The sequence below is a fragment of the Apium graveolens genome, chromosome 7 (assembly GCF_009905375.1).
Source record: "Apium graveolens cultivar Ventura chromosome 7, ASM990537v1, whole genome shotgun sequence".
Lineage (NCBI taxonomy): Eukaryota > Viridiplantae > Streptophyta > Magnoliopsida > Apiales > Apiaceae > Apium > Apium graveolens.
Genome location: NC_133653.1, coordinates 181,235,211 through 181,307,299, shown reverse-complemented (window position 1 = coordinate 181,307,299; position 72,089 = coordinate 181,235,211). Strand labels below are relative to the sequence as shown.

Genomic DNA, 72,089 nt, shown 5'->3' with positions numbered 1-72,089 from the left:
ACATTTTCTAAATATACTCGGGACTGATTTACTTCATTAAATCAGTTTTACTCCAAACACTCTTTAAAGTGTTTTCGAGTCTTCAAAATGATTTTTAAAAGTTAGAGCGGATCCCAAAACTCATTTTTATATTTAAGATCTTCCTTTTTAAGGGGATTTAAATACTCGCTCAAAACCTGGGGAATCCGGCTCTGTGGTGTATTTTATATTCGCAACAAGGTTGCTGTCTTGGTAAAAGAGTTTTTGATTACTTACCCAATATTCGGGAAGTAAAATTCTTGGAACAAGTTAATCCATTAACAGGCATCGCCTGGGAAATATCGGTGAGTTTTCCTTTCCAACTAGATACGACTTCTTGGTAAAGCCGTATCAACAAGTTTCTACTTGGGGAAAGGGGGAACGAGCTTTACGTTTCAGAGTCATGGATTTCATCTGAACTAGGAGTGGCGTAAGTGGTCGAGTAGCGCCGGCCCAGCCTTATCATATTGGCCCAAATGGCCTGGAAGTTCCGCTAAGGCGGTCCATTCCTTAGGAGTTCAGTGTTCGGTTGACAAGTAAATCCGACAGGTTCTCCTCTACATGTAGAAAATGGTGGGGTTGTACTACTACGACTGATCATCGTAAGTGGTCTTCCTGGCGCGGTAAACTCCCGTAATGAGTTCATCATCCATTTGGATAATTCTGCAACACTACCCGTAGCATTTCGATTGAAAGGCTACTAATGGGTGGTTGCCGAAGCATTGACAGGGTCAAACATTTTTACTGGTGTATCCATTGAATGAAGTATCTCGTAACTTCATCTCTTTTCAAAATATTTCAAAGATCAAATATTTTCAAGTTTTATTTGTGGTCTCATCTATGGGATGACCTCGTGAATCTTATTATACTTCGAACAGTAGTAGTTCAAGTAGATTTAAAAAAAAATGGTATAAGTATAGTGAAGTAATTGGTAACTTCATCTTCTTTTAAAACTTATATCCAGTAAGTAATTACCTTACTTACGATAAAGATTCTAGTAAGTATCCATTTAGATACTTATATTATTGTTATCACTATGTATTATCTTGCGAGCTGTAAGGCTCACTCTTACTTTATTTCTTCATCACACAACAACAGTTAGGAGAGATGGCCAGACTCCAGCAGACCCAGCGCAAGCGCGTGGGAAGCGTCCCGCGTCTTCCCGATGATGTTGTAGCTGCTATAGCTGCCGAGGTAGATCCATTGTAGTTCAGACCATCTACTTTTGAGAATCAAATTATGTATAATTATAACTTGTGGCAGATAATGGCAATTAACTGTAAATTTATCAAGTAATCATTTTGGGTTGTAATAACTTTTAAATGCTGGATTCAAAGACTTGTACTTATTTCAATTTCATCTCTGAGACTATAACGAGTTGTGGTGTATGTTAGTGTGGGGTCACAGCATGAGGTTATTTATTATTAATTAAGTGAAGTGATATTGTGGAAAGAAAGACCGTGACATCCCGGATCCCCGACCCCGGATCTGGGGGTGTTACAGAAATGGTATCAGAGCTAAGCGTTATAAACCTCAGAGATGATGGGACGTTAAGATAATAAGTTCACTAAGATAATAAGAACTCTTTCCAAGTTCATAGTCGGACTACCTAACGTAGTACTGACAGTTAAAACCCTTATGGGAACCCTTATAAATATCATGATAGAAGCGTAGTTCGTTATCGTATATGGTAGCGGGACTCCGAACCCTGAGGATGAGGAGCAACAGCGTGATGATGTTTTATTACTAATTGGAGATCGGATTGTGGATCCGATAGAGCGTCCTAACGCAGGACCAGATGATGTTCATATTGAGGATGTAGCGGTTGAGGATATTGTCCTAGAAGGGATTGTTGTTGGGGAGGATCCCGTGGAGGATCCTGACAAGAATGAATAAAGGACCACTGAGGAATTGATGACCATGGTTAGGGCAACTACCAGAGGTAGGATTGGCCGGTCACTACCGGAGGTTCGTTCAAGTTGTAAAGATAGTAGCCCCTTTAACGCGGCTTACTCGTAAGACTGAGAAGTTCGAATGGACAGAGAAATGCGAGAACAGCTTTCAAGAACTGAAGCAGAGGTTGGTGATGACCCCTATGCTGGTGTTGCCGGATGGAAAAAGGAGATTTTGTGATTTGTAAGTGACGCTTCGCATAAGGAATTAGGGTGCTTCTTAGCACAGCAAGATAATCGCGTCTGCGTCAAGACAATTAAGGTAATATGAAATTCGATATCCCCGCCCATGAGCTTAGGCTCGTGGCAATAGTTTTACCCTAAAGATTGGAGGCACTACTTGTATGGAGAGAAGTGCGAGAATTACCTAAGCCATAAGTGCTCTAGTACATTCTTACATAGAAAGAGCTCAACATACGCCAGAGGAGGCGGTTAGAGCTAATCAAGAATTATGATTGGGAGATTCTTTATCATTCGGGGAAAGCCAATATGGTGGCTGATGCCCTTAGTAAAAAGGAGAGACTCAAGATGATAATGTCTTTTGGAGAGTTTATAAGAGATTTTGAGAAAATGGAAATAGTAGTGAAGGTAACCGGAGCCGGTACCGAAAAGCTGTTTGAGATAGCAATACAGCCCGAATTATTGGAAAAGATCATATTGTGCCAGAAAAAGTTATGAATGAAGGCAGAGAGCCAACAAATAGATAAGAGGTTAATACCGAGAAAGATGAGAAGGGAATAATGAGGTATTCCTACAGAATTTGGGTTCCAAATGTTCAAGAGCTTAAAGATGAGATCTTAGATGAAAGCTAGTTTGAGGAATAAGATTTAGAGCAAACCCTGAACGTGATAGTCAGGGAGGTCGTCATCAAGATAGAAGGAACCCATGACATAATGGAGTGGAAAATGAGGATTTTAAATTAAAAGATGACCCCAATTATGGGGAGTAGGATGAAACATTTCATACTAAGGAAACAGAAAGACGAGTAAGGAAAGGAGACCCGAGACGGTACTCTTATACGGAAATTCATGGACCTGTCTAAAAAGAACTTAGACTACTATCCCCAACCACCACAATGAGGAAACAATGCGGTGAGAAATTCTTTCAGGGCCTTTAAGTAGCTAAGCCCTTAGAGTTCCAAGGAACAAGCTGAACCAGCCGAGGCAAGAGCCTGGCTAAAGGAAATATAGGAATCATTTGAGATTCTAAATGATTGACGAATCTCAAAAGGACTGTTTTGTCACTTACCCTCCTAAGAGAGAGACCACCCGCTGGTGAAAGACCAAGAAAGGCACGGAGCCAGAGGTTATAATAAACTGATTAAAGTTCAGCCAATTGTTTTCGGGAAAGTAATTCCCAAGGTTATGGAATAGTGTAAAAGCTTTAGAGCTAGAAAAAGGCAGACGAGTATGATAAATTATGAATCTAAGTTGTAAAAGTTGTCAAGATTCGTTCTGAGGACACGAACCCAGAATGACGGGATGTTTGAAATCAATGTTTATGTTGTGTTGGTCCATGAAATAACGATAAGAGAAAGGAAAATAAAAAGAAACTGAAGTGGAAAGGAATATAAAGGCAATAGAGTTTAAGGAATGATAAGGGAGTTGGGTATGAGGAAACCCTAAAGACTCATAGCAATAGAAATAGAAAAGTATATAATCGTCAGGATGATGATGATCCACCATGAGTTAAAATTGATGGTTGAAGGCATAAGAGATACATATATTGTACCCCCTTTAAGTTGGGAGGATTCGAGGAAACCTTGAGATAGTTCGAAGGATAAATATTGAGACACGGATAGACTGAGGAGACAAGAAAGTAAGAAATCAGGAAAAATTGGATGAAGGAAGCGACCTTCAATAATGTGAAATGTAAGACTGGTGGCTTGATACCCAGAAAGGGAGACGCCAGGTATGAAAGATATCCCAACATTGAGGTGACTGTTGAGATAAACAACGAAAGTAAATAAGGAATTATTAAGAAGAAGTTCACGTTGAACACGACCAATATCTTCCAGAACATCCTTGTTATCATTACCAAATTAGGCAAGATAAGCGGATAACCGTTGTTATCTTTTGGAGGCCATATGGATTGACCTCAATTTGAATAAGGATGCTATTATGAAGTTAGGTATAGACTATCGAGGTGGGAATGATGAATATGATAATCTATCAAGGATATATGACTTGATTTATTCATGGAAGGATGCAGGTACCTTTTAAAGGTGGAATTAAGGATAGAACATTGGTAACTTAAAATGAATCCTAGGGGACTGCATAAAGGTTGGCATGTCACCCTTAATAGGGACAGTATGAGTTTTGACAGTATGATTGGGAAAGGGTTAAGGTAACAACAACCTTTAAGAATCAGTGGAGAAATTTTTCAGAAGTATATAGACAATGGTTCTAGTATTAGTAAATGGTATTTTGATATGCCCTGTATATAGGGAATACAGGAGGAACGATTGAAGGATAACCTTAGAGGTTTTACAAGGAGAAAGGAAATATTCGAAATTCTCAAGAATAAAAATGTTGATAAAGGAAATATGACATAATTATAATGATGCCAAGTGGGGCACGTGTTAAACCACGAGAAGGTATGGATCGAACCAGTAATGGTCGAAGTTGTTCAGGGCAATTAGGACTTAAGATAAAAAGATGTTCTAATTATGATTGAGAGTCAGTCGTGACAGTGATTAACCTCTAAAGACTGAGGCAATAACTTATGGAAAAATGGTGATTTTTTTTTACTCATCAGATTTTAAGGAATACATCTTCACAAAAGCATTGATTGAAATAAGGTAGAAAATTTATTTGGAGGTGGTTAAAATGACATTGACTATAAGGAAATTTTAATATCAGGAAAGGCCAAAGAGGTGGCCGACACTTTAAAGGTAAAAGGATAATTATAGGCGCTTGTGCCAGAGGAATACAGTGATGATGGTTAAAACTGTGAAGGTTGTATTATGGTTTGGAAGATTGACATTCCTTCTGATGACTGTGCAATACCCAACCGTAATAGTAGTTAGTAAAGGTTTAATTCGTGTAATCGCCATGAGCGGGCTATCTATCTCAGAAGATACTATCTTGAGATAAGCCAGGACCATAGTTCAAAAAGGACTAAACAAATCTTTGAGTTAAGTCTTCTATTGAAGGCATATGATTAAGAATGGTATTAACCTGCTATCGTTGCTTTGAGCGAAACTCTTCTGCAAATTTTATCTGCTTCATGTCATGTATGTATGTCAGGATCAGGAGTGTTCTTCATGAATCAGGAATGGTGATTATGTTACCTCCTTAGAAAGATTTGATACGAGATGTATGGACTCCGTATGGTTAGCTATTAAGACTTCATGGAAAATGAATGACTACAGTAGGTCAGTGGTGGACCATAGTAAGGCAGCAATGATTCTGCGAGTAATGAGCTGATTACAACCGTGAGAGTTGTATTGGAATGGGTGTTGAGATTGAGTACCACTAATCGGGTCGTGGTAGTGTATAAGTTATCATTGATAGACTAATTAAGTAGAGTATCTACCTAGTGAATTATTATTCTTTCTTATCAATAGAGAGTCGTATTATTATACGAGGAAGGTTGCGGTGCAAGCATAGAATTCAAGTAACGATGATGTCTAGAATGAGATCCCAGATTCGATTTTCGATGTCGAGGGAGTTTCAAAGGTAATTGTGTATAAGCTCGAGGAAGAGCATGGGTCCATAGAATGATGGACGGGATAGCGAAAATATTTAGGCATGGGAAATACGAGGCTATAATGCTTGATGCTGATATAAATACGTATATGTTTTGTTCTCCTATGACAAACCTCTATAGTTCAGAGGTAGGTTCCAAGCCAGATATTTTGTGGCAGTATATTTTTTTTCATATATACAATTCTCTTCAGTTCGTTCTTTTCTCTTCTTTTCATTTCATGTAAGCTGAGAAGAACAACCCTTCCAAAAGGGGAGGTATTGCCAAATGACTATCTATCTGTGTGATAGAAGCCTAGTAGGATACCAGCTATTGTTTAATTGCTTGTCAAGTACTAAAGGCTGGCCACCTTATGTACTAACTAAGCGATATAACAAGTGTTCATGATCATAGTGATCTCTCAACAAATTCCTTTACTTCTATTTGATTGATCAAATTTTGGAAAATAGAAACAACTGAAAAAGGAGTAATAAAGTGGTGGTAGTATGCGGAATGGGAACACATTCGTGATACTAAGGTTGACGTGGTTATTAAAAGGTTATAGAACGCTAACGAGCAAAAGTATAACCAGTATAATATTAGGAACGGAAGGTAGTAGCAATTACGAACTGGAAAAGAATGGGTATTGAGAAGCAGAAGCTCTAATGCTAAAAGCAATGATGAGAGTCTGTGTAATAGACTTGAAAGAATTTGGAATGATCACTTAATTCAGATTGAGTTATCTTACGACAATAGATCATATGTCTTTATCGAGATGTCGCCTTATGAGATCCTTGAGGGAAGACAATGTCGATCTCCCTTATGTTAGGATGAAGTTGTAAAGCGCATGATGCTCGGACCCGCAGTAGTCCAAAGGACCAAGGATATGATAGATCTAATCAGAGGATGGCTGATAGTAGCCCAAGATGGACATGATAAGTATGTTGATTTGACACGAAAGGATAAAGAGTATGAAATAGGGGACCTAGTAATGATATAGGTATCCCTTGGAAAGGATTGATGAGGTTCGGAAAGAAAGGAAAGCTAAGTCTACAATTTGTTGGACCCTTGGATATATTAAGACGTTTGGGAAGTTAGCATATGAGCTAGCCCTAACCCCGAACATGTAGCAGGTCGTAACGTGTTTCACGTATCAATGTTAAGGAAGTGTAATTCAGATGCCAGATAAATAGAGGCATATGAGCGCATAGATATGCAACCCGACGTAACCTATATGGAGCAACCAGGAAGGGTTATAGAGTGAAAAGGAACAAGTGCTTAGGAGAAGGATTATCAAACTAGGCAGAGTTTGGTGGTAGAACCACAATGTGGGAAAATTGACTCGAGAGTTAGAAAGTGTAATGCTAAGCAAGTATCCCCATTTGTTTTCTATCTGATTCCGGGACGGAATCCTTTTAAGGAGGGGAGACTGTAATAACCCCAATTTTGGAGAAATTTTGAAACCCTTATGAATAGTGTTTTTGCTGAACGAGAAAACTTTTCATGCCACGCTATGTAGGGGTTCTGTTATTGATCTTATGGGATATTATTAGTACTCTATGTGGTATATAAGTGTATGTAAAGATCGTCAGAATCCAATTCCGAGCACTTTGATTTTTCCCGGAAATTCACAAGATACGGAGAGAATTGAGTATAAGGTAACAGGATAAAAAGGATTTAAATTAAAGGATTATAGGAGAGGATCATAAAAGGAATATAATATATTGAGAAAGGTTAAGGGAACCTAAGTAATAAGATCCCGGGTATGATCCCTCAAACGATAAACGAGAACGAAAGATAAGCGAACCGTAAAACAAATAACTGACCAAGAGACAAGCTTGTACAAGAAGCCAGGGATTGTGACATCATCAAACCACAAGGTATGGACAAGTGGGAGCATTATGACATGTGCAAGGTGACACAAGCATGACATGGGAAGGAAGGAGGTATGGTGGCTTTTTAACCATACAAATTCAAGGGCAACAAGGTAATTAACTAAATCAAACACAAAAACAAGCCAACCAAGCCAAGCAAAATCATTTTTCATCAAAATCAAAAAGCAACCAAGGCATGGTTCATCTTTGCTCTCGGCTTTTTACTATTCAAAAGAGCAAGAAATTCAAAATCAAAGATCCAAGCTTCCTAAATTGGTAAGATAATTCCCTAACCATCTTCATGCTTAGTTAGGGCTATATCATGAGTTTAAGCCATTAATTCCTTCTCAATCTTCTTCATTTAATCAAAGAAGAAGACTATGAATAGTGTTTTCAAGTTTTTTAACTTGAAGTTTTCTTGTTTTTCTTGAAGATCCAAGCTTTCCTAAGACTTCTCAAAGCTTCTTAAGGCTTCCTAGCTCCTCCCACCACTTCAAGGAAGGTATACCATCTCCAAACCCTAGATCCCTATGTATTATAAGATGATTTTAATTAGTAGGATGATATTGTAGCTTGTTGTGGTGATTTAGAGTTTGGGATTTGGAATGGTAGTGAAATGGAATGGTAAATGTTGTGGTTTTGATTAAAAGAACTTAAGTATGATTAAAGTTAAGTTTAGGCATAAGTATGATTGATTAAATTGAATTGGTTGGGGTTGTTATGATGTGATAAGGATGGATGTTGGTTGTATGTTGTATTTGAGGTTGATTTGGGATGGTTTTGAATGGTTTAAAATATTGGAAATCGCGTAAACATAGCTGTCGTAACGTCCGATTTTCTTTGGACTGTTTTTGTGCATAGCATTAGGACCCGAGAACCCCCTGCTAGATTATGACCACTGCCATGATTAGATAGCTCATGTTACGAGCTTCGTTTTGATATGTAGTTCGTTCGATTCCGATGCACGGTTTAGGAGAAACGACCGTTTCAAGTAACGGCGTTTCGCGAACGAAACTTTTTCCCTCGCCTTACTTTGAAACATAGGTTAAAGACCAAAAAGGGTTAATTAATGTATGAAACATTTATGGTAAGTGTGTTAGGCAGTTGGTAAGACACCCGCGAAGGAATCGCCTTAAAACTCGTAAAGGTTAAATTATTAAAAATGGTGGAGCCAAGGGTACCCGAGTGACTTAAGCGAGTCAGTGAGCGCAAAACAAGCGTTAGAGTCTAAGTTAGTTAAAGTATAGATTTACAAGTGATTTTGGTTTAATTCCAACTTACTTGTTGTTTATAGGTTACCAGACTCGTCCCGAGCCTTTTATCACCCCAAGTCGCTCAGGCAAGTTTTCTACCCGTTATAACTGTTGTTGTGATGAATATATGTATTTGCATTATCTTGTGATAGATGCATGTTGGTTAATTAGCAAATGATGCAATATATTGAAGCATGCTGCTATGGTATATATATATATGCATGCCTGTTTCGCATTTTTTCCATATATATATCTGTTGGTTCAGTTGATAATACCTATGCTAGAGGATAGCGGTAACTTGCATATACCCTTAGTATAGGGACCCAAAAGGTGGAAATATTTTCTAAACCGGGAGTCGAGGATCCCGAGTAGATTTTGTATATATGTATATATATACATATATATTTATATAAATATATGGTTATAGTTTTCAAAACTATTAATCGAATAAGGTTTATTCGATAACTTTATTTTATTTAATGAATATTATTATGAATATTCATCTGAGGACTTATGACTCCTTTATTTTATTATTGAATATTATTTGAATATTCATTTGAGGATGTATGACTCCTTTATTTTATTTAATGAATATTATTTATAATATTCATTCGAGGTATTATGACTCCGCTTATTACTGAAATATATTCCTTATTTTATTAAAGAATAAGGTGTAAATAATCAAACTTATTTTCGATTATTCAAATAAAGATAATACTTTCATATAAGTATATCTTTGATTATTTAATACTCGTTTCAAGTATAAGTTTTAATACTTCTACTTCAATTATTTTTATAAAGATAATTCTTTGTGGGAATATTATTTAAATAATAATATTCAGACATTTTCTAAATATACTCGGGACTGATTTACTTCATTAAATCAGTTTTACTCCAAACACTCTTTAACGTGTTTTCGAGTCTTCAAAATGATTTTTAAAAGTTAGAGCGGATCCCAAAACTCATTTTTATATTTAAGATCTTCCTTTTTAAGGGGATTTAAATACTCGCTCAAAACCTGGGGAATCCGGCTCTGTGGTGTATTTTATATTCGCAACAAGGTTGTTGTCTTGGTAAAAGAGTTTTTGATTACTTACCCAATATTCGGGAAGTAAAATTCTTGGAAAAAGTTAATCCATTAACAGGCATCGCCTGGGAAATATCGGTGAGTTTTCCTTTCCAACTAGATACGACTTCTTGGTGAAGCCGTATCAACAAGTTTCTACTTGGGGAAAGGGGGAACGAGCTTTACGTTTCAGAGTCATGGATTTCATCTGAACTAGGAGTGGCGTAAGTGGTCGAGTAGCGCCGGCCCAGCCTTATCATATTGGCCCAAATGGCCTGGAAGTTCCGCTAAGGCGGTCCATTCCTTAGGAGTTCAGTGTTCGGTTGACAAGTAAATCCGACAGGTTCTCCTCTACATGTAGAAAATGGTGGGGTTGTACTACTACGACTGATCATCGTAAGTGGTCTTCCTGGCGCGGTAAACTCCCGTAATGAGTTCATCATCCATTTGGATAATTCTGCAACACTACCCGTAGCATTTCGATTGAAAGGCTACTAATGGGTGGTTGTCGAAGCATTGACAGGGTCAAACATTTTTACTGGTGTATCCATTGAATGAAGTATCTCGTAACTTCATCTCTTTTCAAAATATTTCAAAGATCAAATATTTTCAAGTTTTATTTGTGGTCTCATCTATGGGATGACCTCGTGAATCTTATTATACTTCGAACAGTAGTAGTTCAAGTAGATTTAAAAAAAAATGGTATAAGTATAGTGAAGTAATTGGTAACTTCATCTTCTTTTAAAACTTATATCCAGTAAGTAATTACCTTACTTACGATAAAGATTCTAGTAAGTATCCATTTAGATACTTATATTATTGTTATCACTATGTATTATCTTGCGAGCTGTAAGGCTCACTCTTGCTTTATTTCTTCATCACACAACAACAGTTAGGAGAGATGGCCAGACTCCAGCAGACCCAGCGCAAGCGCGTGGGAAGCGTCCCGCGTCTTCCCGATGATGTTGTAGCTGCTATAGCTGCCGAGGTAGATCCATTGTAGTTCAGACCATCTACTTTTGAGAATCAAATTATGTATAATTATAACTTGTGGCAGATAATGGCAATTAACTGTAAATTTATCAAGTAATCATTTTGGGTTGTAATAACTTTTAAATGCTGGATTCAAAGACTTGTACTTATTTCAATTTCATCTCTGAGACTATAACGAGTTGTGCTGTGTGTTAGTGTGGGGTCACAGCATGAGGTTATTTATTATTAATTAAGTGAAGTGATATTGTGGAAAGAAAGACCGTGACATCCCGGATCCCCGACCCCGGATCTGGGGGTGTTACAATACTTGAATGGAGAGTTTCTAGATTATCTCAAAGAAAATGGTATAGTCTCCCAGTGGACTCCTCCATGTACTCCACAGTTGAATGGGGTATCTGAAAGGAGAAATCGAACTTTGTTAGACATGGTTCGGTCCATGATGAGCTATGTGAATCTTCCAGTATTCCTATGGGGTTATGCATTAGAAACCTCAGCATATTTACTGAATAAGGTGCCTTCCAAATCTGTTCCTCAAACACCATATGAGATATGGAAAGAAAGGAAACCGAGTCTTAAACACGTTAAGATTTGGGGATGTCCAGCTTATGTCAAGAAAGTTGACCCAAATAAGCTGGAATCTCGATCCGTAAAATATAATTTTGTAGGATATCCTAAAGAGACTTTGGGGTATTACCTTTACACCGATCATCGGGTGTTTGTCTCTAGACATGCTACCTTCTTGGAAAAGGAGTTTATCCTTGAAGGAAATAGTGGGAGCAAAATTGAACTTGATGAAGTTCAAGAAGCACAAACTATTACGGATCAAGTGGAAACACCTGTTCAGACTGAACAACCTTCTGTGGAACAGCCCATTCGTAGGACAGGGAGAGTGTCTCGCCAACCTGAGAGGTATTATGGCCTTGTCATTGAGAATGGCAATGAGTTGTCAATCATTGATGATGACGACCATGTGACCTATAATAAGGCTATGAGTAGTGTTGACTCAGAGAAATGGCATAGTGCCATGAAATCCGAAATGGAATCTATGTATACCAACCAAGTATGGACTCTGGTTGAGGCGCCTGAAGGTGTTAAGCCTATTGGGTGCAAGTGGGTATACAAGAGAAAGATTGGAGCAGATGGCCAGGTGGAGACCTATAAGGCCAGGCTCGTGGCAAAAGGATTCAAACAAAGGCAAGGGATTGATTTTGATGAAACTTTTTCTCCTGTAGCCCTGTTAAAATCAATTCGGATTTTGCTTGCGATTGCTGCTTACTACGACTATGAGATCTGGCAAATGGACGTGAAAACGGCCTTCCTCAATGGGGAACTTGAGGAGGAAGTGTATATAACACAGCCAGAGGGTTTTCTTTCCAAGGGAAATGAACACCTAGTGTGTAAGTTGCTGCGAACCATATATGGTTTAAGGCAAGCTTCTCGTAGATAGAACATCCGTTTTGATGAGACAATCAAAGAGTTTGGTTTTATCAAAAACATAGATGAACTATGTGTCTACAAGAAGGTTAGTGGGAGCGCGGTAACATTTCTTGTATTGTATGTGGATGACATACTTCTTATAGGAAATGATATACCGATGCTACAATCAGTCAAAGTATGGCTATCAAAGAACTTCACCATGAAGGACTTGGGAGAAGCATCCTACATTCTCGGTATGAAGATCTATGGAGATAGATCTAGAAGAATGATAGGTCTTATCCAGGGTACATACATCCAGAAAGTGCTTAAAAGGTTTAGCATGGAAAACTCCAAAAGAGGTCTCATACCGATGAGCCATGGAGTGTCCCTTTCCAAAAAAATGTCTCCTAAGACACCTGAGGAAAGAGAGCGTATGAGTAAGATTCCTTATGCTTCAACAATAGGATCTATCATGTACGCGATGTTGTGTACAAGGCCTGATGTTGCTTATTCAATTAGTGTGACGAGCAGATATCAGTCCAATCCAGGTGAAGACCACTGGAAAGCAGTGAAAAACATCCTTAAGTACTTGCGAAGGACTCAGGACATTTTTATTATTTTTGGTGGTGAATCTGAGTTGAAATAGAGGGTTATACTAACTCTAGTTTTCAATCAGAAAGTGATAGCAAATCCACGTCAGGGTATGTGTTTACTCTGAATGGTTGTGCGATTAGTTGGAAGAGTTCCAAACAGTCTACAACGGCTGACTCCACAGCGGAAGCAGAATATATAGCTGCAAGTGAGGCTATAAAAGAAGCCGTTTGGATGAGGAAATTTGTTTCTGAGTTGGGAGTTGTTCCTAGCGTTGAAGAGCCTATTGTGTTGTATTATGATAACAACGCAGGAATAGCACAAGCCAAGGAACCTAGGTCTCATAAAAATTCCAAACATGTCCTGCGGCGCTTTCATCTAATTAGGGAGATTGTTGAAAGAGGAGATGTCAACGTCGAGAGAGTTGACACACATAACAACGTAGCAGACCCACTCACAAAGCCACTTTCTCAAAGTCACTTTGATCATCATAAAGACAAGATGGGTATTAGATACCAGAGTGATTGGCTTTAGTACAAGTGGGAGATTGAAAGATATATTTCCTAAGTCCAATCATGTATGAGGATTTAGGAATAACTTTTATGTAATCTATTTTGATTTCATTGATATTAATAAAAGACTTGTTTTGTTTTTTATTGCGGGCTCTATTTATTTAAATGTTTAAATAAGATATACCACAGTTTAGAGTAAAGCTTTTAATGGATTGTGATGAGATCATAATAATTAGACCTAAAAGATGATAACTCTAAACTTAAATAGTTCCTGGTCGTAGGATTACTAACTGGTAATTAATAATCCACAAAGATCGGTACATACTATGCTTGCTTCATTATAAAGGATGTCTGTTCTCATAGACATTTGTGTGGTGACACTATAGCTAGTATGTAGGTGCTTATTATAGAATAAGTTCACTGAACATGACTCACACAGCTGAACAACTGATGGAGTTCACTCACGTGTCAGCAGTTGTTCACATAGTGATAGTTGTACAAGTATCCTTAGACTTGAGGTCATCATAGTCATCTTATGTACACTGAACTATGCTTTAGTTTAGTTCTTAGTCTCAAGGGACAATTATAAGGGCTCTACTGGGTATAGGAATTTGTACACGAAGATAGTGTATGATCAATAAAGGATCTACCCCTTCCAGTATAGGAAGAGAATGTTCAATGTTGATCCACTTATGTTAGTTCAGGAATCTCTGGCCAGAGTGAATGAAATTAGAAAGGAGTTTCTAATTTACATTAAATAGAACTAAGCATAGTGAATGGGAAAGCAAGTGATTAAATAAGATAGGCTTGACACAAGTTCCATGCCTTGTATTTAATCATGACATTGCAGGGTAGAATGAATTAATTATACGGTAACTACTCACTGAATAGGTTCTTGGTATTCTAAGCAGTGAATTCGTATTATCCGGATAGTCGCGATATGCTGAGAAGTATCCCTCACGATGTAGAATAAATATGATTAATTAATTAATCATATTTAATGAATTAGAGAATTTATATAAATAATGATAAAATAGTTTTATTATTATTTATTTCTACTATCGGCTTAATATTGAACCTACAGGGTCACACCATAAAAGAGAATGATTTAATGGTGGAGGAATTAATTAATAATTGCTGATAATTATTTATTTATGAAATAAATAATTAATTAGAAAATTTAATAATTGATTAAATGAGATTTAATTGATTATAAATTAATTAAGAAAAGGTTCTTAATATTATTAATTAAGAATTTAATTTTTGGAAATTAAATCAAGAGAGAGAATTATTTCTCTCTCCATTAAAGATCTCCGTTCATCATTTTTGGATCGCCATTAAAGACCTCCATCTTTCCATTAACGTAAAGCTTCTTAAGGTAAACATACTGAACTACGAATTAAATATTATTTTTCGCATGGATCCTGCGGAGGGTTTCAGTTTTTTTTAAGATTTAAATTTACGTTTTCATTGCGTTTATGTGCTAAAAACCCTTCAAACAAGACTAAGGGGGTATAGAAGCTAGGATTCAACAGTCCAAGGAAGCTGGTAAATCTACATAATCTAAAGAGCTTGGAAAATTGATAACTCACTCTGGTCAAATCTCTTCACAGATATAAATCTCTCATAGTGTTGGAAAAGACAGACTACAAAAAGCTGCAAAAGGACCCTGTAAAGACAAGGAGTTCAATGAGCTATTAACAGCCCTAATGATGTCTATTCATAACAACCACATAACTTACAAAAGATCCTTGGCCAACAACATCAACTTCCTAAGAGTGGTAATTGCCAAAGTTGGAGACTTCCTGGAGAAAAGGATAGTTGCAAATATCAATGACTGTGGCTTGGACAAATGTCTACAGGTGTCTCTCTCAAATATTTAAATCATGAGAGCATCTGAGCAGGAGTTAATTATTGATAGAGTTAATCCATTAATTCCAGAGGACACCCAACTGCTAAATAAACTCAAGAAAGCTCATATAGCTACTTTTCCTGAAGCCTATCTTTATCCAAGCAAGGGGTGGCCTACATCTGTTCACAGACCAAAAAGAATAAGAAAGTTGAAGATGAGGAGATGATCAGAATATTGGGGAGATACTTACAAAATGCTGATACCATGTTGCCAACTACACAGTTCAACACAAAAGATGACAAGGATGATGATGAGCAGAAGAATGATGAGCAAAAACCTTCTGGCTCAAATCCAAGTCAATCTACCTAGGAAACTGGCAGCAAAGTAGAAGAGAAGAAAAGGGATGATAAGAAGAGAGGAGATAAAATGAGAAGAAAGGGAGGGAAGATGGTGAAGGTACCAAGAAAAATGTCCAACCAATTCAAATCTCACAAACTCAAACCTCTAGGCCTGCAAGCTCAAACACTCAACCACCTTTAACCTAAACTTTTGTACAAACAAATTGCAAACACCTTACTCAAAGTACCAATCACTTCTAGCCAAACCTCCTTGAAGAAAATCTCAAACATACCCTCATTTAAGGCAACCATCAAGACTCATTACAAGACTGTTGGGAGAAAACTAAAGAAGCTGCAAGTTGGTGAGGGGATTATCTGGAATTGCTTTAACCGGACTGATTTTCTACCTTTAAATTGGTGTATCACAGATGATGACTAATTTCAATAATTAGCTGAAGAAGTAGTCAAAGTTTGGGTTGCATCATTGAGAGAAGTCAAAATTTATTATCAGGATGGTTCCTTCACTCTACTTATCAGCGAATTAATGGATACACTTTCAACCACAGAATTTAAGAGAGTGATTATTTTATTGAAGGACAAGGACACAAGTGCAAGGACATGGAAGGATGTGATGTGATGTGTGTATGACTGGGAGTAAGAGATGAAAGAAAAGGAAAAGAAAGGGCTGAAAAGGAAGAAAGGGATAGGAAGTACGCAGAAAAAATTGATATGTTTGAACAAAGATCAAATGAGCTCAAGGCAAAGGAGATGAGTATAATTTCTAAGGATGGACAATTTATAAACATACAAGCTTGCAAGTTCTCAAGATTCAGAGTTGGTTACTTGAACGGTTATTCATTGGATGATTGGCTCAAGCTTCTGGAAGCTCTAAGAGGGATTGAAATCATAGAGGAACTTCAAGTACTTGTAAATATAAAGGACCTCGTTAGAAAAGAATCAGGCTATGAGAATTTCATGTGATGAATGTACTTATTGAACTCATGTAATCACTCAGTGTATAAAAGCTGTATTTGTTATTCTATCAATTTTATGTAATCGTTTTATTTTTTTCTTCTAACTTGGGGTTAGTTTTGTTATCAGGCATGAATTTATGATAAGCAATCTTCTCACAAATTGGGGGAGATTGTTGTGCAAGACATGCCCATACAATAACAAGACTAAGTCAAATTGACAACCCTAAGATTTAGTTGTTTAATAATAATCTTTGTATTTTGTATTATATTACTTGAGTCTGTAAAAATGATTAGAAGATTAGACTGGAGTATTTTTCTGTAAACAGTTCAAACATAAGGAATAAACTCTGGAAGAAGATCAAGTTAGATCATGCATTAGAGAAATGATACAGAAGTTTGGAGTTGAATAAATCTGTTTTATGAAAAATATTATAAGTCAAGATATTGACAAGTCACAAATCAAGAAATATAGAGAATTCATTAGAGAATTCCAGAATAACTTATCGAGAAGTCAAAAATGGCTTATAGAGAAGTTTCATAGATATCGACAAGTCAAATTAAGATTGGAGATATCGACAAGTCATTTCCTTATGTAGAGAACTCAGAGATATCGAAAAGTCAAAATGAAGATGTGAAGATTGGAGATATCGATAAGTCAAATTATCATTAGAGATCTCAGAGATATTGACAAGTCAAAATGTATATAGAGATCTCTGAGATATCGACAAGTCAATTCTACATGTAGAGATCTCAGACATATCGACAAGTCAGTTAGCATGCATACATCAAGAGATCTCGATAAGTCAAATACACCTATAGAGAACTCAGATATCTCGATAAGTCATTATATTTATCGAGATGTCACTTTTGTATAGAACAAACTGGAGATCTCGACATGCCTCTCAAGTACAGAATGCAAACAAATGAAGATTCAAGATTATCAGTCAACAAACGATTTATCAACTAGATTGAAAAGTCTACAAAGTAGCTGGAGAGAATACGATATCAAGGGCCAAGATTAACTAGACAAAGGATGGTCACAGACCTGCAAGATTTTGCACAGATTTGCTAAGCTAAAAATGGAAATAGAAAAAGGTTGCTTTAGAAAAGAGTTTAGTACATTTTAGTGCAAGTTTTGTAAACCCGTGCTGCTAGTGTATAAATCATGCACCGGTCCTTAGTTTAGAAGTAACAAACAGATTTAACAATCTTGTATCTCTCTCAAGAAAGAAGTTGAGTTCTTTACTTACAAAGAACCCAGGATTTGTAGCAAGACCTAACTTAATTTTAATACAAAATTAAGTGAGTTTTGAAATATTGTGTTTGCTACTTTATTTCTGCTAACATAATATAACTGCATTTCTTATCTGCTTTGTTCACACAACCAAACAAACTCATAAAGGCTTAAAAATATCCAAAACACATCCCCCCTTGTGTTGTATTCAATATCCAACAAACATGCATAATTTACAGAACTTGCACTAAAATAGACTATCACTATTTCTAAAGTCCTTTTGTCTATATCAATTTTGAGTGCAGCAAATCTGCATATGATATTCTAGGTCTGTGACCCTCCTTTGTCCATTTCATCTTAGCCCTTGATCTTGCACTCCTTAAACTGCATTTGTAGACTTTTTATTCTGATGATAGAACGTTTTATTGACAGATAATATTGAATTTGCAGGGTTGATGCTTTCTGTAATTCTTGAAGCTATTATCGAGATCTTCATATTGTATAGAGATGTCTCTATAGAGATGTAGACTGACTTGTCGATATCTCTACTACTCTACAGGTGTAAATGACTTGTCGATATCTCTATTTCATTACATGTAGTTTGACTTATCGATATCTCCACTTCTCTGCATGTAGTTTAACTTATCGATATCTCCACTTCTCTACATGCAGTTTTGACTTATCGATATCCCCACTTCTCATGCAGTTTTGACTTATCGATATCTCCATTTCTCTACTTGTAGTTTTGACTTATCGATATATCCACTTCTCTACATGCCAAATTGACTTCTCTACAGGTAAAGTGACTTCTCTACAAGTGAGATGACTTCTCTACTAGTGAGATGACTTCTCTACAGGTGAGGTGACTTCTTTACAAGTGAGATGACTTCTCTACAGGACAAATTTGACTTCTCGATATAACTTGATATGTGACTTCTTGACACTTGAATTAGAACATTTTTCAATCCACGGTATTATTCTTCACCAAGCAGTTTATCTTCATTCCGAGGCATGATCAGGCTTAATCTTCTCCCATAGATTTATTTCTAGATTTTTGGTTGTTTATTGAAAAATACTTCACTCTAGTCTATATATATATTTTTACGGACTCAAGAAACATCATTATAGATTATATAAGATTACAAGTCAACTATATCTCAAGATTATCAATGTAAATTAGTCTTCTTATGTAAATATATGTCTTGCACAAGACTAATGATATAAGAGCAGGTCCATGAGTGTCTTAATAGTTGTCTTACAAATATTAAAAAATATAGTGTCCCATTAGTTTAGAACATAATTTGTGTACATGAACTCCAATAATTTGCCTTATAAATGTGTCTTATTATTATAATAAAAATATATTTGAATAACAATTGGAGGGAACAAAAAAATGAGGGGAGAGAGATGTGTAAAAATGAGGGAAATCAAATTTTTATTGATAAAAGTGAAATAAGGCATGCATAATGGTTCCCTAAAATAGGGCTTGAAGAGTTTGTCCTAAGGATATAATGTTAGATATATTTGTGATGTCATGTCTAATCTGATTTGTTTAGTTTCAGAACTTACTATCAGAACTTAACTGGAAATCAGAACTTACTGAAGAAAGGAAGTTATCAGAACTTAAGCCATCAGGACTTACATCAGAACTTAAGTGCGGATACACTTCAGGGATGAAAAGCGGCTGATTTACAGGAGAGGATCTGGATTAAACAAAAGAAGATATGCTTGGAGAGTTGTACAGCTAAAGGACTACAGTAGATAATCTCTGATTGATGTATTTTAGGAAACAGAACATATCATATCAGTTAGGAAATATCTTGTAACTGTGTAGTATATAAACACATAAAAGGGTTTACACTATATGTGTTATCATTCATGAGAATATTATTCATTGTAACCCTAGCAGCTCTTAGTGATATCATACATCACTGAGAGAGTAGATTAAACCTACTGTAACAGAGATTGATATATTGAATAAACTTGTTTTCTGTAACATACTTGTGTTTATAATCGAATTGATTGTAGATACTATATTCAACCCCCTTCTATAGTATTATTGAGGCCTAACAAGTGGTATTAGAGCCAATCTATTAAGTTTACAAACAGTTAAGATCCAAACAAACAATCAATCATGTCTGATCAATCAAAAACACGACCCTCAAGAACCTGCAAAGGTTCAACCCATTCAAAACACCCGTAGATATAAAACCATCAGGGTTCCTATGCTCAGGGTGTCTGAGTACCCTGTATGGAGTGTGAAGATGGCCATGTTTCTGGAAGCTACAGATCCAGAATATTTAGACAGAATTTATGATGGTCCACACAAGCCCACAAAGCTTTCTGTTGTAGTTGGGAATGAGCCACAGAAGATGATTCCCAAAGAAAAGAGAGAACTCACAACTGAAGACATCTCTTCACTAGGAAAGGATGCAAAAGTAAGACACTTGCTTCATAATGCACTTGACAATGTCATGTCAAACAGGGTGATTGGATGCAAGACTGCAAAAGAAATCTGGGATGCATTGGAAGTGAGATGTCAAGGAACCAATGCCATCAAAAAGAACAGGAAGACAATACTCACACAGGAGTATGAGCACTTTGACTCAAAATCTGATGAGTCACTAACTGATATATATGACAGATTCACAAAGCTGTTGAATGATCTATCACTAGTGGATAAGGAATATGATCCAGAAGATTTAAATATGAAATTCCTACTAGCTCTTCCTGAAAAGTGGGATTTGAAAGCTACTACAATAAGAGACAACTATGAACTTGCTGATATGTCTCTTGATGAAATCTATGGGATGCTCAAGACTCATGAACTTGTGTTAGTCCCTTAACAATGTAACAAGAATTACAGAAGGGGGGTTGAATGGAATTCTTGAAACTTTTTCTTGAATAAAAATGTTCTAACTCAGATATATATATAAGTGTGAATTGATTAGCAGAGTGCGGAATAATTACTTGAAATGAATCAAAACACAAGTAATTAAAAAAAGAGTCTTTAAAAACTTTCTGGTGGATTTGAATGATTCCACCAGAGATATATAATATATATCGAGAGAACTCTGTGTGCAAAAGGCTCACAACTGCTTACAAAATAATAACAACTAAGAATGAGAGAAATGCTAAGAATGTAGCCTACAAATGTTTCTCTCTTGGTTGCTTAGTTCCTTAGTTACTATTCTATTTGTTGCTTCTTGGTTTATATATCACCAAGATTACAAAGTAATAAGACAGGATAATAAAATAAAAACTATCAAGTCTAATACAATGCTACTTCATTACTCTATTCCAGCATCTTTGAATATCTTCATAATAGCATGGAAATGGCAATGCTTCTTTGTTCTCGAAAACTCAGTTGAATAGGCTACCACATTCCATTTGTATACACTCGACGCATGTGACCGTGTTGTCACTGTCAACAGATATTTGAATTCTTTATCCGTCGGGTTCATGATCATCCATCGAGTTATTGATCATCCGGCGGGTTGTTGATCATCCGTCGAATTCATTGTTGTTTATCCGTCGGGTAGCAATCAGGCACTTGACTTTATTTCATTTATGCAGAATTACAAGACATCATCTATGTACAATTAATCAACTGATTCTGCATATCTAGTTAAAGTCAGCATGACTTAGGTACTACTACAGATTCTAAACAATGTGTATGCAGAAATGTGCTACAGACTTATTGTTACATAAGCTACTCACTCGATGGATAATAAGTCATCATCCGTCGGGACTAAAATGAGTTATCCGTCGGGACTATAATCCTTATCCGTCGAGAGCTACATTTTCACTAAGTAAAATCTACCAAGGTGTTTTGTTCATGAAATCATCAAGTACATAACATATACACAACAATCTCCCCCAATTTATGTCTACTGAAATTGTAGCCATAAATTAAGAGATACTTGATGATAACAAAACACCCTAAAAATATAACTTTGAAAGTAGATAGATAAAACTATAAAGTGCTTCAATTAACAAAATGTACAAAGTTTTGCTCACAGTCATTTTCAAGATGCTCCTCTAGCCTGAGCAGATTTATCTAGTTCCTTGAAGGTCTGGATCTCTTTCCAAGCTTCCTGTTGTTTTCTTCAATCTGATTTTGGAGCTATCTGTGTAATTCCAATTCATCAGATTTTGAGAGATTTAGATTTTCTTGCATTTCCAAGAGAGTCTCATTGCTAGAGATGCTTAATTGGTATTCTAATCTGAAAAATCTTATCACTCCTTTGTCATCCATAAACTCCATCAGCCAGTAGGGCCTTAAATGCACTCTTCTCCCTGTGTAAGGGATAATTAGAGTCTTTGGGAGTGCATCTTTAGCTCTAACACTCATTAGTTCTTCAATCTTCTTTAGAACCAATCTTCTTGCAGTAATATTGAACCCAAAGTTCTTCTTGAAAGATGAATAAACCTTAATCAGTACAGCTTGGCTTTCTTGAAGGATCCTGTGAAGTGGCCACTGAATCTCCTTTCCTCCCTTGTACTTGAACACTAACCTTTCAGGTAGGTTTCTGTATGCATCAATTCCTCTTACTTCATCTAGTTCATCTAGATAGAGGTTTAGATCAGAAAACTTCTTGATGTCACACAAGTACATATAATCTCCTTTGTTGACTTTAGATTGAGCTTTGACTAGAGATTTAGATTTGAGAGGTGACAACTTCACTTTCTTGACTGCTCTTGACTTTGTTCTCTTTGGCTTGTTAAGGATTGGCAGATTGAAGTCGGGAATTGGTATGTTCTCCCATTCTATTGGTTCATCCTTAGGCACAATAGGTTCACCCTGAATGTTCCTGTAAGGATCCACCACCTTGATATCTTCAAATACCACAGAGGGTTTTGATGCTTGAGTTGTAGTTGGAGGGGATTCCTTGGGAAACTGATTCTCCAATTCCTTATCAACAATGTCCAGTTTCCTTTTGGTTCTTTTAGCCAATTCCTTGATTCTTGGAGATTTCTTCTGTTGTTCAACTTGCTTCTTTGGATCTTGAGATTCAATGATTTCAGATGGCTGAGCAGGAATTTGTTGTGATGAATTTACAGCATGTAGCTTGGCCAAGATAGCAATTTGCTCTTTCTTTTATTTAGCCTTTTTAGCATCTAGAGCAGCTTGCTTCTTTTCCTTCTTCAATCTAGCCTTTTCTTCTCTCTTTGCTTCAGCAAATTGAGGGTGTCCAGCCACCACACAAATTTCTTTCCCATTCCTAAAAACTTTAGCAATTCTCTTTTTCAAAGCTGAATCAGCTGGATCTTTGTAAAAAGCAATTGACCTTGACAGAAGCTTCTTTTCATCAGGCTTAGGTGTCTCATACACAGTATCCAAAGGGTTCTTCAATGATGATTTTGGATAGTTCACCCTTGATTTCAGAATTAATTTAGCCTTTGGATATTTGATGCAGGATGACTGTCCCCTTTCCAGATAGTTCATGTTCATCTCATTCACAGAAATCTGCTTGATTTGGGAGTGATGGATGGCTGACTTTTCTGGCTCCTTTACTAGTCCAAATTTCCTTTGTATATCATCATCAATCTTCTCCCAGCTGCTCTAATGTTGTTGCTGCTACATTTATCAGATCTATACTATTTGTAACTGGTGGCTTTGAGATAGTAATTGAAGGCACAATTACTTTACTGATTTGAATTTGAAGCCTCTCCCCCTCACTTGGTCCTTTCTCCCCCTTTTTGTTATCATCAAGTTGAGTAGAGGAGGAGGTTTGAGCAACCACCAGTTTTTGAAGTAAATCTGTCAGTTGGGCTTGATGAAGATGAATGGCTGTTAAAGATGCTTTCATGGTTGACATTCTTGTATCCAAGGCATCTATCTTGGTTGCAAGATCAGAATTTTTTTCTTAATTACCTCTTGATGTCAAGCATTGTAGCTTCTGGAAGCTTAGAGTCCATCTTGTCTGAAATGGCCTTCTTCATCTCCTCAATATCACCCTTGATGGTGTTTACATCCCTAGCATATTGGAAGCCTTGAATTTGTTGAAGTTGCAGAGAGGCTAGATGTGCCTGAAGGAGCTTCTTGGTGCTGGCATTTGTAGTGGTTTGAAGAGCAGTATATGTCTGATTGATTAGTTGGATCAAGGTTATCTTGAAGTAGTGCTCATCACAATGCTTTGAAAATTCCCATGATGGTATACCTGATCTTGAACTGGAACCTACTTATCCCCCTATGTCCATTGCTTCATCTTCACTATCCCCACTTTCATCACCAAAGAAATCAGCTGAGCCACCAGTCTCATAATCCACATCACCAGCTGTAGAGGGCAAAGCTGTGATGGCATCCTTAGCTCTCAGCATAGACTGTATGGTATGCACCAGATTGAGCATCCTTTATGCATTATCATTGCCCTGTTCAGCTAGAAGTTGATAAGCTGGAACAGGATGAAAAATGCCTCAGCATCAAGGGAGGTGGAATCTATAACAGCTTTAGGTTGCTGAGATAGTCCCTCCCTTTCTGCATCCTGGACATTCATTGACTCACTAGCAATGACATCCATCCTTATAGCTCCAGTACCTGCATTTCTCTCGTTTTCTCTCTTTTGTTGCATCAGGGTCTCACCCTGGCTCCCCACCCTCACACCTCACCTTCACCATCTAAGGTGGGACTCCTCTCACTCTCTTTTTCCAATCCTGAAGAAATGGATTGCATAATTTCACTCATTTCCTCTCCTTTTTCCTGGAAGCAACCCAGACTCTCACTTGAAACACTCTTCTCTCTCAATCCTAATAGTGATTGTACAACCACTAATTATTCTGTACTTGAAATAAATGAAGTTTGAAGTGGTGCAGAGACACTCGACGGATGAGTAATATCCATAGTGAGTGGTTTTGCTATCCGACGGATAACTGTTGTTAAGCTTATCCGTCGGGATACAATAGACGGATGGACAATATCCATCGAGAGAGTAGAAATGAATGAACTAGGAATGGAAACTATTATGGACTCTGTGCTGATTGAAGATATTTTGGGCACAGATGATTCAACAGTTCCTGAAAGAATTGGCAAGTGAGCCAACAAATCATCTAAAAGATGATGCTCACTTGCACTAGATTTTGGCTTCCCCAACAAAGTTAAAGAAAGGGAATCAGGAATTGATGTGTTTATCATATCCACATCCAGTGAGTTTGTGGGTGAGTTTGGTGTTTGAGGTGCTTCTATTACTAGATATTTTGGCTGTGACTCCACATTTGTTGGAGTCACATCAAACTGAATTTGTGAAGGTGCAGTGACTGTGTCTTTAGCACCAGTTTGCACAGTGTGTGTACCCTGTGCATCCCCAAGGGTTTTAGATTTCTTCTTTCTGGCATAAGTTTGGGGTGAGCTTGTGTCCCTAACCCTCTTGGCCTGTGCTCTTGGTTGAGAGCTTTGTTCAATAGCTACATCTTTTTGGGAGGATGCAGCTAGAAATGAGCTTTTATCCTTTTTAAGCATTCCAGTTTGTTGGGAAACTACAGTGTGGCTAGGCTGGGAACCACTCAACTCTCCATCCTTATCCTTAGGGTTTCTTTTATGTTCATCCCTTCCCTCACCTGTCTTACCCACCTGCACACTCCCCTCTTTGGTTTTGGTGGATTTTGCAACTGGCATCTTTTGAGAGATACCAGAGGGGGCTTTCTTTGAATTGGGTTTTGAAATTTTTGCAGGTTTGGTGGCTTGGGTAAGCAACTGTTGGGTCATTGACACAGTTTCCATAGCCACACTAGAAGTCCAAGAAATTAGTGATTTTGGAATAGTAGTAGGGATAGATGAACTTACCTCACTTTCATGAGGTGCTTCCATTACAGGGAAATAGAACAGTGGCACCTCCTTGTGATGATTGGCCCTGTTCAAATATGCAATGAGCCTTCTCTCTTGAACCCAACAATCTAATTTGTTGTTAGGGTTCTCAAGAACAATTTCCTCAGAGAGATGGTTAGCTAACATCATAAAGAATCTAGCATAATATACATTCTTACCTCTCTTATTTAGCTCTCCTAGTTTGAAACCCAACTCAAATAAAACAAGGTCACTGAAATTATAAAACTTATCTGTAATAAGCATGTAGAGCATGTTAAGCATGGAGATATTGACTGAATCAAAATTACTGACTTTACCTGAAAAGACCTTTGTCACTACATCACACATAAAACTCCATTCTTTCCTAAGGCCCAGTCTCCTAATGTCACTTAACTTAGAAGTAGAAAGAGCATAGTTCATGGAATTAAGCATATTGATTATATCAGTGTTAGTGTGTGGTGAGGTCACAGTATTATCAGGATTCTTGAAACATGCTTTTATAACATCACTATTGATACAGAATTCTTTACCATTAATGGTTAGAGTGATGGTCTTATATGTTGAGTTATATGTAGCAGTGGTTCACATCTCTTCAACAACTTCACAAAAGATTGTGGGAGATTCCAGCATAGCATGGCTAAGCTTGTAATTCTTCACAAAGTCCATCATCTTGTGATAGTCACCAGATTGCCGAATACCCTTGTTTACTAGTGCAGTAAAATTGTTCTTCTCATAAATAAACCCAGTTTGAGACATAATCTTGATAATGGGCGCCATTGTTAGAGAATAAGAGCTTGAAGAGAGAAAGAGAGAGTAAGTGCTTTGAAAGAGAAAGAAATTGGAGCAGTTGATTTGAGAATGATAAAAGAAAAGCAATTGAAATGAAATAAGCTTTTATACTATCTCTAAAATAACTGCTAAAAATAATAAGGTAAAATAAAGTAACCAATGAAAATTGCCTAAAATAGCCGTTGAAAAATAAACTGTAAAAATTCCACCCATTATCCGTCGTGTCATGCTTACAAACTGTAAGTATACTCGATGGATAATGTTCAGGGAATTAACGGCTAAGATTAAGACAATTCGACGGATGAGGATAGACTGTTATCCGTTGAGTCATAAAATATTCCAGAAATATAATTGATTTTTATTAGCAAATGGTATACCGACGGATGATCAAACTCAATAGATAAAGATCATCCGTCGAGATGTAAATTTTGACTTAGCCAAAATTTCATCCAAGACTGAAAAATTAATTAAATTTCTGGCTCTATTTCAACTTGCAAATTATCTCATATAAATTTAAGAATAATTAAGCATACCTAACTCACTTACCAACCTTGAAAAGGTGGATTCATCTAGTGGCTTGGTAAAGATATCTGCAAGCTGCTTCTCACTTGGAACAAAATGTAGTTCCACAGTACCATTCATTACATGTTCCCTTATGAAGTGGTACTTGATATCTATATGCTTTGTCCTTGAATGTTGTACTGGATTTTCAGTGATGGCAATTGCACTTGTGTTATCACAGAAAATAGGAATCCTTTCAACTTGCAAACCATAGTCTAGCAATTGATTTTTCATCCATAAAATATATGCACAGCAACTGCAAGCAGCAATATATTCAGCTTCAGCTGTAGAAGTAGAAACTGAATTTTGCTTTTTACTGAACCAGGACACAAGCTTGTTTCCTAGAAATTGACAGGTTCCTGTTGTACTTTTTCTATCAATTCTACAACCTGCATAATCTGCATCTGAATAACCAGTTAGATCAAAACCAGAATCTCTAGGGTACCAAATGCCAAGTTTTGGTATTCCCTTGAGATATCTGAAAATTCTCTTAATAGCTACTAAGTGAGATTCTCTAGGATCAGCCTAAAATCTAGCACATAAACATGTAGAAAACATTATATCTGGCCTACTAGCTGTTAAGTACAGAAGTGAGCCAACCATGCCCCTATAACTTGAAATATCCACAGACTTTTCAGTAATGTTTAATTCAAGCTTAGTTGCAGTGGCCATGGGAGTTTTTGCAGATGTGCAATCCATTAGATCAAACTTCTTTAAGAGATCAAAAATATATTTAGTTTGACTAATGAATATTCCATCACTAACTTGCTTAACTTGCAAACCAAGATAGTAAGTTAGTTCTCCCATCATACTCATTTCATACTTACTTTGCATCAATTTGGCAAACTTTTTGCAAAGTTTCTCATCTGTAGAGCCAAAAATAATATCATCTACATAAATTTGAACAAGTATACTAGAGCCATTAACATTTCTAAAGAATAAAGTTTTATCTACAGTACCTCTTGTGAAATGATTTTCCAAAAGGAACTTTGATAAAGTGTCATACCAGGCTCTAGGTGCTTGCTTCATTCCATAAAGTGCTTTCAAAAGATAATAGACATGTTCTAGAAAATTTGGATCTTCAAAACCAGGAGGTTGACTGACATAGACTTCCTCCTCTAAATCTTCATTCAGAAAGGCACTTTTGACATTCATTTGATAGACCTTGAAATTGGCATGGGCTGCATAGGCTAAGAAGATTCTGATGGCTTCAAGTCTTGCAACAGGAGCAAATGTTTCATCAAAATCTATTCCTTCTTGTTGACAATAGCCCTTAGCAACCAATCTGGCTTTGTTCCTGACTACTATGCCATTCTCATCCATCTTTTTTCTGAATACTCATTTGGTGTCTATTGGAATCTTTCCTTTAGGCTTGGGCACCAGCTTCCATACATTATTCCTTTCAAATTGGTTTAGTTTCTCCTGCATAGCCAAAATCCAATCAGGATCCAACAAAGTTCCTTCTACCTTCTTTGGTTTTTCCTTAGAGAGGAAGCTGTTGTATAGACATTCTTCTTGAGTTGCTCTCCTGGTTTGAACTCTAGAAGAAAGATCACCAATTATGAGCTCAAATGGGTGATCTTTTGTCCATTTCCTTTGTTGAGGTAGATTAGATCTAGATGAAGAGGCCTCATTGTTGTCTTGATGTGTGATTCAGTTTTGATTGTTAGAAACTCCCCCTGAATTTATGGATCATTGATTTGAGAAAGGGGAACTTTCTATAGGTGATCTATCTTGACTTCCTGCTCCTTTTGATAACCCGACGGATGGTGAATTTTGAGTATCGACGGATGAAGCTGGTTGTCTCCCGACGGATAACACAGATTGCCTCCGGACGGATGAAGCATTATGCAACTCGACAGATGTTGAGTTTTGTGCGTCATTGGTAGTAGATTTTTCTGCATTATCCTTTGATACTGTTTTTTGATCATTTTCATCATCACTGTCATCACTAACCATCTCCACATTGTCGAATTTGAGGCTCTCATGGTAATCTCAATCTTGCAGTCCTTCAATCTTTTTATCATCAAACACAACATGTATTGATTCCACAACAATGTTGGTTCTTAGATTGTAGACTCTATATGCTTTACCAACAGCATATCCAACAAAAATTCCTTCATCTGCTTTAGCATCAAACTTCCCATTTTGATCAGTTTGATTTCTCAGAATATAGCATTTGCAGCCAAAGACATGAAGAAAATTTAGAGTTGGCTTCTTGTTTTTGAACAATTGATAGGGAGTCATGCATCTTGCTTGATTAACCAGGGAAATATTCTGAGTGTACCATGCAGTATTTACAGCTTCAACCCAGAAATATGTTGGCAGTTTAGATTTTTGCTGCTGAAAACTCATGCAAAATCCCATTTTCCTCACAAAATCCTCTCATGACAGAATTCTTGAACTCAGTTCCATTATCACTCTTGATTCTTCTAACCTTGAAATCAGGATGATTATTGACTTGCCTTATGTGATTGATGATGATTTCACTAGCCTCGTCTTTAGACTTTAGGAAATATGTCCAAGAGAACTTTGAGAAATCATCTACAATTACTAGGCAAAATCTTTTCCTTGAGATGGACAACATTGACTGGTCCAAACAAATCCATGTGTAGCAGTTGCAAAGGTTCTTCAATTGTTGAATCAAGTTTTTCCTGAATGATGCTTTAATCTGCTTCCCTTTTTGGCAGGCATCACACAATCTATCCTTAAAAAACTCCACTAGAGGAATGCCTCTAACCAATTCTTTCTTTACTAGCTCATTCATGGTCTTGAAGTTTAAATGGGATAGTTTCTTGTGCCATGGCCAACTTTCATCCTGACTTGCTTTACTGAGAAGAAAAGTAACAGATTCTGCACTAGATGAGTTGAAATCAGCTAGGTACACATTTCCTTTTCTCACACCAGTGAGAACCACTTTGTTGCTTCTTTTGTTAGTCACAACACAGGCTTTTGAGTTGAAAGTTACTGAGTTGCCTTTATCACAAAGCTGGCCGATACTCAACAAATTGTGTTTGAGACCATCCACTAAGGCAACCTCCTCAATGATGACATTGTCCTTTGAAATCAAGCCATATCCCACAGTATAACCCTTGTTGTCATCTCCAAAAGTAATACTTGGGCCAGCTCTCTCCTTAAACTCTGTGAGCAGGGTAGAATCACCAGTCATGTGTCTTGAACAACCACTATCCAAGTACCAAAGATTCTTTCTGTTTTCCTGCACACATCAAAATCAAATCAAGTTGATTTTGGTACCCAAGTTTCCTTGGGTCCCGCCTTGTTAGCTTTCTTTTTCTGTTTCTTAGGCTTTATCTCATTTGACTTGGGGATATCAGATTCATCCTTAGTCATTTGAGTTGGGCATTTGAAACCATTCATTACAACAGAATTATCATGCATATATAATCAACAGGGAATGACATGTTATATTCGCTATAGAGATCAGACTTTAGAGAATGAAAGATTAAAATTTGAAAATCTAAAGTACAAAAATAGAAATAGCTATCTTGAAGAAGAGTTAGTCAAGATGAACACTATTCAGACAAAGAGAGATAATGTTGTGTATGTTAAGAATGAATTGCTTAAACAGAATTATTATCCAAAAACTGAATTAGAAAAAGAAAGAGAAATCATCAGGACTTGGACTAACTCAGGCAGAACAACTCAGAATATTCTAAGTAGTGGAAACTGTACGAGAGGACCGGGAAGGACGCACATTTTATAAAAATGGTAAAAGTGAGAAAGGGACTTTGCCAATTAAGCCAATTGCTATCAAACAGACTGAAAAGCCAAAGGTAAATCCTGTTAAATTTGTTGCAAAAACTGTTATGTCTGATTCTGAAGAGATGAGAGACTCTAAAATAGAAGTCAAAGAAAAGTCAACTTCTGACAAATTAAAACAGGATAAACCAGCTTTGGTAAACATTGGCTTAATGACAAAGAAGCAGCTTAAGTATAAGCAGAAAGAGATTAAAAATGTGAACAAGGTAAAGGAAGCTAGGAAAAATAGGAATGGAAAGGAAGGTGTGAATAAAAGTAATAATTATATGTCTCTTCCTAATGCTCCTAGAAAGAAATGCTATAATTGTGGAAACTCTAACCATCTTGCTTCTTTTTGCAGGAAAAATAAAAATATAAACTCTTTACCTCCTACATCAGGAGTTAAGAGTCAGTCTGTTAGGTTTAAACCACAAAATCCTTATTTTCATTTTGGTAGTTTATGGCATTATATTCATACTTGTAAGGAATATCATAGTTTATAGTATGATTATTATGAAATAAAACCTTCTTTAAAGAAAATTAGTGTAATTCCTTCTAGTGTAAATTCTGATGCAAAGTCTGATAAAAAACATGTTAGCATAAACTCTGAAACTAAATCCGCTGCAAATGCTAACAAAATTCACAAGGCCAAAGGATCCAAGAAAGTATGGGTCCTTAAAACTAATCAATAGTGGTCTTTGTGATTGCAGGGCAACAGGAAAAATATCCTGGTTCTAGACAGTAGATGTTCAGGACATATGACTGGAAAGAAAGCCCTGCTATCAGACTTTGTGGAGAAAGCTGGCCCACGAGTTTCTTATGGAGATGGCAACATGGGAAAGACTCTGGTATATGGCAATATCAATATTGGGAATGTCATAATTGAATCAATAGTTCTTGTCTCAGGACTTAAACACAATCTACTAAGTGTGAGTCAAATCTGCGACAGAGGTTATCATGTGGATTTCTTTGAAGAACACTGTGAAGTTGTAAGTAATTCTATAGGCAAAGTGATTCTGAAAGGTTACAGATATGGTAACATATATGAAGCCAGACTTTCAACAAATTTTGATGGTTCTGCAATCTGTCTGTTAAGCAGAGCATAAATTGAAGAAAGCTGGAATTGGCACAAGAGACTCTCTCATTTAAATTTCAACAACTTAAATGAACTAGTAAAGAAAGATCTTGTTAGAGGACTGCCAAAATCAATATTTTCTCCTGATGGTCTTTGTGACTCGTGTCAAAAAGCAAAACAAAGAAAATCTCCATTCAAGAGCAAAATTGAATCCTCAATTCTTGAGTCTTATCACTTACTTCATGTTGATCTATTTGGTCCAGTCAATGTCATGTCTATTGCAAAGAAGAAATATGCTATGGTTATAGTGGATGAGTTCACAAGATACACTTGGGTGTATTTCTTGCACAAGAAGAATGAAACTGCATCTACTCTAACTGATCATGTCAGACAGCTAGATAAGTCAGTCAAAGATTCTGTTAAGATAATAAGAAGTGATAATGGCACTGAGTTCAAGAATTCAATCATGGAAGAGTTCTGCAAAGAGCAAGGAATAAAGCAGGAATTTTTGGCACCTGGAACTCCACAGCAAAATGGAATTGTAGATAGAAAGAACAGGACTCTTATTGAAGTTGCACGAACTATGCTTGATGAAGCAAAGCTACCAACCTATTTTTGGGCTGAAGCTGTGCAGACTGCTTATTTTACACAGAATGCTACACTCATAAACAAGCATGGAAAAAATACCATATGAGATGGTAAAGAAAAAGAAGCCAAATCTGAAATACTTTCATATATTTGGATGCAAGTATTTTGTTCATAAGACTCATCCTGAACAGCTGTCAAAATTTGATCTAAAAGCTGATGAAGGAATTTTTGTTGGATATCCACTTTCCACAAAAGCCTTCAGAGTCTACAATTTAAGAACAAGGGTTGCCATGGAATCTATCAATGTATCTTTTGATGATAAAAAGATTACTGGACTTGAAGATTTCAATGATCATGATCAGCTGAGATTTGAAAATTAAGATGTAAATTCTGATTCTCTAATTCTGATGATCTAAATCATAATCTTGTAAGTTCTGACGGGTTAAATTCTGATGTCATTGAAACTGTGGTAACTGCTCCAAAGGAAAATGCACCTGTTCAGGGGGAGCAAGCTGATGATCATACCACATCTCAAGACTCTCAAGAAGCATCAGAACCAGTCACTGGCTCTTCAAGTTCTGATTCATCAAGTTCTGATGAGCCAAATTCTGACAATTCTGGAAACTCTAATTCTTCAATTCCTGAAGGATCCAACTCAAATTCTGGAATCTCAGAGAGCATAACTTCAGGGGGAGCATCAGAAAATGCTGATGGAGACAGCATGGATCATGGGGGAGGATCCAGTTCTAGAGATCAACTTCCATCTGCAAGGAAATGGACTAAATCACACACACCTGACTTGATAATTGGAGATCCTGAAGCAGGTGTCAGAACTAGAACAGCAACAAAAAATGAATGCCTCTATTATTCCTTTCTATCTCATACTGAACCAAAAAAAGTGGAAGAAGCTCTTCAAGATGCTGATTGGGTGCAAGCAATACAGGAAGAGTTAAATGAATTTGAAAGAAATAAAGTCTGGACCCTAGTACCAAGACCAAAGGAAAGATCAATTGTTGGTACAAAATGGGTGTTCAGAAATAAAACTGACAGTGATGGCATAATTATAAGAAACAAAGCAAGGCTGGTTGCTAAAGGTTACTCTCAACAAGAGGGTATTGACTATGATGAAACATTTTCTCCAGTGGCTAGATTGGAATCCATAAGAATCTTTTTGGCTTATGCTACTCACAAGAAGTTTAAAATCTTTCAAATGGATGTGAAAAGTGCTTTTCTCAATGGAGAATTGGAAGAAGAGGTATATATTGAACAACCTCTTGGCTTTGTAGATCCAAAATTTCCAAATCATGTCTACAGGCTTGACAAAGCACTTTTTGGCCTTAAGTAAGCTCCTAGAACATGGTATGAGACTCTGGCTCAATTCCTTCTGGAAAGTGGATTTCACAGAGGCACAATTGACAAGACTTTATTCTACCTCAACCATGGAAAAGACTTATTTTTGGTACAGATATATATTGATGATATCATCTTTGGCTCTACAAATATAAAACTTTGTGAAAGATTTTCCAAGTTAATGCAGTCAAGATATCAAATGAGTATGATGGGAGAGTTGAGTTATTTTCTGGGACTTCAAGTCAAACAAACTGAAGAAGGTACTTTTATCAGTCAATCCAAGTACACCAGATATCTACTCAAGAAATTTGGAATGCAAGACAGTTATACTGCATCAACTCCCATGGCCACTGCTACCAAGTTAGATAAAGATACTTGAGCATCAGTAGATATTACTAACTAAAGAGGTATGATTGGATCTTTACTCTATTTAACTGCAAGTAGACCAGATATCATGTATGCTACCTGTCTTTGTGCAATATTTCAGGCTTATCCAAGAGAACCTCATCTAATAGTTGTGAAAAGAATTTTCAAGTACCTCAAGGGTACAGCTGATCTAGGATTGTGGTATCCTAAGGAATCAGATTTTAAGCTAATAGGTTACTCAGATGCAGATTTTACAGGATGCAAAATAGACAGGAAAAGCACTAGTGGAAGCTGCCAATTTCTTGGAGGCAGATTGGTTTCTTGGTTTAGCAAGAAATAGAAATCAATTTCCACATCAACTGCAGAAGCAGAATATATTGCTGCAGGAAGCTGTTGTGCACAGATTCTTTGGATGAAGAATCAGTTATTGGACTATGCGTTAGAATTTTCTAAAATACCTATTTACTGTGATAATCAAAGTGCTATTGCTATGACAGGAAATCCAGTTCAACACTTAATGACAAAGCACATCAGCATTAGGTACCATTTCATAAGGGAACATGTGATGGAAGGTACAGTGGAATTGCATTTTGTTCCTACAAATCAACAACTAGCAGAAATCTTCACAAAACCACTATGTGAAGCTACTTTTACAAGACTGGTAAATGAACTTGGAATGGTTTTAGGTTCTTTCTCAAAATATGTTTAGTTTTTGTTCTCATACATCAGACTTTATGATCAGTGTTTACCGATTTTCTTATCTCCATGTAATATGTGCTTAAATTATAACATATTAAACACTGCTTATTATCTGATGTGATTCCATAAACTCTGAAAGTGTTTTGAATATTCTGTGACTATTCAATCCAATGAGGATTATCTTGTTAGATGCTGACTTATTAGTCTTTAACAAACTATGTATCCCATGTTTGAATTAGTTATTTATGTGGAAATCAATAACACAAGCAAATTCTGATTTTGATTTTAGTCAAATTTACTTCCTATATCTTATTACTAAGTCACAAACTAGATTATTGCTTCATATCTGTCAAATTCTGAAGTCAGTAAATCTTAAGGATGAACTACATGCTTAATAAGCCTCACTTATCTGAAGAAAATAAAAGAAAAAAATTGAAATCATGTACTCCTTTGAGATCTAGAGTAACTTATGTGAAAGGGAAGATCCAAGTGCATTGCTGGTATTAAGTTATATGCATTAGAAAAGCAAATCAATTTTTCTTGGTGACTTTTTACATTCTCTGATTACTGGAGAAATATTCTGATAACAACATTAATTTTGATGGCAGTTGTAACTCATTTACACTGAGAAGCCCTTGTCAAAAGAATTTCGAAAGATGCATAAAATAAGCACAAACAGTTGAGGTGGATTCTTGCATAACTTTATTCTACAGTAGACTTCACAATTCAAGACAGATTTTAAGCATTTTTCTTAGTTATGCCTTATTTCTAAGATATACTGAAGTTTATCATACTTTAATCTTTATCTGATCATTTGCACATACACACACTATCACTCCATATGAATGATGAAAATTACTGTGGTGATTAAGTTGTTTCTGATAAACAGTTAAGTATTATTTGCATAAATTCTGAGGACAAGTTATGATTATGTTCTGGTGATTAAACTCTGAAAAAACCAGTCATTATTTGTGTGAAGAAACACAAAAATAGTCATTCACTTTTTGAGTACAGAAGCCATATTCTGATGACCGTTAAATTCTGATAATAGTCAAGTTCTGATGCAAATCCTAATGCTTGTGTGGCATTATTTATTTACTTGACTTATTTTTGGTATTTACTGTAACGATTATATTTCTCAGAAAAATAATTAGGTGAGATAAAAATAGTCATAATCATTTGTTAGTGGGTTGCGTGTTGGTTTAGGTATGTGCAGGTGTGCAATAATTACTGCATGTTTACCGTGCCCACTATTTATGTTTTAACTAATTACACGCTGCCAAGTGTAAAGCTGTCGGTTCTAATTCACAAAAAGAGACATTTTCATGCAGATTATAAATATCAGAGATAAAATATTATACAATCTTTTACCCACTCTTTTACTCTATTCTCTCTCTCTCTCTCTCTTATTTTCTTACTCTCTTATTTTCTGACGTTCTCTTACAGGCATTTTATCAAACACTTTGTAAACACAAAATTTTCACTTGATTTTTCAACAGAATTGGCACCAAAGGATGTTATTTTTAATGGAGCTAAGTTTGTCCCAAACAACTACTCTTCTATCTTGAACAAAGATGAAGCTCCTTCAGAACTTCACTTTGTTCAGGATTTCTTGGCTCACAGTGAGATTGGGTATGCTCTGACCCAACCTCAAGCAATCTCTGGTAAACAAGTGTTGGAGTTCTGGAAGACTGGAACCTATGATGATGGAGGTGAAACTGGATCTCCAAGCATCATCTTCTCATCAAGAAAAGATGAGTATATGGTAATTGTTACTACAGTGAGGCGGGCTTTTCATCTGCCTGAAAACTGCACTTATAACTCAGCACTTGGAGAATCTGTTCTTCAAAACATGATGGCAAGCTTGGGATATGAGAAAAGCTTGTCCAAGCTAGGACAGTTGAAGAGGCCTTACATCAGGAGGGAATGAAGCTTCTTCTTTGATTACATCATAAAGACTTTTGCTAACAAATGCTCCAATTTCGATACCATTCCAATCATGAGTCAACAAATAGGGTATGCACTTCTTAATCAGACTCATTTTGATTATGCATCTGTTGTGTTAGGATATATTGGTGACAGAATAAAGGAAGATGCAAATGTAGTATATTTTGCTAGCATCTGTCAATTAATTTATAGTTATTGTTGTCCTAATAAGCCACAAGTGTTCAGTGACCTAATGGAACCTTTTAAGTTACATAAAAGGGCATTTACTGACTTGTTATCTGCTGATAACAAGAAGGAAGTACTAAGACCTCTCCAAATACCCCAATCTGTCAAACAGTTCTTAGTCAACATTATCCCAGGCACTTACACAGCCATATTCCCTGATGTACCACCATCACAACCATCCACTACTCCACAACCACAGTCTACCTCACAACTACCAACATCAGCACCTGTTGTCAGCACTTCATAGTCCATACCCAAATCCAAAACCAAACCAACCTCTGGTACTTCTCAAAAGGTGCCAATTGTAAAATCTGACACATCCTTCAGACCCAAAACCTCAAGAACTAAATATGTTCCTCAATCTCCACCAAGGAGAAAGAGAAGGCTGATTCTGAGAGATGAATCAGATGAGGAAGAAAAGGTCCAGGTTCCTGCATCAGAACCTGTGACAGAAGAAGCTGAAGAGTCAACTCTTCAGAAGGAGAAAGCAGCTGAAGCTTCTGGCATTCAGAAAAGAAAGAGGTCTTCACATTCTGATACAGATCATGTCACCCCTTCATCTAGAAAATCAAAATTGAGGAAGGTAAGAGCAGGTGTGCATATTGCACAAACTCAATCCGAGGATGCTGAAGATGCTGAGGAAGGGGATCAGGAATCTCTGATCTCATCAGAACCTATTATGATTGAAGCCCTGCCAGCAGCTGAAGAAGTTCTGATTCAGGAATATGAAATTCCTGAAGTCCACAGATCAGAACCTGTACAAGAATCTGTGATTTCTCCACCTCACTCTCCAATCAAAGCTACAGATGATGTTGAAGAACAAGAGACAAGTCCTGAAATAGATATTCATAATTTGAATATACCTACTGTTCTATATCTAGAAGCTCCAACTACAAAACAGCCAACTCTTGTTACTTCTCCAATTTTACAGGCTGAGATACCAACAACACCAATTCTTGATCTTGGAACTGAAGATCAGAATTTAGACAAAGTTGCAACTGCTTCAGAGCCTCCTACAGCCACACACACCTTGGTGTTATCTGAAGATGAGGAGATTCTAGCAAGTTCTGGAGAGTCAGCTCCAGTAAACACTCCAGTGCCTACAGGAAAGGAGGCATTATTCCAGTTTGAGGAAGAGGCTGCTCCAGTTCCATGGGAGGAAATCTTTAGAGGGGCTGAGTGGATGTATAAATGGAATGATACTGATTGTATTCCCAGCCCACATGTTCTGAAAGAACATGTTTCAAAAGTTGATGAGTTGCTGACAAGTTCTGACTTCAAGCATCAACTAAAGGCCACTGCTCTCAGTACAAGAACTCTACAAGGTCAACACTCCAAGACTCATGCAAAGGTTGATAAACTTCATGAAACAGCTGATAAGCTAGCCATGATGCAAGATCTAGACAAGAAGAGGTTTATCGGACCAATTCAAGAAAAAATGGATGTTATTGAGCTTGTTCAAACCAAGAAGCAGGCCCAACTGGATGAGGTATTACAAAATCAAGCTGCTCAACAGACTCAGTTAAATGAGATCCAATCTTCAGTGGAACTCCTTCTTTCTCTACTCCTGATAGATAATGCTAAAAAGGGGGAGAAGGTAGTTAAGTCCAAATGCTCACCAAGCCAAACACTGAAGAAAAAGGATGATCATGGAGATGACCAGGGAAACTCTGAAAAGAGTAGAGGTCAAAGTCAAGGGAAGCAGCTGAGCAGAATTCCCACTCAACAGACAAGGTCTCATCGGAGAATGTCTGGTAGCAAGAACTCTGATAGATCTTCTATGTAAGGGAGGAATAAGGAAGGAAAGAAGCCAACAAATCAGGATGTTCCTTTGTTGATCACAAATACTGATACTTTAAATACTGATGATCAAGTTCTGACAACTACTTCTGATGTGATAGTCCAAGCTGGAAGCCAAGAGTCACAGAAGTTTTTGCAGACTTTGAAATTCAAAGGAAAGAAAGCAACATTCTTCTACAAAGATCCCAAAATTCAATCTGTTGATGAAGAATTGGCCAAGAGACTATTCCTTAAGGATAATCCAGGAGTGGATTTGGAGGAATTAAGAGAAGAAGAAGCTAAATTTGCTGCTGAGAAGAGCAAGCCCAAGTCAAAAGCTTCTAATGCTAAAAAGCCACCAAGGCCAAAAGAAGAGAGGATTGTGATAAGAGAAAGATCTTCCACAGAGATTCCTAGATCAAGGACTAGATCTCAAACTACTACTGATCCCAAAGACAAGGGAAAAGGAAAAGTTGGGGAGACAGTCAAGAAATAGAAGATGAAGATTCCTCAAATTCTGATGGATCCTGTGTGCAAGATGGTTCAAGTCTTTGATGATGATGCTGTTGAAGATGAAACAGTTGAAACCCTGAAGAGAAAGAGGATGACAGAAGAATCTAAGACAACCTCTGACATAGCTCAAGTTTTTCAGAGTGAAGAAGTTCAGAACTTAATAAATCCTGAAGATATTTCAGAACAGCAAGCTACAGATGAAACTGCAAATCCTGACCAATTCATCAAGACATCAACCTCTGACACTGCTCAAGTTGATATAGATAGCTTAATATTAGAAGACAAGAAGAAGCTGATATGGAACAATTCTATTCCAGTTCAGCCTAAGACAAATCAGATGTTGAATCAACTTGCAGCATTTGGGGTAAAAGCCAAACAAGCTAGAGACACTTCTGGATTAGGTTCTGACAGAGAGAAATTTCAGACTGGGATAGAAGTTGATATTAGAGATCCGTTCACATTGACTGACAAGCCATATGAAGAGATCACACAGAAGCACCTTGACAAAGTGCTTTCTGCTCAAGTAGTGATGGATACTCATGATGATTATGAAGAAAAAGAGAAATTGATCTTATTTCTGATTGATGGCAGAACTTATAGATTATCTGAATCTGATGTGCCGAAGAAATCTGTCAAAGAGCTCCAATATATTCATTATCTACTGGAGGTAAATTCTGATGTTACCAGGAAATGGTCAGAATATATTCTGAAGATAATAAGAGATTTACTCAGAATTTCTGGTGTAAGAATGACATAGTATACTCCAATGATGACTGAGGATGATGGAAGAGAAATTCCTATGAGAAAGAATTCTGCTAAGGTAGAAGTAGTTCTGAAAGGAAGATGCTTATGCTATAATGAAGATTCTACACATTTAAGGGTAATCAGACTGGGAGATGGACTTGAAAGAAATCCAATTTCTGCACTCAGAGCTGCCATATATCAGATTGGTGATACTAAAGATGAAGAACTGCAGCAAGTCAAAGCTCAGTTACTTGAAGTTAAAAGAAATGCAGAGACCAAGCTGGTATCAGACTTTGTAAGGAATCATTATGGATTCAAACTGATTCAGTGAATTTGGTAAAAGTTGCATGGACTGTAAGTTGTATTTATGTTAGGTCACACACACACTGTAGAGGGGGGTGAATACAGTGTATAGCACAATCAAATCGAACTTTAATAACTCAAGTAACAGAAAACAAACTTTATTCAAAACAATAAACTCTGTTACAGTATGGAATTGTCCTCTCTCAGTGATGAACAAATATCACGAGAGCTGCTAGGGTTACAATGAATAATCTTCTCGATTGTGATAACACTTCTAGTGTAAACCCTATGTCTGTGTTTATATACTACACAGTTACAAGATAATCACTAATTGATATGAAATATAATTCTGCTTCCTAAAATATATCAATCAGATATCTTTTCTTCCAAGTATTCTATTCTTCATAGAATTTCTTCTTCATGCATATCTCTTCTTATGTTTGTCTCGATCTTCTCTTCCTGTGAATCAGTTGTCTTCCTTATCTGAACGTTTCCTTTAAGTCCTGATATTATCTTCTGATAAATATCTTCTGAACCTTAAGTACTGATGACTTAAGTTCTGACTTCAGTATAAGTGCTGATTTCAGTTAAGTACTGATTTGTCCTGTTTAAGTAAGATCTGTAAACTAAACATAAATCACATTAGTCATGACATTATCAAATATATCTAACAATTTAGTTGTGCATATAAACTCTCATTGCATTTGTACTTAAATGTTTTTGATATCATCAAATCTATAAACTTGTATATTTTTATAATTTACAAGTTGGGGGAGATTGTTAGATATATTTGTGATGTCATGTCTAATCTGATTTGTTTAGTTTCTAAACTTACTATCAGAACTTAACTGGAAATCAGAACTTACTCAAGACAGGAAGTTATCAGAACTTAAGCCATCAGGACTTACATCAGGACTTAAGTGCGAATACACTTCAGGGATGAAAAGCGGATGATTTACAGGAGAGGATCTGGATTAAACAAAAGAAGATATGCTTGGAGAGTTGTACAACTAAAGGACTACAATAGATAATCTTTGATTGATGTATTTTGGGAAACAGAACATATCATATCAGTTAGGAGATATTTTGTAACTGTGTAGTATATAAACACAGATTAGGGTTTACACTATATGTGTTATCATTCATGAGAATATTATTCATTGTAACCCTAGCAGCTCTTAGTGATATCATACATCACTGAGAGAGTAGATTAAACCTATTGTAACAGAGTTTGATATATTGAATAAACTTGTTTTTTGTTACATACTTGTGTTTATAATCGAATTGATTATAGATACTATATTCAACCCCCTTTTATAGTATCATTGAGGCCTAACATATAAGGCATTATTAGGACATTGTTGGATCTACTTTTTTAATCAAGTGCCCAAAATTTTAATTTAATTTAGGACAATATATAAGGCAATTGTTTGACTTGTTCTAAGGCAACATTTAGACATTGTTTGGTCAATTTTTTTATCAATTGCCCTAAATGTGAACTTAAGACATCATATATGGTACTTGTTAAACTTGCTTTTATTGCTATATCAGAGCAAGTCTAATGATGGTGCTAAAATATGTATTATTTCTATAGTATAATATCTAGACAAAATAACCAATTATAATGTGATGTTAAATTTAGATAAAAAAAAATAACAAAACGCTATGTTTGATGTTAAATATAGAATCGGGTATAGATATTGCTATAATTTCCCGTTAAGCATGCATGTGCTAAAATGTATTAATAAATTAATGATGACAAGTATTATTTTGTACTTTAGGATTGGTTAATTAGAATAAAGTTTTATTTCGATATGTTTAGTGTTATTTTGCATCTATAATTGGATTATAATTTCTATTTTAACACCAAAAATCACTTTTTGATTTTAAATTAAACTAGTCTAAACTAGCATATTAGTCGTACAATACACGGGCTAAATAGTCAATTCTATTGTTCACATAACATATTTATTATTAAATTTTTATCTTTTTAATATTATGTATGCTATGTTATTAGTTTACTAGTACTTGAACATTGTTTTATTTTATTTTTTATTTTATTATTATTTAAAAAAAGTTTTGTTAGGTATGAAGTGCAACACAGGGGGTGCGAATGTGTTCTCTTGATTTTCTTAATTTTACTATCTTAAAAATCAAATTATGTTTTGGCTATGGAACTTAAACAGCTAGATAAATTTGTAGTGGTAAATAACTTAATGTTAAAGACACAAGTAATCATCAAAACTCACTTGATTTATATTAAATTAGTTGTGCTACAAATCTATGTTCTAAAATAATAAGAACTCAGCTACTTCTCTTGAAAGAATACAAGATTTCTAGATCTGTTTTTGTTACTCTGAACTAAGGACCGGTGACATATTTTGTAGAACAACATGCACAATTTACAGAACTTGCTCTAAAATAAACTAGAACATTTTCTAAAGCTAATTTATCTATTTCTATTTCTAGTGCAGCATATATGTGAAGAATCTACTAGGTCTGTGACCCTCCTTTGTCCAGTTCATCTTGACCCCCTTGATCTTGCACTCTTCAAAATACATTTGTAGAATTTCCATTTCAGTGATGAAACGGTTTGTTGATTGATAATCTTGAATCTTCAAGTTGGTTGTATTTTTTAAATTTGAGCTGTTATCGAGATCTTCCTTACTGTATAGAGTTGTCTTGTGTCGATATGTAGAATGACTTATCAATATCTCCACATCTCTACATATAGTTTTGACCTGTCGACATTTTCACTTCTCTACATGCAGCTTTGACTTGTCGGATCTCCACTTCTCTGCATGCAGTTTTGACTTGTCTATATTTCCACTTCTCTACATGCATTGGACTTCTCTACAGGTAGAATGACGTCTCTACAAGTAGAGTGACTTCTCTACAAGTATAATGGCATCTCTACAAGTAGAGTGACTTCTCTACAAGCTATTCTAACTTCTCGAAAGACATCTCCGTACATCTTAATCTGCAAGTTAGAACATTTTTCAAAAATTACATTATTCAATCACAAACTTCTTCTTCCAACATATCACCAGCAACAAAAATCACCCATTGTCTATTTTCCTGAAACATCAAAAAATTAAATCGATATTGAAACAAATCCGAGTAACATATTAACTAAATGAGTTATCACTAACGATTTAAAAAAATACATGGCTTCTATACATCAGTAATCACTAACGATTAAAGAAAATACATGGCTTTTATACATATACATAAGCATACAATAATAAGATTAAGATTAGAATGACATATGGATTCAATTTTAAAATAGATGTCAGATATTCAATAGCAAAGCAATTCAAAATTATTCAAAATTGATTATGATTTTTGAATTTGATTCGTTCTGATTGATAAATAAAGGAAAGTAGTATTCATCTTTAAATTTGAATTGAGGTTAGCATCTAATATGGATATGTGATTGATTAATATAAAATAAGAAAAAGATATAACTGAATTTGTATGTTATTTTAAATAGATTTAATTAAATCATAACCCATTTTAGTATTGGATAGCCCATGGATCAAGGTAATTTGTATAGTAATTAGTATATTTAGAAAAATTGGTCGACCTATCGATCAAATATAAAAAATATGGATCATGTATATTTACAAATATGTCATTCTTAGTACAAATTTATGAGAGTCTATACTAGTGATCATTAAGATATAATAGATTACATATGTAATTACATAATTCAATTAAATCTATACTATACTATAATAACCGGGATGTGGTATAATTTGGTTCAACGGTTATCCACTAATTTTTGTTATTAAAAAACTAAATAAATAATGTTATATATCCGTTATCCGCTAAAATACTAAATTATTAAAGCACTACACACATAGTCTTATGCTATTAAACTACAATCACAGTTTGCATAGTTATTAAAAAAATAAAATAAATAATGTTATATATCTGCTAAATTACTAAATTGTTAAACTTATACTTATTCTACTCAACTATGATCACATTTTATCCTATAACTTTTATTATAAATTTATATTTATTATATATTTATGTAAATATTTAAAATTATAATATGACGGGATAAATTAAAATTAAAATATTAATGTGAACAGGTGTATCGCACGGGATTTGAGGTAGTTTATTATTAATTAAATTACATAATATAGTATTCACTCACATGACTTCCCTAATTAGGCACGCGGCTGTATTTAACGTGAAAACAATGTATTTGGGTTTTGCTTAAAGAAGACCAAATAGACTCGACTCGAGTAGTTGGATAAAACCTGTATCTACCACCTCCCTACTTCTCAATCGACAAATTCCTTGGGGTGATGGGTGGAATTGTATCTGGTCTACTCGGTGGCGATCCTGCCGCGGCCGCTGAATACCCGGCATCATCGGAGCCATCTCGAGTCCTTGAATTTCACTCTTCTCAACGGTGGAGACTCCACTTCAACTCTGCTAAACAATCCCCCAAACTGGTCTCTCTACTCTACTTTTATATACATCATTTTTTCATCTTATAATAGATCTAGTTAAAATTGTTGAATTCAAATTGATTTATGTACATACAATATTGTCTTATATACAGATGGTGATTGATTTCTCCGCTAAATGGTGTGGACCTTGCAAGATGATGGAGCCAGCTCTCCGTGCCATGGCTGATAAGTACCCTAACGTTGATTTCATCAAAATCGATGTCGACGAGCTCTCTGTGAGCCCTCTATCTATATATACTGTTATCAGTATTTTGTTCCTAATTGAAATAGTGTTTGATTATATATTAGATATGTGTGCAATGGAATTGATTAGAATTTTGGGATAATTGGTACAAAATGTAGGATGTGGCACAAGAGTTTGAGGTAAAAGCAATGCCAACATTGGTGTTGATGAAACAAGGGAAGGAGGTTGAGAGAATCGTCGGTGCCAAAACTGCTGAGCTTGAAACCAAAATCACCAAGCACAGGGAATTACCCAAATTTGCTGCTTAGACTCTTACTCTATCTCATCTTTCCATTTTCATTGTCATTGTGATTTTCATTATTATGTGTTTGAATACTTTGTACTCCAAACTTGTTTCTACTTAAAGCTCCATTGTTTCTTATGTTAAGTTTCGTTTACTTGCCATCTCCATCTTCTTGTATTGCAATTGGTCATAACAAAGGCTCATTTTCTGAGCTGTTACAAAAGGATCTTGATTTATATGCAACATCATTCTGTGTTTTTTAAGTAATGGCACTGTTTCTTTACAAGGTCCAACGGGAATGCACTTGGGGGTTAATTATCAAAGACATCACTCCTCATCAAAATTCTTCAAACTAATCATGTTAAAATGACTCAACTTTTCAATAATTTGAAAGTTTGTATTAAGATCATCTGGAAATTGACTCAAATGATACAAGATTTCAACTTTTTAATGACAATTACAAATTTTCAAATTTAAGACTAAATTCTATACTTTAATATTTAACATATTTAGATGAAACAATTGACGACTTACATATGTATCACATTTAAATACTATCATGCTGACATGATCTTGCAAGTTTATATTTCGTAGCATACAATAGTTGAAAATCGTGCTGTGACGTTGTGGTTGTATTCTTTTTGATAAACTGGACTTCCATTCTCCTGCATTAGCTCTTTCACATTCAGAAAATTAGACTACTTGTAATGCATTTGCAGATTTTACTCTGTTGCCTTTGTCCATCGGAAACACATTCTGATACTGAGTCGTGGTGTTCTGAGCTTTTGAAACCGCTGTTGATATAACTGGCTTAATATAGTGACCAAAAGAGTCAACTGGTACACTCAAGTTCTAGTGACCATATGTTTTTTAACACCTTGTGCTGTGTACCGCCCGATAAAGTGGACGCATTAGTAAGTATAGTAGTACCTACTTTCATTGAAAAAACAGAAATCAGATCCAATGCGACTATATAACAACAAATGTTGTTTTTCTTATAATTCAAAATTTGACCTATTAAGTAAAGAAACCGGTTACAGTTGCAGATATACAAGATTAAAAGAACAGGAATATCACAGGCGGGGGAAGAGGTTTATAAAGTTGAACTAACAGTCACTTCCCGTTGGTGTTCCCATGCTTATTAAAGGGCCAAAGATTTACCAATCGCTCTAATACAGCTGCACTTTTGGAGAAGTACCCAGAGAATCCTTGTGGCGTTGATGGAGGGGGGAAATCTTCAGCCGGCATAGCAAACGGCCGAGCCATTGCTTCCATCTTCTCCAGTGTCAGATATGACCCTGCTTCATGCAGTCTCTCCGGCCCCATTATCGGTAACGTGTGCTCTTGATGCAATGAAGTAGCTTCACTATCGTTCTTCTGCAAAGCAAAACAAGATACACTTTTGAACATTGAACTGAAACTGTTCATTGGTTAAAATATTATCATACTCTGTAGGAAGCAATTTAACTAGCAGTCGAGAACTATGTGACAAGTGGAATTATATAGGAAAAAGATAGTACTCGTGTCTGAGATGGCGGGTGGTTAAAATTGTATAGGAAGTTGTAACATATCGATTCTACCTTTACCACAAAAATCAAAATTAAAAAGAACTGCAGATTTCAAAAAATAATTACTAACAGTCAAGAACTATGTGACAAGTGGAACAATTCTTGAAAATTTTACCCAAACAATGGATGGGTCTAAAATGAAATTATTAGAATAGATCTAAAGGATATGACGAGGTTTGACATTTTAGGACTGCCATTTCAAACAGCACTGTGTGTACATAAATGACATGTTCAGTAAAACAATATCAACTGGCAGTAGAAGTTGTAGTACAATCAACTGTTTCATTTCTTATCAACGATAAAATTATTACCTCCAAGGGGGATAAATCTGCACCACGGCTAAAAGTCATTTCTATTCGGAATCGTTTGGGATCTTCTAAAGGCAACTGCATATATAGCACAAGATACAAATACATCAAAAAGGTGATCAGGAATGCATGTACATAAATGACATGTTCAGTAAAACAATATCTTCCTAAATCACAAATTAAATCCCTAATAAAGCAGTTGTACCGAGTACTCGAGCATATCAAAGAGTGCCTGTGCAGGTTATATATAATATTTGAAGCTCTTTATGGACAAGAAAAATTAAAATACGGTATGTCTTTGAACAACTATGGGTGATCACATTCAAATGCAAGTATTTAAGGTTTGTAATGTAAATTTGTAAAAGGTTAAAGCAGAAAAGCACAGTGTGTAGTCTGACCAAATGTATTTAATCAAAGTAAGAACAAATAGTGGACTAAGGCCAACAAAGGGTTGGTGCAACGGTTGAGCTCTTGTCCCCCTTGCGGGAGGTCAAGAGTTCGGGTCCTGATGTGTGCGGGTGTAATAAATTAGCAAAAAAATAGTGGACTGAAGATGGTCAGGACTGGAGATGCGTAGGTGAAAATAGAAGTTTACCCATGCAAACAAAATTACAGAATTATAATGATACCACCTAAGTGGATACCACTTAAACATGAAAGGAAAATGTAAGGAACACTATTCAGAGATCAGATATCTCACAAAGCAATAGGACAACACGGATTAACTAAAATGACTATTGCACTTGGCCAAAGCTTTTTAATGTTAAAAAATAGATGCAATCTAGTGGTTAACAAGATATTCGATTACAAAATCGTGTATTTAATATTGATGAAGTGTTCCAAAAAAGTTTGAACAGGAGTTCTTAGCAAAGTAGCTTCAGCAAGGAATTCTTGTTTTATTACACAAAGTGTAAAGCTATTCAGGTTTTCTTTTAGGCCAAGTGTAAAGCTATTCAGGTTTGATTTATACAGGAATGGTGACTTTAGCTTCTAAAAACAAACCTGTGTATACTACAACATATTTAAAAGTATTTCACAAAAGGAGGGTATAAATAAACATCTCGATTCCCTGGAACATTTCAAAGTAGATACCCTCCTCTTAGTGACAAGAGGTGAGGATCTCAGTACAACTTATGTATTTGTCACTATCTGATTCTGTAATAACCCAAACAAAATAAAATAAAATGGATCAAGGAGATTGGAACATATGTCAAAGTGAGGAGGCAAAGTGATGCACGCAGATACTAGAGAAACTAGAAACAGAAACCGAGCTATCTATACAAGCTTTATCATATAAAATGAAAGGATGCACCCACCTCCGTGTTTTCGAACATTCTCAAAACAATGTAACTCATGTAGTCAAGCTCCTTTGTTTTAAACAAGCGTTCCAAAGCATTATCACAGAACATGCTATCCTCTCCTTGAAGTGATTCATCCAAGTTACAGTAGCGAAGAACATTCATTAAGGAGTGAATATGTGATTCCTGTGGAATGAATAATGTAAAGGTTATTCTGACCTGGTGAATACCAACAAAATGAACAGTAACAATAATGATCTATCCCATTACATTGCCAAGGCCATGTGGAGGGAGAAGTGAGACGAGGCAACATCAAGCAAAACTTTGCTAGTCATGAATCATCTGAAAATCGAAATGAGTTGCTAAAATTGATATAGTGGATACTTACTGATGTAAAGTAAAGGCGCGTACGAACATGTCTATCTGGTGTCCTTACGTTAGCATACCTAAGGAAAAAATTCAGTACAGACTCAGTAAAATATTATAAAAACATGTTTGCTGTTTCCATATTGGTGTACATCACAAACAACATATTATGAACAGAAATTTCTCATTAAGAAAAGAGATTCTGCATTTACTTTGGATCCAACCGATATTTAATCTCTTTGTCATCATCCTCCTCTTGATCCATTGACACGTCGCTTGTGAAACTGTTCCTCCTGGTGTCCTCCATTTTGATATGAGATATTCGTTGATGATCTTGTTCTTCTTTCACTGTCTTACTAGATGTTGACTCTTTCTCAGTCTTCGCTGGAGTTGGTTCCTTTACGGTCTTGGTAATTGTTGATTCTTGGTCCTGGTTACCCTTTAGTTCAGCAACACTGATTGCTTCTTCCCTAGTGTTCCTTAGATCAATTAAAATCTTACCAAGCAAGCGTCGAGCGATCTGAGATGTAAAGATTCAAGTATACTAATGAAAGTTGCCTGTCAGATAATGCCATTTTACAGAAATTTGTTGCTACATAAATATAACAAGTAGAGGACACTGAGGACTGTAATTTTGATAGCCTACGGACAGCGCTGTAAAATTTGCGAGAAGAGTGTACAACTAACAAGAATAGCGAATCATAGTAAGCCAAAGCTAAGAGTAACTTATTATGACATGTCGTATATAAATGAGAACCTGAAACAAAAGTTCACATCAAACCCATATACTCTGAGCCGGATTTACTGTCTGCATTTAGAATGTGTGACTTTTTCTTCATTTTGATTAAATCCTTTTCTGATTTTTCTAATATTCCGAACAATTAAAGGAAAAATAAGGATAACGTAAAAATTAGACATGTCATAATGTGATGTTTACCTTTGACCCAATCTTTAATTTCTGCTTTGGATTAATACCATACTCATTGGGAATAACACCGTCTGCAAGTAACTGAAATTAAATAGCGAAAGCAGGTCAGTCCAAGACTATGGCCCTCATATAGTTAACATAATGCCCCAAGTTTATAGCTACTAAATTCATGTTACTCCAGAATCAAAATTAGAATTAATAGCAAATTACTAACAAAGTAAAAATAAACCATATTGTAACAATAGAACTTTTTTCGTTATTTAAAACAGAACACAATGTGCTTCCACCTAAACTACACGGCTAAGTCTTGCTGCTGAATTGTTTTAGGAAAGAGAAGAGAGAAGCAGAAGAGAATAAATAAAGAAAAGTGAAAAAGAATTATCTGCTCTCGAATTTTAACAAGTACAAGTCACATGGATGGAAATACAAAAGATCTATAAGAAGAATATATGGTTCTAGTTGGAATCAAAAAAATCCCAAACAGCTTTCAGTCACCCCCTCCCCCTTTTCTTCCTTTCCCACTTCAGAGAAAGTATTGTAGCGAAATTGAAGGTAATTTTTTTTTTATGATAATCTAAAATTAATTTTACTTTCGCTTTGTTCCGTATTTGAAATTCGGGAGAAGTAATAATAATAGAAATAAAGTTAATTTAATTACTTCAATTTCCGTGCATCTGATATTCATTCTATTTGAAACCCAGAAGCACGTTTAAAAATAAGGGAAATTTAGCTATATGACAAGATGCATTCTATATGCAGTCAGAAGCAATGCTTGTGGAAAAAAAAATTGCTCTTTTCCAGCAATATATGAAACAATTGAAAATGCAATGTAGTCAGAATTAACTTAATTCATTACCTGAGCAACTTTGAAGAGTTCATCCAGCCCTTCTACATTAAGATGCGCATTGTGCAAGAGATCATACCTATAAAAGGGGATGGACAATTTCACAAGTACCACACTTAATAATGTTTTGTCAGAGAACTGAACTAAAGATATTATGAACTAGTTTGAAAGTCTTTAAAATTGATTTGTAATTTATAACAAGCAGACATTACAAAAAAATCGCTAAGCAAGAAGACATTAATACTTTCAGCAGCAGGAATTAAAAAATTGGAATACATAGCACATATTGGTAATCATGCAATACTCTCTGCATCAAACATAAAGTGCTAAAGCAAATACTTACTTGCATGAGTCATAAACATCTGGAATTTGTGTAATGTCAAAACGCCTGTGATACAAGCACAGGAGTGAAAAACGTTATGCGTGTAATTAATTTCAGAACTCGTAAAATGTTGAGGTAAACAACACAGACACTCACTCTTTTCGTTCATTATATAAGTCTCTCTCAAGTTTTCTCCATCGAGCAAACATTAGAAGGAATCCCTCGCTACCACAGGGTAATCCAGCAGCAATACGATCAACATCTATATTTGTTTTACCTAATGCCCTTGCTTGATCGTATGGGAGGATAACATCATACGAGCTTTTTTCTGCCAGCTTCTCATCTTCATCCTTAGCAAGAAGCCGCACTTGTTCGGTGACCTTCTTTGTCAATTTTACCTGTATAAAAGAATGGACAAAAGTTAATAGATAAAGAACCAGTAGATATACTAGGAATTAGCAGGTACATGACAATTGCTGATATTCTCGGAGGTTAGCATATCCTGATATTACTTTATGTGTACGTATAAATATTGTATACAGAAGTAAAGTCCGTAAAAGAGAAAAGCATGACTAGTAGCGTAATCCGCTTTGAAAAATATTTTGATGGACGCTTTAAATAAGGAAGTACAAAGCAAAACCTTATCACTAATTGTGTAAGGGCCAAACTTGGCATTGTTGTGGGCCTTGTGGCCAACAAAGCCTGTAATATGAAAAAGTTGACAAATTCCTGGTAACTACATGATAAAAGCTTCAGATTGAACTGTAAAGGCTGAATTAAGGTTTTATTAGTATTAATTTCTAAATAGTTTTCTTGTTTAATTTGTAATACTTGAGCATCTCCTAATCCTCTTCGATTGTTTAAAATCTGGAATAGATTGCAATGACTTCCTATTCCAGTCACTTCAGTAAAGATGCAACTCATCCTATACTAGTGTTTCCCTGTTAAGATCAAAACAAAAGAAAACATCTGGATTGTTAATCTACATAATATTGACACTATTCTAGTAAAGACTATCGCAATGAGCAATACAATTAGGTGATTTAGGCTGTAGCACCAACGATACATATGTAGAGAGAGAGAACACAGTATTCAAGATAGTACCAACAATACTATTTAAACCTCGATTAGAATTTAGATTGCAGAAGTTTGCAATAGAATACACAGTATTCGCGATAGTAAGTACAACTATTTGTTGTGTCCTTAAATACGACTAACCAATTTCGGAAGAAGTTCAGAAGCATTTGGAGGAAGCCCAGCTCCATCAACCATCCAGGGTTTTGCAGGTGATCCATTGCTCTGAGTTGTCTTTGCTCCTGAAGTTATTATTTCATTCAACCTAGCCTGGGATTAAAATAGAGCAACTTTTAAATATGGTTTTGTCAATCACTAACGAATTTGATTTAAGTTCAACAAAAAGCAATACATTGTGATATGAAGAATGATCACATCAAACCTTTGCTTCTTCCATTTCAACACTGGCATTTTCAAGTCCATCCAACATGGAGGAGTCCTTGCTAACAAGTGAAACCTTTAGATGGGAAGCATGTCAGTCATCTAAAGAACACAATACAACAAACAAAGAAATAAAGATTAAAAAAATTATGCATACCAAAATTGGTGTTAGTTGTCCTTCTAAATCAAGGAGGCCCTTTGCAAATGCAGCCGCAGACATCTGTTATGAAAACAGTTAGGCACAGGTATAGCTATAAAAAATTAAATAACAAGCAGGAAAACTAAATCATTCCAAGCAGAAATGAGTTCCAATTAATACGGCCTAGATATAGCAAAAACACACTAAAATATGCAACAAAATTAATCCACGAGTGTTTAAAGAATATACCTGTACACGGCCTTCATCTGAGCTATATATTTTTAAATCATGTCGATATGTACTATGCAGACGAAGCAGACCAGTACCTTCGCCTGAGAAGAATAGAAAAATTACAGATTAATAAAACTGACACACAGAACCTTCAGCTGGGAAGAACAGACAAATCAATAAAACTAACATACAGAACATCATTAGAAAAAAAGGACTACAGGATATATGTTACACTATTCATCCCGCTTCAATTCATTAAGAAAACGCAAGTATAACAAACTCAGTCTTCCTAATGTTGACAAACTATAGTAAAGTTACGACTTTTCTGCTCATAACTTGTATTCATATAGATAGTTAAAATCAAACTAAAAAGGAAGAATTAATTTCAATGAAGGTCGACTTCTGAGTTCTCAGAAGACTGAAAAAAAATCTAATATACTTGGACTTGGGTATGAGTGTCAGGCACAGGTGCGGATCCAAGAGTCAGAATCTTAATTTTAAAATATTTAGGATTCTTGGATATGGAACTTAATTTGGACATGGGTACGGGGACTCTACACTTAAAATTTCCGTAGACTGTATTATTTTTTAATACAAAAAAATTATAAAGATCCACTTGTATTGTTAAATGTAGCATAAAATCCAAAAACTAACATAGAACAAGTCATTCATGGACCTTTCTCTCGAGGAGACCTTTCTCTCGAGGAGACCTTTCATTTCATTATGACTGGGATGTTGCAAGATGAAGTGCCCTATTTTAAGGACCCGACCCAGATCTCATACACCCATGTTGTGTCCGGTGGACATGGGTATGAGGACAAAAATGGAAAGTTTGGGTAACAAAAAAGGATTTGAGTTTAAGTATTTTAATATCCTGCTGGTTACATTTCCTTGCACAAATTAAACCAGTAACCAGTTTATTAATGAGTGCTCTCGGAGTAATTAAACAGTCTTATAACAGCAAATTGGGGTACTCCGAAACATCCTGGTCTTGGGGATTTCTACACCAAATTTGTCTGAAATGCAGTACAGAGCTCTTCCCATAATCCCGGACCTGGCAACAAAGCATGTATACTTGGAGCGAGATGTTCTATGATTATGTTGTAATTTTTCTTTATTATCGAACTATCTAAAAGACACATGAGACAATTACATCTTTTTCAGAGATGTGCAGTTGAGTGTTGTATGTTCTGCACATACTTTCTGAGTTTAGTTCTGGATATATGTGTAGTTTCTAGTTGCGGTGCTTGTCAACTACATTGGTACCATGCTAAGAAGCAGGGACATTCGGGTTACCTGCCGAGTCTCCATGTCGAATACTCGGACACACGTCCCGTATTGGACAAGCGGACTCTTTTGGTATACTAATTTGAAATTTTATGTTCAAGAATTGTAGTCCAAATCTATGTTATCAAACTACTTTCACCAAATTACCTACCCATGTCTATTAGTCATCACAGAAGTGTCAATTCTCATTTTTTTTTTTGCATAAACTAAAAGATTGTACTTGTATTTTTGTGTATTCGCTTAATAAATTATACATTTGTTTCATTTTTCATGCAATTTTTGGTTTTGTAATAGGTTTTAATATGATTAACATGAAATATATAAGAATTTTTTATATATATGCCGTGTCCCCCCGCCGTGTCCCCATATTATTATATTTGTCGAATTCTCGCGTCCCCGCACTACGCACTCGCACTCCCGCATCCTTGCCTCCTAGGTACCATGCCTACGATGTGGATAGATTTTCTTTTGTAATTGTTTAGGGGGCAAACTCAGTATGGTATTTGCTTATTTGAGATCCATAGTTACAATATGAGAGATTATTTGAGGAACACCATTGTAAAAATTAAGGTTCTAATCATTCCTTATTCTTATATCTGTACTTGGTAAATAGATTATATCTTTCTTACAATTATTTTTCTTTCAGCACCTCAATTAAATTCTTTTCTACCTTCAGGTTACTAATATCTGATTGTTTAGACTGTTAGTATTAACGGTGTGAATACATCAAAATTCAAACACAAATTTTGAAACAGGTTCTAAATTGCTATTTCTCTCACACAGGATATACCCTATTAAACTTACTTTTGAAACATCTCTCTCTTTTATACAATTAAAAGCCTTAGTAGCCATTTGGTTTATCTTAATTAAAGAAGTTACTTGTTATTAAAGTTATTTTAAAACTTATAATTAGAAGTAATTTATCTACTTGTATATTTAGATAGCTCAGCTGATATAATTTAACAAAAAAATGACATTAAATACTAGAGATTGCATGTGTTGAGGGTAATATTGAATTTTGACAAGTCAAATTACAAATTTAATGAAAGGCATCCTTCTTTTTCAAATTTCACTCATAAGTAGTAAAAGTCAAAATTTGTTAGTATACCCCCAACTAGTTAATTTCGACTTGAAATATTCTATTAGCATATAACCAGTTTATACAAAATGACCCTAACTGGATCTTTGCCTCTTCAATACGACAATGTACGATAAGATGAAGCACTGGTCTGATAAACCAATTCACAAAAGAGAGGGTTAACGAAAACACAAATAAAATCATTAGATATATTCTTAAAGCACACAAAGTATAATGAAATCCTAATAAAAAGAACATATTCCTAATTGATACCGATTTCCTATTAAATAATAATAATCAACTACCACAATTAATGAATTAAACAAGGAAATGTTTATCTAGTCCTAAAAAAATTAAAGCTACTAATTTAGTTGAAGTCATTTTATCTATATATACATAAATCAAAGAGTATCAATAATAAATTCTTCATTACGTGCTCTGCATCACTAGGTGGCCAGGTGGATACTGAAATTTGTTGCACTTGGGCAACCTAGTGGGCTTAATTTGGACATTATTATGAGATTAAGTACTAGCACAATGGCATACATTTATATATAGAGAGAGAGAGATATACATACATATATCACAATTAGGTCAATGATATAAAACAATACATACTTTTGAATGAAATTAGAGTGGGAAGTGTTAACAACCTGGATACATATTGTTTCGGAAATATCTTCCCAGTTCTTCTGCCTGCCAGAATTGTCAAGGGCAAAACAGAAACGTTTATAAAGAAAATACCCCATTAACCATGATTCAAATATAAAGGTACATCACATCCAAGAGTTACAATCTAACACATATACATAATATTAAATAAAAACACCTGTTTCCTGCCAGCATGCGTAAGAACACCCCCATATTTAAGAACCATCAATGCTTCAACAGGTCTTTCTTCCTCACCTTCACTATTAGCTTTTGGAATTTTAACCCACTTTAGAGGTTTTAATTGAACCTTCCTGTAAATTCCGGAAAAATGCCCTCCCTGGATAGTAGAAGTGTTGCTTTTACTATAACAATTCTATTCAAAAAGATGGGGAAATGAACATTTAACAAAATTACATAATAGAGTATAATTTGCTGCTTCATTACTAAGAAGATTCTACTCATGTATTCGACATTCAAGAAACGCAAGTCAAAAGCGTCTCACAGAAAACACTTGAAAGACACCAACACGACAGAACATTCATGTAGTATTAACCTAAAATGGATCACTTGAAGCTGACAAAAGCCAAAGAATCCCGTAATTACTTTTTACTTGGACATAGCGGTGTAAGCACCGTCAATTCTTACAGGAATTGTGAAAATACTAGCCAGTAGCTATTTTCCCCCGATAATATCTGAACATTAACCTTATATCAATGATTCCATACGACAGATTAAATTTAGTATTTTATCAATGAGATTGATTTGGGGAAGAACATCATTAAAAAAATCTATACTGATAACTACGTACTTCTGAAAAATTCTAGCAATACATCAGAGAAATGTGACAACTTAATTAAGTCTTATGACAATATTGGAAAATCCAAACAAAGATGATGATGGCCAACACATCAACATTTTAGCACATATTCATGCCAAAAGATGTCTGTAAAAATCCTTGAAATAGACGTTTAAATATTGACTTCATGAAAATTTGAAGAAAAAATAGTGCAAAACTGAGAGGGTTTGTAGGTGGACCTCCTCAAGAACCGCTTTAACTTGACGAAGTTTTTCAGCATGCTCAATGTCTTCTGCTTCACTATCACTTTCCCGGCCAGGCCTATATAGATATTAAATTTCCAATCAGGCCAAAGACAATAGTTTACTTTGATAAGAAACTCGGGACAATCTTCAAATGTGAACTATTCACAATAATATAAACACTTACTAATAGAATTAAGTGATAACGATTTATTTGCCCTTTTAATAAGAGTGGTATTTCATCATTAGTCTACATAAAAAGTTTTTTCTTATTTTGCATACTAACCTCAAAATATCAACAAATATATTGTAAAATTTGTTTTCCACTATAACCACAAAATAGAAGTTCAAACTGAGACCAGCTAGATGTAATAGAAGAATAATGAGAATTTGAAGAGATAACATATTATCGATGTGCTCTATATAACAAACAGAAGAGGTAATTGAATTTAAATCTGTATAACAAAGGGAGAGGGATAGGTAAATAAATGTTTGAAGTTTGAGATTTTAGCCCGCAGCTAGAAAAAGAAATACAATTTATAAGCCTGAGCGAAATAAACATGGGTTTTCTTGTAATGTCATATATCAAACTTAACCATTGGAATACATCTACATAGAATATAAACCATAGTCCATAGTGACTAAGAGCATCGATTTACAGTGTCATAAAAAAAGTGAGAGGGGTCTGTCTTCAGGACTGAATTTGAATCATTAACGCTCTATCAAATACCATATATATTTCAGGAAACAAATCAAACTTTCCATTGTTTGACACTTGATATCATTAGAATCTTCAAACTGATCATGTAATTCGGAAATCTAATACACGAGTAAAGTAATTACTTTTTTCTTCTGTTGAATAATTAAGTTTTTCTATTGACCGAATTTGAGCAGATCAAGAATAAACAGTAAATAATCTGAAAATTGAGCCTCCGATAGTGTGGGCACCTAGATGGCAATGATTCTACATACTACATGAGCTAAATTTCACTCAGATATGGTTTTATTAAAAATAGATTCTATAAGTACCTGGATCGTGGAACAAGAATTCTTGTAGCATCCAAAAGATCTTGCAACTGGACAGCACTTTTAAGTTTTGTCTGCCGAACAAGATAAAATATGATATAAAGGTTGTAATCCTCACAAACTCCGAGTAAACAAAACTACAAAACTGAATAAATTGGATGATAGAAATTTAAATATTACCTCTGCTCTAGGTCTACCCCCATTGTATTTAAGCATCAAATTCAATAGTTTTTCTTCAGTCACCTTCAACTTTACTTTCTGCTTTGGAGTTCGATCACCACTGCACATCGATAGGTAAATAAAAGGTGCTTCCTTACAAGGAAATATACTACAGGATGTCAATCTTACTGTCTCATAATAGTAATAACACAACGGAGCTCCTCTGACTGTCCAAATGTGCCGATGATTCCACTTCCCTGCCGAGTTAGTCCCTCAGAAGGTTGAGCTGGTTCATTAACTTTCCAAGGCAAAATTGGTGGTATTGTAGATGAAAGATGGGGGGCTTTTGCATCTAGAAACATCTTTCTCAAAACACAAGCAGCATCGTCATAATACCTGTATATATCCGTTGAAAGCATAAGTATTTCATGAATCATGAGTAAGGAAAACACACAGCAAAGACAAAACATAGTACTTATTTACTAAATTACTGTTATATGGAGAATAGGCTTTCCATCTTTTAATAAACCCTCAAATGAAAACGTGATATTTTGCCGAAAATGATGATTAAAAGAGAAGAGGAAGGGCATACAAGGTTTCCAGCAACTGGCAAGGTGGGAAATTTGAGAAAAAAGATAAAGGGTGTCAAAAAAGTAAACTAGAACAAAGAGGTAAAAGGAGTCGCCAGTTTCAAACGGTGTACCCGTAATTATATTGCTCCTAATAATTTCATACAAGGAGCGAATGATCTATGGTGATATTAGGAGGGACAAGTATACCAATAGAAAAAATATTCACGAAAATTCCTTCAAGTTTTATACTGAGAGATGTGATCGGGATGCTTATTTAGTAGACACCATATTTTAGGGACACAGAATATCTAAGTATCATCTTCAGCTCATTCTGCATATCCGTACAGGGTTTTTTTACAAAGAAAGACGAAATCGACATAGAGGCTTTTTCAAGGCCGAGTATAAGCATTATAGCACAGTTGCAAAATGTGAAAATTATTTAATAAACTAGGCAAGGAAATAGTGGATTCACTTGTAGGAATTTTTAACGAAGCTCCACCCATTGACATCACAAACATACGAACGGCCTTCACAACGCAACAGGTCAAAACCACAAACCTGAAAAAGCAGGACGATGTATAAATTATAATAGATGCTAAACTTTCTTGACGGGGACAGCATATTAAGGGGCTGTTTCGTTCATGGGATTCCAACTCTTGGGAAATGAAATTCTAATAGATAAATGTATCAGTATCACATTCCTACACCCATTAAGCGGTCTATGTACCCGTGATCCAAACAGCACCTAAGCTTAAGCCTGTGGATTTATCATTGAGCATACATATAATAGATCATCAACGTATTGTAATAAGTAAGCAGACAGTTCTGTTCAACACGAGTCAATTTGAACAATTCACTAGACTAATTAAGTATATGATATGAAAAACAATAGGAACATTCTTTGAAAAATTCCTTCAGAATTTAGTTGTATTACATTTCTCCCCATCCAAAAATGTGAGTTTAAATTACACAGATTTTTGAAATATTCCTTCAGGATTTAGTCTTGAGCAATGGAAACTGCACAGATTTTTGTTTAAATTGACTTACTGATTGCCTAAATGCAATGCAGACCTCCCTTGCCATCTGCTTCTCAGTTGGGGTGAGAAGTACAGGATACCTGACCTGATAATAAACAAGTTGACATCGTTTAGAATGCAATTGATGCGGATAAAAGGTTTAGTTGTATTACATTTCTCCCCATCGAGAAATATGAGTTTTCAACAAGCTTGAAATATAGATGGTGAAGATCCTAAAAGGAAACTAACTAGTTTATTAAGAGAGTATCTAATAACTTCAATTTCGATGGTAACTTACTTCTTTTCCATCATGATTTCTCATAACAACTCCATCAACAACAGGAGACTTCCTTGCCTCTGCATGAGCATATTCAGGGCCAACAGTATAAACCTACAATGATAGCAATATCTCAAAGTAAATACGGTGAATCCTTGTTTTCTTTTCTTTTAAGAAAATACAGCTGGAATAGACCAACAAAACTAAGCATTACTACATAGAAGACCAGAATATATATATATATATGACGGGAGAAAACTAGTGCTGCTTATTTTGGTGACTTATAGACTCGAACAATTTCATGTATGCTCGTGAAGAATTCTTAAGAGACATTCTTCCCTTCTTTGTTACATTCTTAAACAAACATTACCTAGAACATATATCATAACTACTAATATATATATATATAGTGCCACACTACAAATCTTGGTAAAGTTAGGAAAGGAAAAAGTTAAAAGGAGCACATTTCTTTACAGCCTAAAATGGCTTTCATAATAAGCTCTAGGATTTTAAAAAAAAAGACACTCGTTGGTCATATGAAGAATAGAATAAGCATTCGGTATCTAGTATATGAGATAATACAATCATCAAGAAAGCTACTACCTCCGTCCCAAAAAGACCAACTGTCTGACTCTTTTCTCACTAGTAACTTTTTCATGAGTCTTAAAATGTGTGCAAGAGAAAAGTGGATCAGACAAAGGAACAGGGAGAGTACATTGCACAACAGATTACCTTGACATCTGTTCCTCCAGTTGGCATAAACTCCTCATACAGATACGAGCCTTCACGCCTCACCCTTCTTACTTCTGGATGAAACTCACTAGACCGATTACCAACCTGAAGGCGGCAGCAACAAGCTTCAACAAATGGAGAATGGATGTATAACAACAATAATTAATGGGTAATTAAGTTTTATTAGATGATAACATAGTTCGAATGATTAAATTAACAATCAATTACATTTATTAAATACAATATAATCGTGAAATGTTCTGAATGATTTCCACTGATTCGAGAAAGCATTAGTGGAGGTAAAGGATTCAAGCCATTGAGGTTGACCATTTTCCATTAAGCTACCTTCAAGGGTTCAAACTATAGTGGAGGCAAGTGTTTGTGAGTATTTGTGTAACCTACCTCATAAAAACAGCACTACCACCTCTCGTTAATAAACTACGCTCTCATTTCTCATGATTTCAATATTTGCTACTATAGGATGATTCCTTCTATCTCTATAGTTTCTAATTTTGGCATGCAAAAATGTATGTACACCATGCACGGAGTATGCCAAAGGAAATTAGTAAAGATGTACGCAGTTAGGATTGCTAACTGACGACTTCAAGCTCAATCTCATACGATAAAAAAAATGCACTCTAAAAGGAATAATCAAGACAAGGAGGATGTACGCCTGTGTAATTAAAAGATAGTTGTCCTGGAAAACCATGCCTTGCACTTGCGCCTATCCTTTTTCACCTATTACTTAAGGACAAATTTGAGAGTGTAAAAAGACTAGAAGGATAGAGCTAAAAACCTAGACAACATGCACATATGATATCTCTCCTTAATATAATAAAAAGAACAATTGGATAAAAGCATCAATACTCAACACTCAATAGTACACCTTACCATACTAAAACGCTTTGCAAGCCGACAAGTAATCATAAAAATATTACAGCACACTAGAAAACTTGATATGCAACAGGAGTTGAAAATCAAAATAAGACACCTAGGAGATTTTGACAACTCTCACCTTTCGAAACAATTCCTTCATGCCCCCGCCTGCGGAACTAGGGTAATATATCATTATACTATGGTTGTCACCTGCACCAAAGAGAAAGAAAATTGCTTACCGAGAAAGTCAAAATTACAACAATATTTTACAACTAAATTTGGACTTAAATTTTATTTGGGAATTTAAGTACTTAAGCTCACATTAAAAGGCCTAATGTGTCATCACATTACCCAAGTATCTGTCCACTTCTTACATCATGAATCCATCTCATTAATAACACCAACGAAGGGCCTATAAGAACTAGTACCGAGCTTAATTATGATATTGTACCAATAATTTAAAGCATCAACTGCAATTATAAATTTTTACGGGGAAAGAATACATGTTAACATTATTTCGTATTGGTCATATTCCATTTAACAAACTTTCTCACTCAATGATTTGTGTTGTTTCCGAAAATATAGGTGTGTCAGCCGATCAAGGGCCAATCATTTAGTTACACCAACATAGTAGGTATCTTAAACAATTTTTTAAAGTGCATTTTCTTATCTTTGTTTCCATTCGGTTGCAGGGTATGGAGGAAGATGATGATCTGCTCCTTATATTGTAGGTCTGTCACCCTGTGCTTATATATTTTTTTCTTGTTTAAAAGGAATTCATTTACCAAAAAACATGGAAACCTTGTTCAAAATTATAAATCCAATTAGATGTCGATCAACTATACTACATTCTCTATCATCCAATGCTACTAAGAAACAAAAATAAAATAATAAACTAAAAGAACTAAATTCATATTGAATGTTGTTTTTAAATATTCAGTATATCCATATATCAACAGCCAAGACATGGCATCAGTGGTCTTACATTAGCGAAAATAGCAGCAAAAAGGGAAATATCATGTACTTCGTGTGAATCCAAAAGCTCACCGTCAACTGGTTTTTCCACAAAAGGCTTCCAAAAACGGTTCCCATGAACTTCAACAAAATCCTCTTCCTCAACAAAAAAATCCAGTTCCTCATATGGCACATTTCTATTAACAAGAGCATATCTCGGAACAGGAATACCATACAATTCGAGACGCTGAATCACCAAAAATAATTTTTAAGTTATAACCTACACGATGACAAGAGGGAAAAAAAGAAAACATGAAATTTATATAGTTATGTAATAAACTTTTAGTTTGAGCTTCGGATATATTTGAGTTATTAATAAAATACAAATTTTACTCATTAAGTGGTCTATATGCTACTGGGGATACAATATGTGAATTTAAATGGAGGAAACAACATTTCGCATAGGAGTTTGCACCCTAACTGTTAGTGTCCTTAAATAGAAGTAGAGGGTAAACATAGAAGTCTCAAGCTATGAAGCCAAGAATGACATGGATGATAGTCTGGACCCTTTTTAGCACTACACGAACTTCTCAACACATACATTATGGTCTATTTCGTTTTCCATGGGACGATTAGTAACTAATTCGAATTTATTATGGAACTCATGTCTAGAGCTGTCGCAAAAGGCCCCAGTACAAAATCTATGTAATAGATCCTAGAAGAGTTGATATCATTAATACCGGTAGGTATAATCTTCGCAGGTACTCAGCTACAACCTTAGCAGATTCACATGTCAAGAAAAATATTTGACCCACGTGTGACTATAGGTAGATGCAATGTATCTATTTCAAAAGATAAAACTGAACACTGATCAAAGATGTCGAATCAAGTTTTAAGTGCACAGTCCATAAAGAAGCTCATATAAAGTCCCAAACAAGGAATGATCGACACTGCAAATCACCAATTTATCCGATACAAATGTATAAATTCATGTCACCAAGTTTTTCTACATAACCATTTCCTTAATTTTATCTTGTCTAATTGTCCAATACTTCCTCTATTAGCCTTTTTTAACGATTCATATAATAGCCCTTCACATTGTTAAAATTTTAGTCCAATTTCACAACTTGAAACCATTAGCTTCTGATAAGTTTTGAACCAAGGATGACATCAAGAAATTGAAAACAACAAATGTTGTCACTATACCAATGACAACGCAGTGTGGGTATATAAAAAAAGGAAAAAAGGAGAAGCAGAGCACAATTATTTGAAGGGGCAACTAACCAACTTATTAAAGCTAACTAATACTAGAAACAAAAGGAAAATCTCTGAAGTACTTAAAGGCTGCTGAAGTTGTACAATAACCAAATTTTGTAAGCATAGGCATATACAGATAGAATGTCTTGTTGACAGGAGTCCATCCATTTTTCTTTCAGTAAGAAACTTAAAGAGCAATGTGAGCCAAGTCCCAATCATATTTTTCTTTAATAAAGCTCTAGGAAAATCACTAGGAAAATAAAGACAAGTACTGTATCATGAAATAATTTGCCAAAAGTATATACATGAAATCCCTAGTGATGAGCAATGTAAGCAAAGCCCTAATCATATATTTCTTTACAAAGCTCTTAAAAAATACTATTAAATAAAGATAAGTACTGTATTTAGCGTTAATTTTGCCAGAAGTATAGATTTGAGATATATATTGGAAGCTTTCCTACAATTCTGGTCAGCCTAATATGAAAACAACGTCAATAGTGTTAATACTTCGTACTAACAAGATACACAAATTTCATCAATAAATATTGATGAATCGTATATCAGCCCATCTAGTTTAGCACATTAACAGATTAAACTCCTTAAAATATAATATGTCAAAGTACCTCATATACTTTTCTTCGATCATGAAGCAGGTATTGAGGATCCAATTCATTCACAAGAAAAGGCCTGAAGTAAGAACCACGAAGAGCATTGTGAGACAAGAAATGAAGACAAATATTTTAAATGGAAAGTAACACTTCAGTGTCATGCAGGGCAGCACCTCTATGATCAACCACCAAAAGTCTAAGGATAGACATAGTAGAAGAGGAAATACAGTAGTCTAAACATGCAGAAGAAATCATAATAATCCAACCGTGAATATACCAGGTAACAAAAAATACAAGACTTGCATTTAAATGTATACACCTATAATATACACAGAGAGATAAAGGTACAATTTTTAATTACTAGTTTGCTGCCGAGCATCCAAATGTACTAGTGTGGATAGATGTAAATATATGGTTGGCTCTACATATCTATACGAATGTAAAAATCCTAATATGTAGATTGGTTTCCGACACTGTGAACATATGATTCACAAAGGAATTACCTATCTTTTCCATTGATTCCTAATTAGTAGAATTATATTGCTTAAATTCACAAATGTAATTAATGTGGAAAGCTTGAAGCTCTAATGAGTCGATGACAATGAGAACATATATTTGCATATTACATCAATAAAAATATCTAAGAAAAAAAAGTTTTAAGAGCTTTTGCTAGTACCAATCCTCTATTAAGAAACCAAAGACATTTTACATTTTTCTGCAATTATGCAAGTCAGAATATGTGACTATACACGTCACAAGCATAACAAGCATAGAATGATATATAACCAGATAATAATGTGTATATTTTCAATTGCAGTAAGCATCTGAAGATCACACTGCGCTGCTGCAAATGATTTATTTCTGCTACATTTCATCTCTACGGAAATCTATAGTCCTAACAGAGATGTGAGACTGACAATCAATTTACTTCATAAAATAATGAATTTTAAGACTGATAAATTAAAAAATAAGAAATAGAAAAACAGAAAAATGCTTACTTTCTTAAAGCAGCATATGCTTCCGCTTTTTGAAGAGGGTATCCAGAAGAGTAAAACGCTATCAAGCAATCACATATCGGCCACCTAATTAATATTAATCACAAAAAAAAAAAATTAAACACTATCACTAAAACCAATCTATCTCATAGCCTGACACAGAGCCGACTCTATTCAAAGCCAACTAAACCACCGCTCAAGGCATCACATTTTAGGGCCCCGAATGTACATACATTAGTATCTACTTTGAATTTTTAGAAAATAAATTAAAATATATCAAAGAATTTATAACTAAAGTTTGTCAATATATCAATTTAATCAGCTAAATGTTCACGTCCAAACAATGACAAAAGTAATAAATCTACGTAAACAGAAGTAATGTATCATCATAGCCTCATCTAAACTACGTTTTTTTCTGTGATTTTTCAATTTAATAAATTGAAGCCATTTTAATTATGAATTAATATGAACAATGTACAATTTTAGTTTAATATTTTACAGTTACATTAAGAACATATATATAAATATTTTACATATGAAGGGCCCATTACCAAATTTGGCTTAGGACTACAAATTGAGGTGAGAGGCCCTGACCTGACAAAAGATCTTCACTCTATGTGCACCGTGGTCCGTAACTAAAATGATTTAATTTATTGACAAAAAGGAATGCTATGTTATTCAACATTACAGAAATTACATTATTAGTTACATATATCCCTTGTTACATCCCTGAAACATGATTTGTAAAGTTCTACTTAAAATATCCATGAAGTGTTGCCTATTCTTTACATATATATACTCATTTTCATTAATTAATTGTTTATATTTACATTATATACTAAACAAGATATCGTGCTCCTATCATTTTATCAGCTAGAATGAGTCTGGAGTGGAATTTAGACAGCAAGTCGGCACGTAACCGCTAAAAGCAGACCTTACATCCAATTATTACAATCTTTAGTAACAGTAGTACTACCACCACCAAAAATCCCTACTAAGTACGAAGTAAAGACACTTACACTGATAAAGAGCATTGTTGCATTATAAACGACAACATATACCGAGTAATATACAACGACAAATTCAATGCTAAATCTCAACACCAATCAAATAACAGCATGATAACCACCATTCTACAGTAGAACAAACAAATAGTACCTCTCAATCGGCTCTTCAAGTATAACCTTATCACCGAAATGTATGATCTACAATCAACATTATTAATCTATTAAATCACGCTAACACAAACAGATAACATTACAATGACATGAAACTCCACAGTCTACATATATACATATACACAAACATATAGTGTGTATAGTCCGTAATCACCTTAAATTCACCAAATGCTTGTAGCCTATCCAATATTTGGCCCATAGGCCCCGAAAAAACCTAACAACAACATCAAAAAAAAGGTAAATACACTATAAACAAACACGAATGCACAGGACACGGAAATATATACACGATTCGGATTTTTCGAGTTGTTTTCGGAAGAAAAAAGCAAACAAGGAACAGAACCTCGGAGCCGCATTTCACCTTCTTTTCCATAACACAAACACCAATAGTAATTTTATATGGATTTGTATTTGTTGTATATAATGAATTTTCATCTTGCGCCTCCATCTCTCTCGTCTCTCTCTCTCTCTGTCTCTATCTCTCTGCCTGGGCTGCGCTTTTATAACCTTCACAAAACCGCATTAAATGCAAAAGAAACATATATATTTAAAATAATAAAAATGCATAAAAAGGAAGAATAATTAAAGGAAAATTAAAAAATTAAAAAAAAAATCACCAGAATCGCGAAGAAGAAGAAGAAGAAAGCAATAATCCCGGAAACGGTATAAAAATAGCAACGGCGACGTATTAGGGAAGTTGTTGAATGGAGTAGTAACGAATGAAGAGGTGATATATGGTAGGCTAGTATATCATATATGTATCTGTGTCGCTATATATGCGTGTACGTTGTATTTATCCTCTAGCTCGGGATTCACGACAAATAAGCTTAGGCTCACACCTCCACATATTTTTACTATATAACGTTAAAATTAATCAAAGCTGCTTAAACTTTGATTTTATCTTTATATTTTATCCTTTTCCACAAATGTATATTTCGAGTGATGATCTGGTAAGGTTGCACAAATATATTTTTTCTTAAAAATGGGGAATTTCTAACATTTTACTTCGTATAGTAATAATTAGTAATATCACAAAATGTTTTATAGGGTGGGGGGGATAGAGTTGGATTCAGGAATATACAGGTGGGGGCTGGGCTGGATTGTAATTTGTAAGTATATAATTGGATTCATATCGGAGTTTAGGTAAAGAATCATGGAGGAGGTGGAGTTGGTTATTATTGAGTGTCACTGTCCATTATCATGTGGTGGACTCTGGTGATGTCCTTCTTTTTTGTGTTTTACTTTTACAGGATTATTATTATTTTCACTAATTTAAGTTTTCCAAAACAGTGTGTCCCCGCCAAGCACTAACGATGTTCATATGACCTACCCATTTATTTTGATGTGCCCTCTTATTTTTATTTGTTTTATGTACACATTCATATTGTGCGGTTATTCATGAGTAACTCGTCAATTATTTATTTTATTCTACTTTTTTGTTATCCGGTGATATATATATTCAAATTTTAAATTATATGTATCGTAGATGGGTGTTATAACATAAAATCGATGTGGATAATTTATCAAGTTTCTTTTTAGATATGAGTTGGACAATTGATCAGAAAGAAGTATCCGGAGTTCTGGGCGAGTCCTAAGCGGTGCTAACCGTGAGTGGTGATCGTTTCCCCACAAAAAAATGAACATTGTCATTAAATTCTCGGAAAAAAGATGTTTCATAACTTGAAAGGAAAAATTACGATCATTGTAGAATAAGAAAAGATTCAGGCTCTGAACCGAAAAACATGTCTCCTGACCTCTAAGACGCGCCCCGAGCCTTTTGGCCGTAAAGGATGGTCGTTTTACGATACGAAATGAATAACGATAACTAAATTGAAAAAGAGGTTGTTTTTTTGACTTGACGGAATAATAATGAACCCGAACGATTGAACAAGCGACGTGAAGGAGATTTCGGAGAAGTTTTGATTACTTAGGATCCGCCCTTGGTCTGTAAGTGGTTTGTAGGTCCAGGGGCCGTTATCCTGGATAATATTCGAATGCCTCATCTTGTGGTCTTACAAGTTGTCCTTGTAAAAGAATAGGCGTTTTAACTTGGTGTGTATTTTAGGAGCCTTGTTTCCGAATTCAACGGTTGTTTTTGTTGAAAAGTTATTGGGCTTATCTCGTACTATGCACTCGTACACTTATGATTATTCGTTCTATAGTCTGGTGGATTATCCTCATTAAGGACGAGTACACACTTAACATTTACGGTAAGTTATGACTATATATGTGCGATTACAACCAAGGGAAATTGTAACACCCCCAAATCCGGGGTCGGGGATTCGGGTTGTCACGAGTTCCATATCCCTTAACAACGCTTAATCTTAACAATCAACCAATTACTGCGTACTGTGACCCCACAATATACACACACACACCGCAAGTTATAGTCTCAGAGATGAAGACCCAAAAAAATAACACAAGTCATTTTATTCCACATAATAAGCCATTACACCTCAAGAATGTTCTGAATAAATTTACATTTCTTTGCCATTATTACAATTCATATTATACATAAGTCTGGTTCATCAATAGTTGAAAACCTAGCCTATTGGTAGCTCCTACCTCAGCTATGGTGGCATCAACGCTTCCAGAAAACTGCGGAACATTTTCTAACCGCTTGCGAATTGGAAGCTTGGTCCTGTTCATCTTGTCTATCTGATGTTGTGTGATGAAAGAAGAAAGCAAGGGTGAGCAACAAGCCCACCAAAATAATATGTATAATGATTTACAATATATGAGCATTCTCATAGTACTCATGAAAGTCTTGGTCAAGAAGAAATGAACCAAGTTTGATATCTTGTCGCGACCAAGTCGCAAAATATTCAGTATATATATGTATATATACTTTTCAAAATCTTGGAAGTCCTCTTCCATGCATAATATAAAAATCTTTGTCATGCATAAGATTATCATTTACTAGATATAAGTTTAAAAGATGAAGTTACAAGATACTCCAATATACTTATATCTTTTCCGAATACTACTTGAACTACCACCGTTCAAGTTATAATTAGTTCATCCCATAGATTAAGCTACAAGACAAAACTTGTATAGAATCAATCTTTAAAATATCATCAAAATAAAATGAAGTTACGAGATACTTCATTTGATGCAAACATCATTTTGAAAGCTTGACCCTGCCAACACTCAACAATCGCCCAACCGTAGCCTTTCTATCGAGGTGCTCTGGGTAGTGTTGCAGAAATATCCAACTGGATGATGAACTCATTACGGGAGTTTGTCGCGCCAGGAAAACCACTTACGATGACCAGTCGCAGTAGTACAACCCCACTATTTTCTACATGTAGAGGAGAACCTGTCGGATTTACTTGTCAACCGCACACTGGACTCCTAAAGAATGAACCGTCTTAGCGGAAGTTCCAGGCCATTTGGGCCAATATAATTAGGTTGGGCCGGCGCCACTCGACCACTTACGCCACTCCTAGTTCAGATGAAATCCATGACTCTGAAACGTAAGGCTCGTCCCCACTTTCCCCAAGTAGAAACTTGTTGATACGGCTCCAACAAGAAGTCGTATCTAGTTGGAAAGGAAAACTCACCGATATTTCCCAGGCGATGCCTGTTAATGGATTAACTTGTTCCAAGAATTTTACTTCCTGAGTATTGGGTAAGTAATCAAAAACTCTTTTATCAAGACAGCAACCTTGTTGCGAATATAAAACATTCCACAGAGCCGGATCCCTCAGGTTTTGAGCGAGTATTTAAATCCCCTTCGAAAGGAGGATCTTAAATATAAAAATGAGTTTTGGGATCCGCTCTAACTTTTAAAATCATTTTGAAGACTCGCAAAACATTTTTAAGAATGTTTGGAGTGATGCTGATTTAATAAGATAAATCAGTCCCAATATATTAGAAAATATTTGAATATTATTATTTAAATAATATTCCCATAAAGAATAATCTTTATAAAAATAATTGAAGTAGAAGTTGTAAAACTTATACTTGAAATGAATATTAAATAACCAAAGATATACTTATACGAAAGTACTATCTTTATTTGAATAATCAAAAGTAAGTTTGATTATCGACACATTATTCTTTAATAAAATAAAGAATAATAATTAGTAAATAATCAGAGTCATAAGTCCTCGAATGAATATTCAAATAATAATATTCATTAATAAAATAAACGGAGTCATAAACCCTCGAATGAATATTCAAAATAATATTCATTAATAAAATAAAGTTATCGAATAAACCTTATTCGAATAATAGTTTTAAAACTATTCATATATATATATATATATAAATATATATATATATATATATATATATATTATACTCGGGAGCATCGACTCCCGGTTTTAGAAAAATGTTTACCTTTGGGTCCCCTATACTAAGGGTATATGCAAATTGCCGCTTATCTCTAGCATAGGTATTATCAACTGAATCAACAGATATATGTATCAAGAATACGAAACAGGCATGCATATATACCATATCACATGCTAAATATATCGCAAGAATTTGCTAATAACAATCATGCATCTATCACAAGATAATGCATATACAAAAGTATACATCACCACAACAGTATAACGGGTAGAAAACTTGCCTGAGCGAGTGGGGGTTACAAATGGCTTGGGACGAGTCTAGTAACCTATAAACAACATATAAGTTGGAATTAAACCAAAGTCACTTATAAACCTATACTTTAACCAATTTAGACTCTAACGCTCGCTTTGCGCTTACTGATTCTCTTAAGTCGCTCGAGTACCCTCGGCTCCACCATTTTTAATAAATTAACCATTACGAGTTTTAAGGCAATTCTTTCGCGAGTGTCTTACCAACTGCCTAACACACTTTACATAAATGTTTCATACTCCAATTAGTCCTTTTAGGTCTTTAACCTATGTTTCAAAGTAAGGCGAGGGGTAATGATTCGTTCGCGAAATGTCGTTACTTAAAACGGCCGTTTCTCCTAAACCGTACATCGGAATCAAACGAACTACATATCAAAACGAAGCTCGTAACATGAACTATCTAATTATGGCAATGGTCAAAACCTAGCAGTGAGTTCACGGGTCCTAATGTTAAGAACAAAACAGCCTAAAGTAAATCGGACATTACGACGGCTATGTTTACGCGATTACCCAAATTTAAACCACTCCAAATCATCTCACAATCAACATCCCAACCAAAACTCCATTCATACTACATCATAACAGCCCCAACAACTTCACATTATCAATTTATACTATTCTTAAACATGAATTTAAACTACACTTAAGTTCATTAATCAACAATCCAAGAACTACCACTCCAAAAAAACTTTACAAAACCAACTAATCTCTATATTCACAACAAGCAAGCCTCTCATGAATTATAACAACAAAACTAAACCTAATTACTCAAATAAAGTTAGGGTTTGGAGGGGTTATACCTTCCTTGGAGAGTGGAGAATCAATAAGGAAGCTTTAATTAACCACTAGTTATCTTTACTAAGCTTGAATCTTGAAGAAAACATAAGAAAACATAAAGTTAGTTCTTGAAAACACTATTCACCAAGAACTTTGATGAATTGATTAGCTATGTAAATCGTGGAATCTTGAGCTTTAACTTATGGTTCATCTAAGTTATGAATTATGGAAGCTAAAGAAACAAACCTCTTGATTTTTTGAAGGTGTGTAGCTAGGGTTTTGAAATTTCTTCCTTGGTTTAAGAAGAAAAAGCCGAGAGCTTTTGT

The 72,089-nt window shown here is 35.3% G+C and overlaps 2 protein-coding genes across 4 annotated transcripts; one reads left to right on the top strand and one right to left on the bottom strand.

Moving 5' to 3' along the window:
• Positions 1 to 44,484: 44,484 nt before the first annotated feature.
• Positions 44,485 to 45,354, top strand: LOC141671884 (thioredoxin H2). Its single transcript, XM_074478311.1, has 3 exons — positions 44,485 to 44,731; positions 44,842 to 44,964; positions 45,092 to 45,354. Exons 1-3 carry the CDS (start codon positions 44,582 to 44,584, stop codon positions 45,239 to 45,241), a joined length of 423 nt encoding a protein of 140 aa, XP_074334412.1. The 5' UTR covers positions 44,485 to 44,581; the 3' UTR covers positions 45,242 to 45,354.
• Positions 45,355 to 46,127: 773 nt separating this feature from the next.
• On the bottom strand, positions 46,128 to 67,435 carry LOC141671883 (inositol hexakisphosphate and diphosphoinositol-pentakisphosphate kinase VIP2-like). Of its 3 annotated transcripts, none has more exons than XM_074478307.1 (31): positions 66,997 to 67,435; positions 66,723 to 66,886; positions 66,534 to 66,593; positions 66,360 to 66,406; positions 65,205 to 65,288; positions 64,222 to 64,285; positions 62,435 to 62,588; positions 61,527 to 61,597; positions 60,512 to 60,616; positions 59,801 to 59,893; positions 59,534 to 59,608; positions 58,959 to 59,044; positions 58,104 to 58,310; positions 57,936 to 58,035; positions 57,759 to 57,829; positions 56,727 to 56,808; positions 55,870 to 56,028; positions 55,694 to 55,736; positions 52,694 to 52,776; positions 52,463 to 52,525; positions 52,307 to 52,381; positions 52,069 to 52,194; positions 51,007 to 51,248; positions 50,872 to 50,916; positions 50,541 to 50,607; positions 49,694 to 49,765; positions 48,969 to 49,276; positions 48,779 to 48,836; positions 48,409 to 48,576; positions 47,096 to 47,170; positions 46,128 to 46,593 (listed from the first exon to the last, which is right to left on the bottom strand). In XM_074478307.1, exons 2-31 carry the CDS (start codon positions 66,825 to 66,827, stop codon positions 46,330 to 46,332), a joined length of 3,252 nt encoding a protein of 1,083 aa, XP_074334408.1. In that variant the 5' UTR covers positions 66,828 to 66,886; positions 66,997 to 67,435; the 3' UTR covers positions 46,128 to 46,329. The 3 variants fall into 3 exon arrangements, with proteins under 3 accessions (XP_074334408.1, XP_074334409.1, XP_074334410.1); XM_074478308.1 differs by having other exon boundaries at positions 66,741 to 66,886; positions 66,997 to 67,434; XM_074478309.1 differs by lacking the exons at positions 64,222 to 64,285; positions 65,205 to 65,288; positions 66,360 to 66,406; ... (1 more) ...; positions 66,723 to 66,886; positions 66,997 to 67,435 and having other exon boundaries at positions 62,373 to 62,484.
• Positions 67,436 to 72,089: the final 4,654 nt, after the last annotated feature.

Bases quoted from the DNA above. Each gene is read 5' to 3' on its own strand.
- LOC141671884 (XM_074478311.1), top strand. From the start codon at position 44,582: ATGGGTGGAATTGTATCTGGTCTACTCGGTGGCGATCCTGCCGCGGCC. The intron at 44,732-44,841 runs GTCTCTCTACTC...TCTTATATACAG, and splicing joins CTAAACAATCCCCCAAACTG to ATGGTGATTGATTTCTCCGC. The intron at 44,965-45,091 runs GTGAGCCCTCTA...TACAAAATGTAG, and splicing joins TCGATGTCGACGAGCTCTCT to GATGTGGCACAAGAGTTTGA.
- LOC141671883 (XM_074478307.1), bottom strand. From the start codon at position 66,827: ATGGAGGCGCAAGATGAAAATTCATTATATACAACAAATACAAATCCA. The intron at 65,289-66,359 runs GTACTATTTGTT...AATATTAATTAG, and splicing joins CTTGAAGAGCCGATTGAGAG to GTGGCCGATATGTGATTGCT. The intron at 49,277-49,693 runs GTAAACATCACA...TTTACATCTCAG, and splicing joins AATTAAAGATTGGGTCAAAG to ATCGCTCGACGCTTGCTTGG.